The following is a 72,089-nucleotide window of genomic DNA, read 5'->3' as shown; positions in this document are numbered from 1 at the left end:
AGTACAAATCCTTTGCACCGTAGTTAGAAATCCTTTGATAAATTGGTCACATTTCCTAAAATCAGAATTTGATGTGGTGACTTATTTTTGAATAATTCTGGACAGTTGAGATGGCCGGTGCTGAGCTTTTAAGCAGCATTCACATATCTTCCACAGGACAAACTTATTTTTAAAAGCTATTCTATAATTAGGGTAAGTTCATCCGTCTATCCGTAGATTTTTTCGTTGAATGGTTAGCTCTTTTCGTTAATTTAGACATGTTAGAATTGCCCTATCGATTTCAAACTTTGCAAGGTAATTCCTGTATTTAGGTACGATTTAATAACCGTGGTAACTCTATAATCATTACAAGAATGTCTGTACGTCATTTTTATAAAGGTTGATTTTCAACTCTGATTATTCAGTTCTGATACTCTACAAGTGTTAATGTTTGTTTGTCCTACCGTTTTAGAGCTTCGCCTTTATGGATATTGTCATCCTTGTTTTACTTAGTTCTGTGATTTTATGTAAGTATAGCTATGTAATCATAATAATCATTCCAGTATACATTTGAATCTAATTAATATCTGCTGGATTAGAACCGGTTCTTAGTCATACTAAAAGAATCATGTATAGCATCGTATCACAGATAATTTTCCACAAAAATCAAAATAAGATAAATAACAGTTTTATTAGACCGACCATTTGGCTCCTCGGAGCTAAATAACTGGTTTTCATTTTATAAATATTTTTTATTTCAATATCCACAGAAAGCTGTCTATAATACGATGAGGTATTACAGGGCGAAGCCACTATAAATTATATCCCTAATAATATATTGTTTTTAGAACAAATGTATCCTCACCCCCTCTGACCATTATAATAAATGTATTCATATTGGGTGAGGGAATTGCCCCCCCCCCCCCCTCCAACATTATATTTGTCATTTCATATCCCCAACAATTTATTTACATATTGTTTCATTTACTTTAGTAACAGATAGATAGACAAATAATAGTTATTTATCGCATCGTATTATAGACACCTTTCCGCGGATATTAAAATAGAAAATGAGATAAACCAGTTTTGTTAGCCCCGAGGGGCCAAAGAACCGGGATAACAAAACAGGTATTATTTATGATTTTTTTTGTATTGCCCGTGGAAAATTGTCTGTAAAGGAAACTAAACATGATTTTTTCGAATGGCTGAGAACCGGATCTAATCCAGCGGATATTAATCCGTTTTCGAAGCCATACTAAAATCAATGAGGGAGGGGACGTTGTACTATATATGATGCTGTTCCCAAAGGTTTTTAATTACATTCTCTCATTCGCTGGCTTAAAAAAAACTTTGGGAACTTTCATAATTAGGTTCACCAAGCGAGTAACGGACGGACATGATTTTAACGTCAGGGAGGGAGGGGACATTGGGATGTTTATTACAATAGTCTCCAAAGATTTATATTTAACTTTGGGTTTTTTTCATTGAATTTTGATTTTTTGGTTTGTTAAGTTTCAATTACTATAAAATGTAATCTACAGAATTGGTATTTTTGTGTATCATTTTAGGAATATACACATCAATTTATCTACCATTGCACCATTCCTTTAGATCCATGTTTTAATGTAAAAAAAAACAACGCTTTTATACATTACATTGCTAAAAAATCTTTTAAAAACATGTATTTTTAACATTTTTGCATGACCTATGATTCTTGAATTTTTGGATTTAATACATTTTAAAGGCGCACCAACTCTAAAATTTGCTTTGTTGCTACGTCAGATAAAATGTCTTTTTTAAATATGTTTTTTTTCTCGACATATTGCTAATTTTATCCTACTATTTGCACGCCCCTAGTCTCTAAGGCCGGAGGATGGAGGATGTCAGAAAAATAGTCTTGAATCATACCATACTTCCCAAAAAAATGTACAACCCATTCGTACAAACAATTTTCGAGATATTAAGCTTCAGACATAAAAATCCTCACTGCTTTATGATGTACTTTATATAATAGGATAATTATATATGTAGTTTTTTTTGTTTGTTTATTCGTTAAGACCTCGCAGACCACTATACCGATTTAGTTCTCCTTTATAGAAAAGCTTCTTATAGACAGATGACAAGATTTAATTTTGTTTTATTTTAAGATTTAAGTTGAGAGATGGTTTTAGGCTATTATTATTATTGAGAGCCTCTATATTCTATGGGCGCAGCCGTTAGTTCATAATAATATATATTTATGTAATCAATCTTTAATTTTTTTCATTTCCTATAGATTTATCAATTTATTGTTGTATTAATCTAAGATATAGCTGCTGCTAAAAGAATAGAGGGAGTATGTTCTAAATGTAAATCACCCTACAGGGCGGGAACCCTGTCACGATTTTGTACAGGGTCTTTTAAATCCGTCAATAGCGTCAAAAATATAAACACAGTGAAATCCCTACAAAAAAACATAAATCAATTTGCTAGCAGACGAAAAGGGTCTCCACAATTTGGGTCAGGTATTTGTTTGGATTATACATTTATACTTATGTTATATACATTTATTGTTTCCTCGCTACTTGTGACTAAATCATCCTTGTTCACTGAAAATTCCAAGTCATCCTGTTTGTTTGGAGAATTTAAGTTGTACGGATACTCCAGGGATCCAAGGGATAGGATTATCAATGATAAATAATTTTTCCATATAAATTATGTCTGTGGTAAATTGCTAGCAGGGGTTTTAAGGGATAAGACATGGTAGAGAAATTGATGTACTGTACGCATCCAATTACAATAAACAAAATTACCCATTCTCCCTTCTCTAGGTTAAAATTATTGGTGGAAAAGTTTGTGTACTGAAGGTTGGTACAAACCAATCAAGATATCTAAAAAGTACACCAACGAATGAGTGAACGTGATTATATAACGTTGGGTACCAGCATAATTTACAATCCAAAGTCCTCTCCCACCCACCCTGTGATCTCCAGACAACGTATTTGCTTGGGGACATGCAGATATTGCACTTGAGAAAACTTTTTTACAATTATTCCTGCAATTAAAGATTTTTCATATTTATTATGCATTATTCGCTGGCTAAAACTAATTTGGAACAACAATTTCCGAGATATTTAGCTTCTAACAAACAAACAAAACACTTATTACTTTGAATTAAAGGATATGTTTACTTTATTTACTTGAGGTAGAGGCACAGCCGCTTGTCATATTTTCTAGCAATAATTGCTTAATTTCTCTCTATCAAGCGATGCGCGCAGCTTCAAATCCATTAAAAAAATTTTAAAACAATATTTTTCACTTCAGGGATAAAGTAATCCTTAGAAATAATTTTGAAAGTTATATTAGGTTAAAACAATTACTAATGAAACATAAAAAGTTATTTCTTAGTTCCATTTAGGCTATGTAAAATTAACTTTATCATAAATAAATTGGCTTATGAAACACGATGTTTAAAAAATTAAATGGTGAATATCAATCAAGATTAATATAAATGCCATGAATTTATTTTTTTGCTCTAATACTATACACCAATTAGATAATAAACTCATTAATTGTACGTCTTTTGTTCACTATCTTTTTATTGATGATAATTACTTGCGCCTGTTTATGGGTTGAGGCATAACATACAGCTCTTACTATTAAACTTGCTCGTTTAATTAGACACCTCCCCATCAACCAGCGAACATTTATTATATTTAATTTTATAAGAGTAACACGATGTTTGTCTGTCTGTGTGAACAGAATGATTATTATCCTTTATAGAGACACTTATTATAGGTTCCGGGTAGGGTATGTTCTATTTTAGAGTGCCTCTAGGAACCCAACCGCCAGCATGATAAATAAATTGACTTCAAGTGTCATTTCCCTCTCCCTAAATCCCTGGCTGCACATACATATTTCTCTTTGCTATGCCTGATAAATTTTACGCCTAAAACCATTCAGTGTCACAATTAAATTAACTTCTCAGGAATAAAGGATTGGTTATTATTAAATAATACGGATCATGGATAGAAAACGAAGTTGCTGGTTTCGTCGAATTTTCACAGTAGCTTTCCCTGCGGGCCAATCATTAACATTTACTTGACCTAACCTAACCTAAAATATTCTTTCAAAAGCAACTGTGAAGATACGATTAAACCCGCAACTTCGTTTTCTTTCCATGATCCAATAATACATTATCAGAAAGAGAGGAATTTGGCAATCCTTATACAAAAAATAACAGGATCTATTTCTGTCTGTCTGTACCGAATGATTTTGCTAGCAGCTGGCTGACCTGATATGGTTCCCCTTTTTCAGTTTACCTTCTCATATGTCCTGGGAAGGTTTATATCTATTTTAAGGGGCGGTAACCACCCTCCCAATTGATATACATCACCAAAATGATGATGAACAAATTTCCCCTTCTAAAGATTAAAAATCATTGGTTAAAAATTTTAGAAAATGATAGTTGGAACTAACCAATCAAGATTTTAAAAAAGGTCAATTTTTCAAACGAATAAATTCGAGAACATGGTTAAACAAACTTTGGGTACCAGTTTAATCTACAGCAGTCCAATGTCGCCTTCCTCCAGGACCTTTATAAACAAATTTTCTCTTTTTCCAAAAAAAAAAAATAAGTAAAATGTGCATACTTAAAATACATGACTTACTTTTACTTTATTTTTAATAAAATTTCCTTAAATCATTCAAAGTACCATATAAGTCAAATTTATGAAAAAAAGATTTATCAAATTGTTGTCAGTATCAACTAATTTTTTATCATAATTCACCCCCTCCAACCCCCCCCCCCCTCCAAATGCCCCCCTGTGGCATTGTAGAATTGATACATCTTGTCAAAATGCCTAAAGTGCAAAATCATTGGAACGCCATAAAATCTCTTTTTCTGTAAATGTCCGCTGTTTTTAAATCTGATACCTTTGGCAGTAGTAGTTGTAGTTAGGCGCAGGGGGGTTAGTTCTAAAGTCTACGGCTAGGTGTCTCTAGTGTGGCACATATTATCTTGTCTGCTGTCTGTATGTTGATGTGCTTTCCCCAGTCAGCTGATCACCTGTGAAGCAGAGGGGTGAATGAGTGAGCGAGGGGGAAAAAAGGAGAGAAAATGGCGCGGCACGGCGCACAAAATTGCGCCGCACAGTCACGCACTTTGGCGCATTTTCTCCCGACAAATTGACTATATGGTATTTTATATGTAGCTGCGTAGAACTTTTTGGCGGCATTTTGACGATATGAGAGATGCTGTTACCGTATGACGGGCATATAAGTAATAGTTATTCTTTTTAAATGTCATAAATTATCGGTTGTATGTGTGTGTAGGTATGTGTTAGGGTTGACATTACAGAATATACCCTGAAAAAATGATTTTTTAGTAAGGTTATAAAATTGACAGTTTTATAGAAAAATCCAGGGATAAGGGATTGGAAACCTGGCCATAAATTAGGTCTCGGCCTGGTTTTGAAAGGGATCATGCAACTTTTACCATTTGCCTAATTTAATGACCTTACTGGCGAACGGCTCATATTGGCTACCGCTCTAAACCAATAGTGTTCTGTGATTTGGGCTTGTTTTGTATCAACCAATCACCAATTGGCTCCGCCAATTGGTGATTGGTTGATACAAAACAAGCCCAAATCACAGATGGCGGAAATTTTAGAAGCAGACAATTATAGAAAAAATAATGATTTCGTCTGCTACGAAAAAAATAAATATAAATGGTGTTAGATCACATTAGTTTAATTATTAAATCTGCTTAGAGTTAAACATTAAAAAAGGGCCACATAGAAAAAACAAAAATAACGGGATTATTTTTTTGGAAAGAAGGTAGCTACGAATTTTCATTTGGTAGTTTATAAATTAGATGTTGTATTTTGAATTTTAAAAATTTAGTGTGGAATTGATACAACACCTTCACCCTAATTTTTGTACAATACAACACAGTACAGATATATCATTACATTATATCCAGTATAGTATCCAAAGAACTTGATAGAATGTTACCCAAGTGCATATTTATTTATTTATTTTGAATTTTAATTAGCAATGAAATTTTCAAATAAAATTTTTACTCATTAATAAAAATGCAAATAATACAAACTAAAATCTGTCTGAGGGAAACCCAACGATAGCTTTCTGACAGTTCAAATTACCAAAGTAAAAGATAAAAAATTTTGGGAGAGAAAAAACTTCATTTTAACAAAAGCCATTAATATATAGGTTTATAAAAAGTTATGTTTTTTACTTTAAACTAGCTACCTGAATTTGATTCTATACTTTATCTACACACACACACACACACACAGCTTTTTCATTAGCATTTTATACGAACCACTGCGCTATCCCAAAACTGGTTTATTAGGCTAGAAATAGGCCTAGGCTTGAAATAGGCCTGAAATAATATTTTCCTACGTTTCCCATCCCTTATCCCTGGAAAAATCACAAAAAGCACCAAAAAGAAACTTTTTTACAGAAAAAAAGAAACAAATGAAAACTTAATGATTCTTAAAAACTCATAAATTCTTTTTTTTCTAACCTTTAATTATGATATCTTTTATCTATTTTCAGTATATTAATTTTTTTTGACATATATAGCATAGAAAATGTCACATTTTTTGGGATTTTTATTCAATGGTAATTTTTTCCAACACATTTTGGTGTGGTGAGTGTCTCCAGTGTCTGTAAGTGGTAATAATTGATGATTTTTTATATGTCATTAGGTGATATAATAATTAATTTCTACATTAACCTGTTATCTTCAGGCAGGGACGGGACATTGGACTATAAATTATTTACTGTTACCCAAAGTTCTTATGTTTGTTGGCTTAAGATAAATAAAAACTTTGGGTACTTTTATGAAATCTTAGCTAATTGAGACAAACTAGCAGTGTTCAAACATTTAAACCAAATATTATTAATTTATAGAGAGGGATAATTTTGTTTATCAACATTTGGGACGTAAATCAATTTAACGTCCATTATCATATCCCTGGTTAAACTATCTTGTTGTTATAATATAAACATAATCAGTATTGTTATTGGTTTTTCAAGTTTTCTACAAGAAATTCTAAAGTTGTCGATGCTAATATCAGCTTTTAAAAAATGATGGTTTGAAAGGCCACTTTTATTAAATGACATATATAAGGGTTCTTAAGGGATAAAGCAATTGACGATAAATTGATGAACACATCAAATTCTGATAAACAAAAACACTCCCTCTGTAGATTTTAATTAATCATGGAGAAAAATTGACAATTTGTACCACCGAATCAAGTATTTCAGCCAACAAATGAGAAAGCATGTTTATAAAACTTTGGGGACCAATTTAATAATTTACCGTTCAATGTTCCTTACCACTTTGAGTCTTTATGGACTACTAGTTTCTTCGACCTTCGGAGGGTAAGGAAGTACATGAAAATAGCTTAAAACCACCCAAAGATATTAAAAAAGCTGCTCTAAAAAGTACAACCAAGTCATCTCATTATTTTTCTAAATCTTTAGCTTGAGACAAAAAAATCTTATTACTTTATTAGGATTGGTTGATATGTTGTTTCAAATACTTAATTTAAATTTAGAAGAATCATTTAAAGACAAACTGTATTAATTTTAGTTTTTTTTGCAGGCATGAAGGGGACAATTGTCTTTTTCTTGATTGACAGACAATTTGGCAAAATATTTTTCTTAATGTGCTAAATCCCTGAATATCAGGGAGGTAGGGGACATCATACTGTAAATTTTAATTGTTATTAACAAAACCTCTTATTCGTTAGCTTAAAAAACATTGGGTTCTTTTACTAAAACTTGATTTTTATATACAGAAGGGGTTATTTTGTATTTTGTACTACAATTTGGGATATACATAAATTTATCGTCCATTGTCCTATCACCTAAGATCCCTGAGTAAAAAAAGATTGGACAAAAATATTTGTTAAGTCTTACATATAGCAGAATAGATATAATAGTTCAGTCATATCTTCTTTATTATGGCTATAAAAGTCGACAAAAATAATAACACTGCATGTTACCATATTGCCTTCAAGTTTAACCGGCATTTCCCACCCTTTATGCTGCATTTACTTATCCCTTAACCGTGTAAATTTCCCAAATATCTTTTGACAAAGCTATGATATATTACCGTCGTTATATATGTACTAAAAGGGAAATATGATTTTTTTTAAAAACCGTGTTACATATTCACGCAACCTTTCTATTTTAAAGCTATAATAATAAAACATAAAACAATATAACTTTAAAGTATGAGAAAAACTTAAATATAGGATGTTTTTTTTAATATAGGCATACTTATATTGATTTTAGTGATACTTCGCCAATAACATTGTGCCTAAATGGCAAAGGAATCAAAATTTCAAGTGAAACAATAAACATGTAAAAAGTTGGTGTCAAAACCAAAAATCATTATAATTTTTATAAAAAAAAACAGCATGAAAAGTTTTAGATCGATGGAACGAGCTTAACAAGATTAGAATTATGATTAGAGTATTAGAGCTATCCATTAAAAACATACAGACGGACGGATCAACCCTAAATATTAAAAAGCTTTTAACATTGATTTTACATAAATATTATAGATACCCAGGATCTAAAGGGATAAGACAATGACCGATAAATTGACATACCCAATGATGATACACATTATTACGCCTTTTTTAGATTACAATTGTTGTTTGAATCGTTTGGACTCTCAACTAAATGAACCAACCAGTCAAAATTCAATAAAAGTCCCCAAGGTTGATAAGACTACGAATAAAAAACGTTATTATAAGACTTTGGGGACTATTGTAATAAAAATCCCAAAGTCCCCTCCCACCCTGATAAATACCCCATAAATAACATGTTTTAAATTGTATTTCATCGCAATAATTATTCTATCAATTGAATCAAAATTTGTTTTTTTTTAATTGTGTTTTTTTAGAGGCGAAGTTACTATACAAGTTGTTTTGTCAATGTTAGTATATATGCGTGTTGGTACGTCATTTATGGCTTCAGGGGATTTGGAGACATTGAGCTTTAGATTATACTTGTACCCAAAGTTTTATATACACTCTTTCTAACAAAAACGTTGTGTACTTTTAATTAATCTTGATTGGTTGATACAAACTTTTAATGTCCAAACTTTTCTATAATTATTTATCTTTCAATGGGTAATTTTGTTAATAGAAGAACAGAGAATAATGTGATAAATAATTTTAAAACAAGTACTTTGTAGCATGACATACAGATAAATAATAAAAAATACCAGCAGTCTACCTTGCATGGAAGCCGAGAAAATCTAATTTTAACCATAGAGTTACAAATTGAAAGACTAAATGACGGACAGCCTAAGACAATGTTTCACTTAACCTATTCTGCTCATCTATTTCTAATAATTCCAACTCTGGTGTCACCAAGTTACAATGACAAGTATTCTATAAACAAATATAAGAGCTTCTGGTCTCTGGCATTACCTGTCCCTGATTCTGGAACTTCTGGTATCTGGCAATACATATTCCTTATCCTGGAAGTTCTGGTGCCTGGCAATACCTTTTCCTGATCCTGGAAGTTCTGTCGACCGACAATACCTGTCCCTGATCCAGGAAGTTCTGATGCTTGGCAATAACTATATCTTACCCTAGAAAGTCTAGTGTCTGGCAATATTTGTCCCTACTCCAGAAAATTTTGATGCCTGGCAATACCTGTCTCTTACCCTAGAAAGTCTAGTGTCTGGCAATACTTGTCCCTACTCCTGGAAGTTCTTATGCCTAACAATACCTCTCTCTGATCTTGGAAGTTCTGGTACCTGGTAATACCTGTCCCTGATCCTTGAAGTTCTGGTGCATGGCATTACCTGTCCCTGATGATTAAAGTTTTGTTGCCTGGCAATACATGTTCCTGATCCTGGAGCTTCTATTAACAGAAAGTCTAGTATCTGGCAATACCTAGAAGTTCTGTTGCCCGGCAATACCTGTCTCTGATCCTGGAAGTTATGGTACTTGGCAATAACCCTTCTTGATCCTGGAAGTTTTTTTGCCTGGCAATACCTGTCCCTGATCCTGGAAGTTCTGGTGCCTGGCCTGGCCACAGTTTAAATAAACAAAACTAAATGAAATGTTTTATAAATACATCATAAATATTTACAAAATCAATTAAGTATAAACATACACGCCAGGGATGTTACAATACAAGAAAAATATTTTGCCAGCTAACTTTTGAGTCAGTATAATTCTGAACTTTTTAAAAATTTGTAAAAGTCTATACGTTTAGTATGTAAAAAAGGGAGGGTACATTGGACTGTAAATTATACTAGTACTCAAACTTTTATAGACACATTCTTTAATTCTTTGGCTTTAAACTTTTTGGACTTTGATTAAACTTGATTGGTTGATACAAACTAGTAGTGCCCAAACTTTTTTACCATTACTTTCAATGTACTGGAAGGGTCTCATTAATAGATGTGTGTATCAATTAATCGTCCATTGTCTTATCCCTTAAGATCTTTGGCTGCACTTCCAGGGTAGGGAGAGAATAATCACAATTAAATGAATTAACTACCCTTTCTTACCCCCCCCCCCCCCCCTCCAAAAAAAAGGTACCAAAGGCATAGAATATCTTATTAATAGAAGATAATTATTTTCAAAAACTTAAATACAAATGGTCAAGAATGAAGGGTCCTAATTAATATAACAACTCATACATATGTCTTTTCTTATAAAAATCAATATTTAGACAGGGAGGGAGAGAACAATGGACTGGAATGTATACTGGTACCCATCTATCTATCTGTTTCACATGTATCTATCTATCTATATATTTATCTATCTATCCATCCATCTATCTCTCTGTCTATCTAGAAATCAGAACATATGTATTGTATGTTCTAAATAATAATGAAACAAAAATCTGCGCTAATGGTACTTTTTTGCTAGATTCCTCTAATGACTTTCGAATGAAAAAAATGCCATTAGGAACGTAAAGCCCCAGTTCGGTAATCTATCTCAAAAAGGGCTTGATATGTTTGTGAATTTATGAAATACTAGCGACAGTGGTCTAGCATCTAAAGCTCTGTGGAAGGGGCTAAAAATAGCCTAAAACCATCCGTGGAAATATGAGAAGCTTCTCTAGAGTGGAGAGCTCTTTTGGTTTAGAAGTTATTAAAATTGTAAGTTTCATACAAAAAATTTAGACAAAAAATTATTTTTGCACTGTATATTTTTAACTTATTCTACCAACTAGCGGCTGCGCCCCTAGCATCTAGGGGCTCTGTATTTCAAAAGCTAGGAAATGGCAAAAATGGCCTAAAACCATCCCAAGACAAAAATCCGGAAATAAAATAGCCTAAAACCATCCTGGGACATATTTGAAGATTCCTTAAAAAGGAGAACTAAATCGGTTCAGCGATTAGTGAAATCCTTCATTACAGAGAAAAAAGCTTATTACTTTATATAATAGGATTACCTAAGGTTACCTTAAAAATATAATGTAGGTGTGTCCGTTTTCATTAAAAGATATCAGTATCTATATCTTGTTTTAAAAGAAGGGGGGAAAGGGGCTGGATAAATATTAATGACATTAGAAAAAATTCCCCCTATTATATTGATTTTACATTTCAAATGAATTTAATAGTAGAAAGTTGCCCTTGAAGACTAGGGACACAGTTAATAATGTCTTAGGATTTAAACTAAATTTATGGTTCTAAATTTGGGTAGATTCTTTGGAACCGATTAAACCCTAACTATGAATGCACAGCCCCAAATGTTGATTACACACACACACACACACACACTCACACACACACAATAAAATATTAAGATTTAGATATCAAGAAAATTGTTTCTTTAATAGTAGCGAAGCTTCTCAATAACTCACCTTTGTTTGTGTACATTCTATCTTTGTATTAAAGTAACAAGATGTCTGTGTTTGGCTTTAGATTACGCTAACCGATGAACCGATATGGTTCTCCTTATATAGAATCTTCTTATAGGTCAAGGAAAGGTTTATAACCATTAAGGGGGAGGGTATGTTCAATTTCCTAAGAAAAAGTTCTCCAAGGTCGTAACCCAAATTTCTGTACGTGCATAACAAGAAATATTTGATCATATTTTCATAACTATCAGGATCTTAAAGAACATGACAAAGAAAAGAATGGACATTAATAGTTTCTATAACAAAATCAAGATTAAGAAAAAGTGTTTGAGCCAACGAATGTGAGAGTGTGTTTATAATATTTTGGGAACCAGAGATCCTATGAGATAAGACAATGGAAATAAATAGATATACATCCCCAATCATCATAAACAACAATACCCTTCATACAGAAGTTATTGAATGAAAATTTTGTACACTACTTTTAAAGAAACATCCAAATAACAAGATTATAATCCAACTAATGTAAGAGCATGATAATAAACTTTGGAGACCAGAGCTCGATCTTTAAATCGTTTTTATGCCGCGCTGAATCGGGGCGATTCAGAGGTGATTTGTAGGTGCGCTGGTGGTTAGCCACAGCGCGCCTATAAAACATTGATTTTTAAAAGATTTTCGGCGCGGTGTTATTAAATCGCTTGCGCACTTACAAAAATAGCTATCTTTAAATGCTTTATTTTGGCGCGCCACCAAGAAACCGAAAGCTCAAAATAATAATAAATAAAAAATATCATGTAGGTATAATCTTTTAATTTAATTAATTTTAAAAGAAATCTTGATGTTTGTGTGTTATATGTGCATATGTTATTAAAATTAGAATTCGCAGTGCAATGTCCCCTCCCTTCCTGATATTTCTTCACTTTATTAGCTTGCTTATACCAATCTTAATAATTATGAAATTTAAGAAATGCGTTTTTTTACGCCCCTTTAATTGAGATTAAATCAAGGAATATTATATCCATAATTACCGTAGAAAAAAAGATGAAAGCAAGAAATACCAATTGCTAATAAATCACTGAATATAATTTTCCAAATCTAAGTCTGTCTGTCTGGTTTTAGGGAAAACATGATTTTCTCGACTGCTATTTAAGATATAAGTTTGATATTTTGGTGAATATTCTGTATTACAAAGAGCTTTAAGCCTGTAGGATTTAAAGGACATTTATTTATAAGGAAATTTGTATTTATACAACTGCTAAATTTTAGGTAATTATTATACAACATTTATGTATCTAAAGAGATCTATATGGACAAACAAAAACCGTATTACTTCATATTATAAAATACTTAGCTTTGTGGTTGATAGGCGGAAAAGTTGGAGGGGATTTTTAAACCAATTTATATTCGCTGGATTAGAAATGGTTCTTAGCCATAATGAAAAATCATGTAATACAGACAGTTTTACACGAATATATCTAAATAAAAAATGGTTTTAATCTTACATTTTTTAAATATTTGCGAGAAGCTGTCTATAACAAATAAGTATTCACACATCTGAAATAGCAGCAGTAGGAATTATTTCAAGCATTTTTTTTCACGATTTGTGAAAGGCGCAGCCGCTAGTTGTGTTACAGGTATAATTAAGCCTAATGACAAATTTTACTGACAATATTTGCTTTGTAATTAGTATTTTATACTGAAAACTTCTTTTTAAAAGGACACTACATCTTGAGTTTTTTTTCAAGTACGTCTAAGGAGGGTTGTATAAGCCTTTTTTAGGCATACTCATGGATCTTAAGGGATAAGACAATGTATGATAATTCGATTGCAAGAATTTTTGGGATTTTCACATTACTACACATTTGCAAGGGTTACTGGGCCAATAAAACCCTGTGAAACTTGAAATATGCCCGCCCCCTATAAAACCAAAAATAAAAATTCCTTGAATCATAGGCATGTTGCATATCAAAATAACTGTATTGAAATACTGAGAAAGAATCTGAAAACCGTTTTGAAAAATATTTATTCAGTCTGAAATGATCTTCAAATAGCCTACCAAAATAAACGGTTTTGACTAAATCAGCTGTTTTAGGTACTTAATGAGATCTTATTTCAACTAGGAGCTACATTTATAAAATAGATTTTAGATTCGTTATCAGCATTTCAAGTTTCACGGGGTTTTATATTGGCCCAGTAAACAGTATTGCCAATATGAAATTCCAAAATCGACCCACCTTAATATTAAACATCCTTGATGGTGATTAACAAAATTACTCTTATGAGCTAAGTTTTTACACTACTAGTTTGAATTAACCAATTAAGATTCAGTAGGATTAAGAATTCACAGTTTTTTGGCCAACAAATGAGAGAACGTGTTTATTTTTTTATGGACCAGTAGATTTTGCAGTCAAAAGTCCCCTTATTTTTTTCTATCTATAAATATAAGTTAGGATGGTCCTTTTGATAATGGCGAGACATAAAACTCAGCATTTTTAAATACATTTTTTTGAAGCCATGGTTTTCTTCAATATTTCTTGTGCGTTTGTAGGTTGTCGACGGTCAGCTTGATAATTTTTACTGTGGTATTTACATGTTGTTGTAAAACATAATGAAAAGCATGATTGTTAGCCCAAAATAATGAGAGAAAATATGTAAAAAGAATTGTATTGGCAATACTTAATTATACTTAATTAGATTAGCTTTTACTGTATATTATTATTTTTACATGGCAAATTTTCTTATGTATGTTGTCATCCTTGTTATAAATACAACTTTTAAATACAATTTTGCAGTTTTTCAGCAATTTCAACTTGTTTGTCACATCCGGCAAGTAGGCAAAAATAGTTTGGCCTATGAGAGTCATTTACTAAGTATATTTGCGATTACTTTTATTTAATGAAATCTTCCAATTTTTAACATGTACAAAACGGCCTGCTTAATTGCTTCAAGATCCATGTCAGATCTATATAGGAAATAAATGTCTATAAACGAGCTCAAGTTTTCCAAAGAATATATGATTAAAACTCATAGTGCTCCAATAATCCATAATAAACTCTCATTGCCCAGAACGATAAGACCCATTATTTTACTTTATTAAAAATAAATTCATTTTTTTCATTTCATGTTGCTATTTATCTTATATTGATGTATTTAATTTCTAATCATAAAAAAGAAAATTTAAATTTATAATATGATAAATTTAAGAAAACTATGTTTTAAAAGAATTCGATTGTGGCGACATTTTGTGTGTTCAAATATTAAACTAAAATTGTAATCATCATCATTAACCCTTTGGTGATGGTAATGTAAAGAAAAAAATATAATTTAAAAAAATCTTTTAAAAATCATTTAAATTATTAAATATTTACTTTCTTTTAGATAGTAATGCCGGGTGAGGAAAATAGATTTATTGAGAAATAGATATGCATATAGAAAACTAGCCAATAGGGAGATAATTATATCGAGCCAACTCTAGTATTGATATATTAGAGAGAAAAGTCTAATTTGTTTATGATTCCTGCAAGTAGTCAAAAATAGTTTGGCCTATGAGGGTTGTAATGATATAGTAGAGAGAATTATCTAATTTTTAGTTAATTGTCAAATCCAGCATATAGTAAAAAAAAAGGTTGGTCTATTAGAGAACATAATGATACAGTAGAGAGAATATTCTAATTTTAAAGTGTTTGTCACATTTGGCAACCTCTAAATAAGTCAAAAATAGTGTGGCCTATGAGAGTCATATTGATACAGTAGAGAGAAAAGTCCAATTTGTTTATAATTCCTGCAAGTAGTCAAAAATAGTTTGGCCTATGAGGGTTGTAATGATATAGTAGAGAGAATATTCTAATTTCTAAGTGTTTGTCACATTCGGCATACAGTCAAAAATAGTTTGGCCATAGTCATATTGATATAATAGAGAGAAATTCTAATTTAAACTTGTTTGTCACATTTGGCATGTAGTCGAAAATAGTTTGGCCTATGAGAGTCATATTGATATTTTAAAGAATATATATTATAATTTCAAGGCATTTGCTACATTCATAGACATGTCAAAAGAATAGTCATCAAGAGTCATATTGCTAAAGTAAAGGGAATACCTATTCTAATCTTAAATTGATTTTCAGATCTGGAGTACAATCAAAAATAGTTTGCCATATGAGAGTCAAAATGATGAAGATTAGAGAATTCTCTCATTTAAATTACTTGCATTTAATTTTTTTAGTTTCAAATATGGTCACAAAGCTGTTTAATATCCCATGGATTAGAACTATTTCTGTGCACACAAATCATACACTTTATCCTTTCTTTGTTAGACCAGGTCTTCAGACTCTCAGGGCCAACAAAACTGAAAAATCTGCCATTTTACTTTTTTTGAAACTGTCAGAAGAAAATGCAATACAACTTTTTATAATACATAATTGATCTCTACCATATCAGAATGTTATCATGCACTACACTAGAAAACGTGGTTAACGTTTAATTAAAGTTAGCAAATTCAAGACACGATTTTGTTGAATTGTGAAGTAGATAGTGTTTAGTAATATAAGGAATTGTATTCTACAGTATTGAATTTGTGTTTGTGTCCTGTAGGATCTCAAAAACTGCTTGTCTGATCAGTCCTTTTTATGTTAATGGTAATTCAAAATGTTAGCTTTACTAGACTCCGCCTCCCCCTTCAAATATAAATAAGTATGAATGCTACTCTATTATATGAAATGCGCCTTTGTCTGTCACCAGTTCGAAACGTGAACAGTCTATAAAGCTAAGCCTCTGAAAAGTAAGTATGTCAAAAAATTTGGAGAATTATTTAATTAGTTTAAATAAATGATACTTTACATACAAATATTGTAACATGTATATTTTAGGAGGAATTAATGGTTGTAGATTAATTCCACCAAAAGAAAACTTCCCGAAAAAGAAAAATGGTAAGTACGTGTTACATGTATTAAGTAGCTTTACTACTTAAAATTTACTCATTATGAGCAATTATAAATATTTTGAACAGTAACATATATTCTGATATTCAAATCAATTTAAATTATAATTTTTAAGTGTATTTCCTTATATTTACCCTTTTTTAAAATCAAATCCTAGTTTTGATTGGGGTATTTCAACTGAAGAAAATCTGTTTTGCCCCCATATGTTTTAGCTCATTTTTCTCATCTTTGAACTTTCTAACAAGTTGGTAAAATCTTTTCTGGAGCTAATTAAAAAATATTTTGCCCAATTTCTTCTAAGAATTTCTTTGTTGATAGCCATGACAGTAGGATAATGACTATTTTGAAGAAAATAAATATATTATATGTATTTTCACGAAGGGATCTTAAGGAACAAGACAATGGGCGATAAATTTTTATACATTCCTAATGATAATAAACAATATTATCACTTCTGTAGATTAAATTATTGGTTTAAAAGCTTGGGCACTACAAGTTTAAAACCAACCAATCAAATTTCAAAGTATCAATATTTTTTTTGATGAATGAGATTTGACTTGGTTAGAAAACTTTGCGTACCAGTGTGATTTTCAGTCCAATGTCCCCTTCCTACCTATTTCCACGTCAATTTTTTTCATAACTTTATCTCATTCCTTGACATTAGTAAGGTAACTTTTGAAAGGAAATGTGTGTCAACTTTTGAGCTAATTATATTAACATGCTAAGTATCCTAATCATTCTTTAAAAAAAGACATTTTCCCTATTTTTCTTAATTTTAGTCATTTCAACCCATAATCCACAAAAAAATATAATTCCTTCTTCTACTTTGTCATTTAAATTGGAATGCCCTAGCTTTAAAACAGGCGCATTTCTCTTTTGGTGTGGGTTTGTGTGTTCTTCCACCCAAGAAAATAGTTTAAAACCACTGCATTTTATGCATCTATATTCCCTTACAAACGATTACCGAGATCTTATACTTCAGACGGACAGGCAGACACCGTTCTTCTTTGTATTATAGATGCTATTAACTATCACTATAGCTGGCTCATTCATGCAAAGGTCGTGCAATTCAAGGGTTAATTATACTATAATAAATAAATAGATTGATTCATAGATGGTTTAATAGATGAATAGATATAGATTGATAGAAAATTATAGAAAGATAGAGCCATATTTAGATAATATTAATATATGTAGAAGGGGGGGGGGGGAGGAGAGTGTTCAAATAGAAAGAAAAAGATACTACTCATTATTATCCTTATTATACAAATTTAATATTTTTCCAAAGAGGTCATAATGTTAGTTTTTTAAAACTTTCTTTGTTTTTAACTAATAATCTTTATACGACGAAATAAAAGTAATATAGCGGAACGACCCTAAATTCAATTTTCATGGGTAGAACTTTTATACAAAGGTTGCGCAATCAAAAGATTGTTTGCTTGTAATAGTGCCAAAGGGTCTTTTTACTGTATATTCAATTTATCCAATTTTAGCTAGGAAGGGAGGAGACATTATACTGGTTCCCAATGTTTTATCTCATGGTATCCTTAAAAATATGTTGTTCTTTGATTAGTTTTTTCAAACAAACCAGCAGTGTCTCAACTTTTCAACCAATAAATTCTACACTGGGCACGTATGGGCCCTCAGATGTCAAAACTTTATTTTAGTGTTTGGCCAAAATGACTTAGCAATTGTATCTGTAAGTACGTCTAATAACATCCTTTGCTATTTTTAAAATCCTAGAAAATTTTTTTTGCAAGAAAATTGCATAAATTCGCAACCTTTTTTAGAACCACTACATAACTCGAGTTTTAAAACTTTTTATATAAAATCCTTTTTACAAAAAATATCAATAATTACTTAAAATTAAACCTGAAAGAAAAAAAATCTCATTACACGTGTTAATTTGCATGTTTTAGGTCTTTTTTTGAGGAAAGTATAACTTCCACATTTTTGACAATAATATATTTTTTTAACATTTCAAAGTAAAATATAATAAAACTTAAACGATTTTTCTTGAATTATCAGTTGAAAATTTCATCAAACATGCAATTTAAGTGATGAAAATTTAATAAAATCATTTTTAGAATGTTTAGAATTACCAATTTTCTACATTTAAAACAAAATGTTAACATAATTTAAAAACATTTTAACATATAACTTCAAAAATCATTAACATTTTATAAAAAGATGTTTCAAAAAATAAATCATTAAAAGGTATTAAAATGCATTTGAAATTACTTAAAATTAAAACGAGAACATCTTTTTACACTGTATTCTATGTAATAGAGTTTAAATGACATGATTAGTGAATGAAATATTTCCTAAACTCATTAAGCCTTTTTGTGACTATATTAAAAATAATTTATTTTGTTTTATATTGCTTTTTTATTCAAATATTTGACAAAATTTTCCCTACGTCAATAAAATAAAGTCAGTTTTTTACTGTTTCCAGGTTTTTCTTTATAATTATAACAATTAAATATAATATAAATCTTCATTATCTTTTATTTGAATTATCATACACATTAAAATGTAAAGTATAAGCTAGAATAGCACTTTTTTCAACGAATATTTTAATGACATTATATCAAAATAATTCCTCTTAAATATCACACAACATATGATTGGGAAGTATAGCCATTTCTTGGAGGTATAATATTTACAAAAATACCATTAATTCTGTTTTTATCAGAAGTTAAAAAAATTGAACAATTCTAAAACAATGGTTGGCTGTCTAGATATTGAGTACACTAAGATTACGTCTCTGTTCTATTAAAATAACGTTGCAAAAAGAGGGGTTCTGAAAGTAATCTACCTAATTTTTTTTAAAGAACCAACAAGTACTGTCAGTATCTTTTTTCTTGTAATCTAGCAGACAATCAAATCATAACACAATTTTCATGATAAAATATTCAGGTTTCTACTTCACATTTTAAAAAATATACTGATCAATAAAATGTTCAAAATTTTACTTTGTACTAATTGACAAAATATGTTGTAATTCTTATTTTAAAGTTACATTTTTATCCCTGACAAAATCATAGACGACTTTTAAAGGCATCTTATCTAAACTTTTTGAAGAAAAACTTAAAAACGTTAATTAAGTATGAAAACTATTTTCTTCGATTTTTCTGAAGTTATTATCGCATTCTATGGGTTTTTTATTATCATTTACTTATATCGAAAGTGCCAAACATTGTACCCTAACTTATTCATTTAATAAAAAACCAGCCGTGTGGGGTTAATTTTGTTCAATATTATCAGGGAAGTATAAAATTTTATCATCCATTGTCTTATCAATTTTAAAGAAGGTCGTTCATAGAAAAATTGTAATGATAAAATGAAACCCTTTTGTAAAAAGTTTAACATTGAGGTTAGGATTATGGCGGATTTTTTATTAAAATGATTTAATAAACGGTATATGATAGCTACATGATGTAAGTCTGTACCTAAAGATCTTGATTACTGAGGAACCGATGATACGGCTCTCCTTTACAGAGAAGCTTTTTGTTGTTTTTTCGAAAGGTTTTGAGAAGGTTACCCCAACCCTTACAAGAGAAAACTCTTATATAAATTACCACAACGGCAAAAAATAAGTGCCTCTACATAGAGTAATATTAGTTGGATGTCTAAGTGTCTGTTTGCACATCGATAACTTGATAGCTAGATTTCTCTGTTAAGGTAAACCCTTTGAAAAAAAACTAGTAAAGGGTTTTTTTTACATGAATTAAATTACTTAATATTCAAGGAACATTAATGCAAGGTTTTAATAAAAGGAAAAATAAATGTATTTGTAATCTTTGGTAATTAAACAGTATCTAAAAAAAATCATGAAAATTTCGACATAACCTTTAATTCTCCCTTTACCATCCAAATTATAGAATTATCCCAGTAAAAGCAGAATAGAAATAAGCATTCAGATAACAAAAAACAAACAAAAAGAAGACGAATTAATTTAAAAACTTTTGGTACCAGTATAATTTACAGTCCAATATCATCTCCCTCCGTTCAGTTTATTGTGTACCAGTGGGTATTTTTATTCATACCTCAAAAATGGCCTCACTGAGATGTATCAAAGAGGGAGGGGACACTAGTCCCTGAAGTTTTATGATACTGTTTTCTTATTCGTTGGCTTAACAACATTGGGGACTTTTATCAAATTTTGATTGGTAAGATCATTAAGTTGAGTTTTCCAAGCGTTTCAACAACTAATTGTAATCTACGGAGTGGGTAATATTGAGTATCATCATTGTGGATGTACATACTTATTTTCGGTAATTGTCTTATCTTTTTAAAATTCCTGGAGATGTAGACAGTTTTTAGGGAAGCTTGGTATTGAACTTGGACATGTGAAAGGTACAACATAAATATCAGGGATCTCAAGGAATAAGACAATGTAAATGTCCATTTACAATAAACAAAATTACTCATTGTGTAGATGATTTAAATTGTTGGTTGAAAAGATTGGACACTGTTAATTTGTACAACCCAATCTAAATTTAATAAAAGTCCCCAAGGTTTTTCAAACAAACGTTTTCTTCATATAACTTATCCCTGCCCACGACAACCCATGTAGTCGACAAAAAATAGTTTAATGTATATATGCAATTGAATGTAAGACAAGCCATAATGTTTAGCTGGGTTCATTGATTTTAACTTTTAAAATGTAGCTTAGATCGAACATTAAGCAAAGAATAGGCGTGTAATGGGTGGTTACAACACCCCCCTTAATATTAAGTAGGGAAGAACTGCCTCCCCACTTTCTACTCCCCCATAGTTTTACCCCCCCCCCCCCTGCCATCCCCAAGTCCAACTAGCTAAAATCTTTGCACACCACTGTCTAATCAAATCTTTTTTTGAAAATAAAACTACCAGCCAAAGGAACAAAATGATTTATAGAGCAGATGTCCAGTTGTAATAACAAAAAGAGAGAATATTCAAAAAGTCAAATAAAATCACAAACATTAAAAAAGTAAGGTTTATGTCTTTTGAAGCATGATCAACAGACAAACGGATGAAACAATGTGTAGAGTAGATTTGCATATGACACAGAATCTTTACTGAAAATTATTTGCGGTCTATCTTCAATAGCAGTCGAGATATCAATTTGCGGACTGACTGATAGATGGACTGACGGACAGACAATTTGAAAAAAATCAATGAATCCTTCAAATTTAAGATCAAGTAGGGTTTGATGTATTGAGAATTTTGAGGTGTTTTTTCATTTGAACACAGTTTTTTGGAAAGCATTTTTTATGAAGTAATATCACAATAAATGTGTAAGTATATATGTATAATCCAAGTAGTTGAGACCATTTTCGTCTGCTAGCAAATTGCTTTCTGTTCTTTTGTAGGGACTCGGGTGTGTTCATATTTCCGGTGCTATTGGCTGATTTCAAATACCCAATAGAATATCGGGAAAGGGTCCCCGATCTGTTGGTAAAGCCAAACATATTTCATACCTCCTCTATTATTTTACTTTAATAATATCACAGATTTTTAAACACAGATCATTTAATATACATACGTTTTGCCTAGAGGTAAACATCGACAAGAAATTTCAGTAAAATTCATACGAGTTTAATCCCCCCAAAAATTGAGCTTGATTTACATAACCCTGGCATCTAGGAACTTTGTATAAGACAGTGACATAAAAATAGCCTAATACCATTTAAAGACTTTGATGTATAGAAACAAAACATAATTTAAGTTTAAAATTTAACATTTTGTAGCTGTTTTTATTATTAGGGGGAACAAATGGCTGTAAATTAATTTACCCTTGGAAAAAAACTGTTTTTTTGCTGATGTGAGAAAACATAAACTTGAAGTCTATATTTTACAACCATTAGCATTGATGGACTCAAATTGTCAGTCACAGATAGACACACACAGACAGATGGATAGACAGATAGATAGATAGATAGACAATTAGACAAACATTTGGATGAATAGAGGGATAGATAAAAAGATATTTAGATGAATAGGTAGACAGAGAAATAGATAGTTAAATAAATAAACAGATAGAGGGTTAGATAGTTAAAAAGATAGATATTCAGATATAGACATACACAGGCAGATGGATAGGCAGACAGATAGATAGACAGATAGATAGATACACACAGACAGACAGATAGACACAAACAGACAGATGGATAGACGTATTGAAAGACAGAAATACGGTTAGATCGAGATATGGATAGAAAGAAAGATATAAATACAGTAAGATGGACAGAAGGATAGATAGATAAATAGTTAGATGAATAAGCAGACTTAGAGATAGAGTTAAAAAGACAGACAGCTATTTTAGATATATACAGTTTTAGGAATAACGGACTCAAAATGAGTTTTATAAAGGGGTAAATTCCAATATTTCACTACTACTATTAACAAGCTTCTAACGGCAGATTTTCACATAAAAAAAAACATATTAATCTTATTATTGCTGCGCAGCGCTACCTATAAATATTTTGAACTATGTATTCTGCTATGTTATTAATTTTGAAAAATGGTAAAAATAATTTAAATACTAACAAAAATAACAACTTCCATAAAAGCTAAGCTTAAAATTTGACAGTTTGATTATGATATAGAAAAATCCTCTTTCATATTGTGCCTTAAATTTAATATAAAATCTTAAAGCTTCGCTTTCACTGGTGTCAAAATTGCATAAAGGTTTCATAGAATAAAATAACGGACGTACGGACACTTACGGTTTTATCTTTAGTGTAGCAATGCTATACACAAAAAATCTTAAATTCATGGAGTTTGAACAGTACTCAAAGTTTTATAAATAACTTCTGTTCATTTGTTGGTTTCAAGACTTAATCTTGATTAGCAGTGTCCAAACTCTCCGACCAATGATTAATCTACATATTGTACATTAAAATTTGGTGATATACATCAATTTCTCGTCCTTTGTCTTATCCTTTAAGATCTCAGCTGAAATCATAAAATAATCAATTATACGAAGTTTAAAAACTGCTTGACATTTCTATCATATCATAAATGCCATAGACATTTGTCTTTGACGAAGTAACATACAAATCCAATTTGAAGAAAAGTTTCGCCTTTAAAAATGGAATAGAATTAATATTAGAAATAATATTAATATAGTGTCAGGTAAAACAATTTAATCCAAAACTACATTAATCATTACATTTACATGTATGTATCTTTATTAAATTCATAAACAGCGAAGCTTTTTATATAATTAGATATGTACATCAATACGCCAGCTTTATTGGATATTTATATCCATCAGTAAGTGTAGCTTCTAAAAAATCAAGGTTCTTACGGCAAAATGTTGTATAAATGATTATAAAAGAAATTACCCCTTCTGTAAATCGAAATTAGTGGTTGAAAAGTTTGGATACAACTGTTTATAAACAATCAAGACTTAATATAAGCACCCATAGCTTGTAGGGCAATGAATTAAATTGTTTATAAAACTTTGGGTACCTATGTCATTACTCTATATCAAAGATTGAATGTGAACAATGTTGCAAGTTGCAATGCAAGTTGCAATGCTGAAAAATATGTTTATTAGGGTGGGTCGATTTTGGACATTTTTTTCTGAGGACAAAGCAGGGATCTGCAAATGATTTGTATGAGTATAATACACCTCTGGATGATTTAAAATTTATCCTAAGCCTTAAAACCGCTGACGACCAGACATTCAATTGTATAGCTATTTGTAAATGGGAGTCAATTTTTTTAAAATCAGAACTATGGCTTCATGGTGCTCCCAGGAAAGGCATTGAGGAGTAGAATCAGGGACTTTTGACCGTTTCAAAAAATCTCGTTCCTAGCCTAAGAAAATCTAAAAAACCTCTACAAATTAGACAATTCTCAATAAACCTTAAAAAATTGTGGTTTTTTAGTGATTTCTAAGGCTAGGAACAAGATATTTTGAAACGGATAAAAGTTCCTGATTCAGCTCCTCAAGGCCTTTCCAGGGAGCACCATGAAGCCATAGTTCTGATTTAAAAAAATTATGAATGTCGTCTTTGCATATTAATAAGTAATGAAATATATTTTTTAGTGGTCGCGTTCTAAAACTCAATTTTTTAAAATTCTTTTTCGGTCAGAAATGTTTTTAAGGTTAATTTTATCTGTTGCATATCCCCTCTTTGTCTAATTCCGATATGAACCCGCCCTAATGTTCATATACATATTTCTGTATAAATAATAAACACAAATTCATTAATTTTTCTATCACTTTTATGGACCAAGACATTTTATATGTCCAATCCCTAGTTTCATTTGATTTATGATGAAGTTTTCCTAGAGTCTTAGAAGACCATACAAATAACCCCCCTTCCTTTCTCTAATATTTACAGGGATAAGGGATAGGAAACCTGGCCATTAATTAGGTCCCGGACTAGATTCTAAAGGGATATTGCAACTATTACAAATTACTATCAAACTGGCGGACGCTCCCAAGTAACTATCGCTCTAAACCAATAAGAATCGGCCTGTTTTTAACAACCAATCACCAATTGGCGAAAATTTTAGAAGCAGACCATTCTAGAAAAAATAATGATTTCGTCTGCTACTAAAAAATAAATATAAATGGTGTTAGATCACATAAGCTTAATTATTAAATCTGCTTAGAGTTAAACATTAAAAAAGGGTCATATAGAAAAAACAAAAATAACGGGATCATTTTTTGGAAAGGAGGTAGCTACGAATTTTCATTTGGTAGTTTATAAATTAGATGTTGTATTTTGAATTTTAAAAATTTAATACGGAATTGATACAACACCTCAACCCTAATATATGTACAATACACAATACAACACAGTACAAATATATCACTACGTAATAGTATCCAAAGAATACTTGATAGAATGTTACCCAAGTGCATATTAATTTATTTATTTTGAATTTTAATTAGCAATAAAATTTTCAAATAAAATTTTTACTCATTAATAAAAATGCAAATAATACAAACTAAAATCTGTCTGAGGGAAACCCAACGATAGCTTTCTGACAGTTCAAATTACCAAAGTAAAAGATAAAAAAATTTGGGAAAGAAAAAACTTCATTTTAACAAAAGCCATTAATATATAGGTTTATAAAAGGTTATGTTTTTTACTTTAAACTAGCTACCTGAATTTGATTCTATACTTTATCTACACACACACACACACAGCTTTTTTATTAGCGTTTTATACGAAGCACTGCGCCATCCCAAAACTGGTTTATTAGGCTAGAAATAGGCCTAGGCTTGAAATAGGCCTGAAATAATATTTTCCTACGTTTCCCATCCCTTATCCCTGAATATTTAGAGAAAACAGTGGCAATGACATCTTTGAAAAATTTCATTTTAACTTACTTTATTTAAATTCTCTTAGTTAATGGTTCAAAATCTTAGGATAATTTAATTAAATCTTGGTTCAAATCAGTGGCGTGCGGAAGGGGGGTTGTCAACACCCTCCCAAAAATTCAGTCAGAGACCATCGGCCTTTTTCGTTTTTATCCTTTAATGGTTCCATAGTAATTTAATTTCAACAAATAATATTAAACCACAGAAAGGGGTTATATTATTTTGGTGTAAATCATTTTATCGTCCATTGTCTTCCCCCTTAGAATTTCTGATAATACAAAGAAGCGGAAAGTAGGTAGGCCTAACTAAGGGTCTGCTAGATACTCAATGGGAAACTGTATCGGTAAATTTGAAACAAAATACCTTTTTTTGTAAGACATATTAACAAAAGCAGTATTTTTTTTTATAAATTGTAACAGCAATTGTAACACATAAATTTTTAAAAAATACGTCTGTGCTTTTTAGAAACTTGAAGAGATATGTTAATGGACGAAAATTAGTGAACCCCTAATCACTTGGTACTACTCAAACCAAATTCAACTTGACCCCCTTTGAGTTTTTAAGCCAATGAATGGAAGATCAAGTATTTTTCTTCTTTACTTTTTGCTTTGCTTTTAGGGTGTTTTCCTCTAGAGGTGTGAGCCATAGCCACCACAAAATAAACGAACAAACCTTTCAGAATAAAAAAAAATATTAAAATTTTTTTTAATGTTATTAAAAAAAAGTGTTTGCCCCCCTTTTTATTTTACGGCTAATTATTTATTTATAGAAACTAGAAAAATAATAAATAAACAAATGACCAAATATTGGATATATTATTACTTGGATGTTGCACCAGATTTTCATGTACTCTAATAAATTGATACTCGCAGCTGGATAAAATAACACATTTACCCCCATTTACCATCTCCCTCCACCCTTCCTACTGGATTAACGAACTGACCAATATATGAGATCCATATTAGCATGCTGGATTGATTTTCTCCTGTCAATATATCCACATATTCTATATCCATTGACCAAATATTGTACCAACAAGGAAAAAAGGATAGGTATTAAAACAAAAAAAAACAACTAGATTAATATTTCATAGAAGAATTAAGGGAGGAAAGTGACATTGGACTTATGCTGATCTCAAACTTTTTAATTTTTTTTCTTTCAATTCTTTACTTAATACTTTTAATTTTGAGTACTTTCATTAAATCTTGATTAGGTTGTACAATCTTAAGGGAGGGAGTGGATATTGGGCTGTTAATTACACTGGTACCCAAAGTTTTATAACCAGTTAATCTTATTAATTGGCTCAAAAACTTTGGGTACTTTCACTGAATTTCAAATGTTTCCTTAAAATATAGCAGTGTTAAAAATTTTTAACCAACAATTTTGAGAAAAATAGCCTTAAAAAATCCAACGATTTAAATCTGAAAATTAAATAGCCTCAAATAATCCCTGGACCAATGTGAATGTAAATGGAGAACTCAATCGGTTCAGTATCAAAATCTTAAGTTGCAGTTAAAAATACTTTACTACTTTTTATAATTGGATATTCCCTTAACCCCTGCTAGTAAATAGCGAGCAATTATGAAAATGTATTTAGAAAGATTTGTTAAAAATTGTTTTTGTTTTATAATGACTTTTTTGTCAATGCTAATTATACATTGTAATGGATTTTATGTGGTCATCAATATTATTTTTATACAGGGAGGGAGGGGACATTGGGCTGTTTATTACACTAGTCCCCAAAGCTTTGAAATAACGTTTTCTTATTCGTTGGCTTAACAACTTTGGAGACTTTTGTTGAATTTATATTATTTAGTTCATTTAGTTGAGTGTCCAAACGTTTCTGCAGAAGGGGTAATTTTGTTTATCATCAATAGGAGGTATATCAAATTATCAGCCATTGTCTTATCCTTTTAGATCCCTGATTTTTAGAGCACGGTAAATCTACATTTATTGTATGTCCGCACGTCATTACCTAAAATAATTATAACTTCCTTATTTATTGATGTACTTACTAATTGTGCAGTCGAAACTGGCCCATTTCCAATATTAGTTTTATAAAGTAAAGAATAGTTTGGGGGTAGTCCATTTTTTTTCAATGGTCGATTTATATTGGACCTATAAGAAATTTCATTGCAAAGGAAAAAATTATTGGAAGCAAGATCCTTTGGTAAAAACAGACAGACAATATATCGATTTATTGGCATTATTACGACGTACTCATGATAACTACGCAAATGTATACTTACATGAAATATGTTTTTATTTTCTTGCGATGCCCTACCCCTTTGTCCCTTAACTGTTTATAATTCTAAGTTGGTCGTTTGAACGTAAACATAAATTGATAAGCTATTATACAAGGAGCGTATATCATAAAAAAAATCAGAGATTTTGGGGATTGGGTAATGGATGGAAATTTAATCCATTTAATGATTCTAATGAAGGACCAGGTAAGGTTGGAATGAAAACAGTAAAAGTGTCGAACTATGACGTCAGAAAAAATTAACAATTAACCAATGAGAGGCCGCTATATATTTTACCACAGTGAATACTGGCTTCTTATTGGTTAATTGTTAATTTTTTCTGACGTCATAGTTAGACACTTTTACTGTTTTCGTTGGAATCTTTTTTTGGGTGGAATACCTTTACCCTTCCATAGAATTCGTTCATAGAAAACCTCCCCCCCCCCCCCCCCTTATAAAAAACTTTGAAAAGTGGAGAGTCGACTAAACTTTCCCTTCGAATCCCTACCCCTTCACAAACCTCCATTCCTTCAAGTGTTCCTAGAGGCCGTTAGGGGCATCGCCGGAAGAAAGTAAGAAAAACAGTAAATTGTAATATAATAATGCTCAAGAAAATCTAGTGGCATGTTTAGAAAATGAAATGTTTAGCAATTATAAATTGATAATTGACAAATCCGCATGAAATAAAAAACTTATTATTTTAGAATATGAAATTGTGCAGCATATTTATCATAGGAATCAATAATTGAAAAATCATGTAGATAGGATAATTTTAATTTAGTAGAAAATCATCATGTTTGAAATGGACTTTCAAAATTTTTATATCGATGGGGCTTTCTAAAACGCCTTAATTAATATTACAGTAAAACAAACGAACGGACCAATCTTTAATGTAGAAAAGCCTCGCTTTAAAAAATAATTCTATGTGCGTTTTTTGCCCTTTTAGTCGTAAATCATTTTTGAGAATAGCATATACATAGCTTGGTTTAATGTTACTTATTACCGTGTATTTATAGTAAAAAACAAGGATGACAACATCCATAAGTTGCGAAGCTCTAAAAAAGACAAATGAACAAACAGACAAAGTGAATTAAGAGGGAAATTTAAAGAAAAAGAAAGCATTTACTTAAAAAAATAAATTTCATGCATGACAGTTATATTTACAGACCAAGTAGGCTTTATTCTGGATGTTCTTTTAAAAACTCCAATGGTGGGGGTGAAGTTTACCACTCTCCAACTTTGAAACCTCTTATTTTACCCCTCACAAAATAAAAAGCTTTGGCGTTCCAGTGCTCTTTAAGGGTGGATCTCTTCACAATAAAAATCAGAAATCTATCTAAAATTGTAGCCGATAAAATCATATCTTCATCATAGATCTTACGAACACAATGTTAATTATAGAGTAGCTACGCCATTAAAAAGCTTAACTTTGTCCATGGGGGTGCGAAGTAACAATATTTTGATTAAATAATATTCTTGAATTAAAAAGAACATTTAATTTAACATAGAAACTATAGACAAGTTTTTAAGCCAACAAATGAGATATTGTGATTTTAAAAAATATTTAATATTTCAAAGGCGTAACTTTTAAAATGCAAAATACATGCATTAATACACACACACACATACACACACACGCATACTTGGCGTAGAGCGCGAAAAAAATTAGCCTAGGGGGGGCCATAAAAATGCCTGGACCGTCCCACAAGTCCCCCTCCCCCCCCCCCCATCCCACCTCACATATGCATTGCATATGTTGGTTGAAGGGGTAGGTAAATGGTAGAAAAAACCCGACGATTTTACCTTCATCTCTAATTTCAACTACATTGGATCATCTACTGCTGAGTTAGGTACGTGACAATTTGGTATAGAAATGCGGGAAATGCTTTAGCAAATAAACAGGACTGGCTTACCTCTTGCAAGTTTTCAGCTTTCAGACAAAGAGACTGAAATAACCAGGGAGGGAGGGGACATTTGGATGTTTAATACAGTTGTCCCCGAACTTTGGGGACTTTTATTGAATTATTATTTGTTGGTTCATTAGGTTCAGTGTCCATACTTTTTAAACACTCATGTAATCTACATAAGGGATTTATCATTGAGGATTTACATCAATATATCGGCCATTGTCTTATCCCTTTAGATACCTGGAAATAGAAAATAAATCTTCCTATTTCTTTCACAAAACTCAATAACATTAAAGGAAACGAAGATTAATTTAAATTTCGTTGACCTATTACTTTATTACAGGGCATACCTCATCCATAGCTAGCTTTGGTTCTTTTTGGTACAATTATTATTAGTTGAGTGCTTCCAAAAAAGCAACTGATAATTAGTATCATTTATGCATTGTATTGGGGTTTTGACAGTTACTGTAAAATTGCAACGGATAATTATTGCAATGTGCTCAAAATATTGGGATTTAATAATTGCTACTTGATAATGGCAAAAAGCAACTGTATATTTAAGTAATAGTTTATCATTATAGTGGGATTTTGACAGTTACCAATTAAAAATGGCAAATTTGTTTATAGTATTGGGAATTAATATTTGTGTTTATAAGTTGTATTTTCAACCATTTTTTATTTAAACTAGATAGTAGTTGAGTCTTATTCTATAAATTTTGGAGTGTTTATACCAAGAAACATAAAGTTAAATATATACCCAAGAAGGCTGAAACACTGTAAAAATTAAAGTGTACATGCAAAGTACACTTGGCAAAAATAATCAGAGAGAGGGACATGCACTGTTTATTACACTAGTCTCCAAAGTTCGTAGGTTTAACAACTTTTATTGAACTTTGCTTGGTTTCTTTATTAAGTTGAGTGTACAAACGTTTCAACCACTCATAGTAATCTACAGAAGGGTTATTTTTGAGTATTAATATTAAGAATGTACATCAATTTATCGGCCATAGTCTTATCCCTTAAGATCCCTGAAAAAAAATAGCAACTCTATTGTCTGATGATAATTTTAGTAGAGTTTACAATATTTCCAATTAATAGAAAATTGACAAAAGTACAATAATACCTAAAATTGGTTGGTCAATTTGCAGCCACCCCAACCATTATGTTAACCCGTTGTCTCGGGGCACAAATTTTCTTTCTTTTTTGCCAGGACACGCGCTAACAGCTAACCAGGGATTTTAAGGGATAAGACAATGGGCAATAAATTGATGCACATGCTTAATGATATTGCATAAAATTACTCCTTCTGCATATGAAAATATTGGTGTAAAAGTTTGGACACTTAACTTTATGAACTAAGCAATCCAAATTCAATAAAAAGTACCCAAAGTTTGTGAGTATACGAATAAGATGATGTGGTCATAAAACCTTGGAAAGCAGTTTATTTATAATCTAATGTCCCCTCCCTTCCTGGCTCACAGCTAACAGAGCCAATTTTTAAAAAATTTCTCAACGTTGCGCAGCTTTTCTATAATAACTAAATATATAAAGTAGTTTTTTATCGTTGTTAAAACATCGCTAAACACTGAACTGATTTAGATATCTATTTATATCTTTACATTGGATGGTTTTAGGCTATTTTATTTACAAATTCAAGTCTAGGGATGGTTTTCATCTATTTTACTACCTCCCTCCCCTAAAAAACTAAGGGCGATGTTTATAGCCTCCAAAGAAGACAGTTTTTAAATCTAAGAAGTAATTTTTGATTATAGGGAAGCTTTTTATTAGTATAAATTTGTGTTTGGTTGAGAAAATGCTTCCCTCACACAAAATCCCCCCTCAAAAAAATCTTAACTCCTATGATCACTACACTAACCATGTAGAAAATTATTCTTATTAAACCAAAAAAAAAAAGGTTGTCCTTAAAATTGAGCTATGGAATTTTAAAAATGTTATCTTTGAATGGCTAAAATTATCCAGGAATCTTGAAGGATAAGAAAATCGACGATACATGCATGTAAACCCAGGGAGGGAGAGTGAGACCACATTATACTGCTTATTACACTAGTCCCCAAAGTTTTTATTAACGTTTTCTTATTCGTTGAACTTTAGAACTTTTCTTTAATTTTATTTGTGGTTCATCAAGTTGAGTGTCCAAAAGTTTAAACCACTAATTGTAATCTACAGAAGGAATAATTTTGTGTATCATCATTGGGGATGTACATAAATTTGTATTTTGGCCATTGTTTTATCCCTTTATATACCTCTGTGTACATTAAACTTATTGTTTGTTTGTATTCAATAAAAGTAGTCTTCAAGGTTATAAGGCCAACGATTTAAATTTCGAATTTCTAAAACTTTGGGGACCAATTTAACTTAAATTTCAAAGTCCCCTATCTCCCTGATAATTATCACAAGAATTAGGTCATTTGAAAGATGTTAATTAGAATGGTTGAAGAGAGGGAAAGTCTGAAAGGGGGGGGGGGGACAATGAACTGAAAATTTCAGAGAGAGAGGGGACAAAGGGCTGTTTATTACACTAGTCCCCAAAGTTTTAAATTTTTTTAAAGTTTACTTTTAATTGGTTTGTTAATTAAGTTGAGTGTTCCAACCAATAATTTTAATCTTCAAATGGGGTAATTTTGTGTTATCGTTTATTGAGGATATTCATAAATTTATCGGCCATTGTCTTATCCCATTTAGATCCCTGGAAAATTTTAAGTTATATAAACACTTTCTCTCTTTGGTTGGCTTAATAACTTGGGATGATTTGATTAAGACACCCCACTTTTATACCCTGCAATAGATGCAACGTTATTTAGGTATCTAAAGGGATAAGACAAAGGCCAATATATCGATGTACATCCTAAATGATGATACACAAAGCTACCCCTTCTGTAGATTACAATTAGTAGTTAAAGTGTTTGGACAATCTACTTAGTGAAGAAACCAATGAAAATTCCCTAAAAGCCAACGAATAAGAAAACGTTATTATAAAACTTTGGGGACTAGTGTAATAAACAGCCCAATGTCACCTCCCTCCCTCACAGTTATTACTTCTTTTGATCAACACAAATTGTCTCTTTATAATTATAAATTATTGATGATGTAAAATACCATAATGTCGACAAATAACCAATAAAATTGAATGTTAGCACAAAATCTCCTAGCTTTACAGGGTAAGGAAATGAATGCAGCGTGTATTACTTTTGATTGATATGTAATATGTATTATATATTTAATAATTATCCTTTTAGTTGGAATTGGACCTACTTGTAGCAAGACCCCATCACGTCGCCTTCTAATAAAAAGTTTATCTTTGAATAATTAGAAAAGATGCCTGTTTTTAAAACAAATCCATTAGTTGATTTTTTCTAGATGTCTTAAGTTTACATGAAAACGAGTTAAGTCTGTTTGTGGGTCAAGGCATTTCACTAACTCATATTTGTCACACATTTAAAATATATATTGTTTTAAACGTCTTTTTGTTTGATAGGGGCTACATGGTTATTTAGAGAGGAAAGACGGGGAGGGGGAAGGGTTATTTTGAAACTAGTTCAAAATAAGTGGAAAATTGCATTTGATTGATATAAATTTTGGTTTTAAAATTGCATAATGTAAATGATAATACAAATGACAAATTAAATGGCAGGATGTTCAAAATGGTTTCTTCCTTCCCGTTCGTGTGTATGTGTGTGTGTATAGATGTGTGTGTGTGTGTGGCTTTAATTTAAATGTTTGTTATATGGAAACTGATATTCTTCGATTTTAATCTATTAAAATCATTCATAGTTATGTAAGAAATAAATGTGTGAATGTTAGAAAAATAGATAAATAATTAGATTTCTGAATATCTATCATAGAATTAAATATATAGATAGATAAATAGATAGAAAGATTGATTGATTAGTAGAATCAATACATGAATAGATAGATTGAAATTGGATGGATAGATAGATTGCTAATAGATTATGAATGGATGGATGCATTGGTAGGATGTAGATAGTTAGGTAAATAAGGTAGATTAATAGACATATAGCAAGTAAAAAATAGAATCACATACACAAATAAGATAATATAAGATGATTTATAAGAATTATAAAAGGGAAAAATTGATAGATATTTTTATAAACAGATATTTATACTTGTTAGAAAGATAATTAGATAGATTACAGGTAGTTTGATAAATGGATAAATTTATAGACAGGTATATAGATCGATAGACAGATAGATTGATGGATAAATATATAGATAGATAGATAAATGTAGAGAAGATAGGCAGATTATAGAGGATATGTAGGTAGATAGATAGATGGATAGATCGAAGGATATTTATAAAAAAATAAATAGATAGATATTTGTATAGTGTGTAATAGATAGATGGATAGAAAGTGTTAAGCAAAGTTGATAAATCCTAAATAAAATTTATGTGCAATTACAGACTTATAATTATACACAAAAATTGTCCCTAAAAACAGCAAAATCTTAATTAATGAATATTCATTGCATGTTATTACAGACAGCTTTCAAAGGATAGTCAAATGAAAAAAATATAAGATTAATTCCAGTTTTATGATTTTTATTGTATTATTTGCGGGAAGTTGATATAATACGATACGATGCATGATTTTTCAGTATGGCTTAGAACCAATTTTAAGGAAGGGAAGGGGAGATTAATCAACAAGATCTACATGTGAAAGAGCCTTTTTTCCAGGTAGGGAGGGGACATTTGGCTCTTTATTACACTAGTCCCCAAAGTTTTGAACTGAAGTTTTATTCTAACGTTTCAACCAATAATTGTATTCTGCAGTCCGAAGAATTTTGTGTATAACCATTAAAGATATATATGAATTCATTTGCATTGTCTTATCATTTTAGATCCCTGCTTTTTTCCTGATATTAAATTACTTTGGTTGCAATGCAAAAACCCCATAAATGCACACAAACAGAAAACGACTAAAATGCATTAAATAAGAAAGGGTGAGGGTTGAAATTAAATGGCTACAAAACTTTTAGACCACCAAAAAAAGGGTCACCGGACAATCACAGTGACAAACCTAACCTATTCTAAACCATTTTTGAATATCTAACCCCTGCAGGGGGGCTTATTTGTGTATTCATATCTAACCTAACCTTACCTGTACAGAAATACTTAATTTACATAATATTTTTGACAGACAATTCTGTGTTTTTTCACTCCTATGTTTGCCCTGGAACTCCAAAAAGACACACTAAAACTACATACATGATCCAATTACTTCAGTATTTACTAATTAGTTTGCTTATATCAGGCATTGCCTCTGGTCTTTGATTGTTTTCTCGGGACATATCCATCCATATACGTCCAACAGTGGGGGTAAATGGTTGTTTACCCCGTCAAACATTCAAGCTTTCATTTTACCCCCCTCAAAATAAAAATAAAACATTAAATTACACCCTCAAATGTTTGAAACCCCTCATTTTACCCACCTCAAGATAAAAAAGCTTTCACGTTCTTGCATCCATACTACCCAAACATTCATCGATCAACTAGCTTAAACTGGGGGTTTATATTAAACCTCTTGTTAATTTAATAAATTTTTTCGTCTAAATCATTAAAAACCATTTTTAGTTGTAATACAGTAATTAGATTTCTACTTGCTAAAAATCATGAAAATTACAATTTTACAATTGGTAGCTTAGCTGGAAGGTGGTATAAAAGTTAACTAAGAACGTTCCTTAACATGTAGTTATTAAAAAGAGTAAATTAAAGCAATGAATCAGATAGCAAATTTAAACCTTACTACACATGTTCATATAAAACAGTCAAAATTATGTCAAGTAATAGCGCAGCCACAACAAGCCAACTAATTTTTATGATTCATTACAGAGGGGGTAATTTTGTGTATCATCAATGGGGAAATATATCAATTCATCGGCCATTGTCTTATCCCATTAGTTTTCTGGCTAAATCAACGAATTTCATCAGTGTATCTTAAATAGAACTGGAGTAAATTTTAGGACTAAATTTTAGGCAGAAGGACTAACTTCAAGAATAGCCACAAACCTGCTAAATTATAAAAACACTTTAATTGTGCATATAGCACAAAAACCTTCATAAATAAATGGAAAAGGAAGGGAAAATAATACAAACAAGGATGACAACATCCATATTAACTCATTGTAGAGTTAGTTGATAATGAATATACACTGTTTAGATGAATAGTTCCAGAGATCTGTAGGGGCAACCTCACTTTTAATTTCAAAATTATAGGGAGGGTCAATATAGTCATAAGTAAATAACTTAAATAATAATAGTGTAAGGACTTCGTCTTGGAGGGGTTGTAGAACCCTTCCCCAAAAAGTTATAAACCAATTATCAGGACCTATAAGAAGCTACACTTTAAATGAGAATTATATCGGTTAAGCAGGTAACGAGATCCTTCAGTACAAACAGACAGACAATCTTACATAAATCTTGTTACTTTTTTATATGTCTATAAGCAGAAAGGTTATAAGCAACTTATTTTAAATTATCTGCAGTTGTAACATATAAACGATAATTATTATCATCCCCTATGATGATCTGATCACCTCTTTTGTAGATTAAGATTATTGGAATAAAGTTTGAACACCCATTCAATTACCCAAGGTTTTAAGCAAGCGAATGAAAGAGCGTGATTAATGTCCCCTTCCTCAGAATTTAGAAATGATACTCTAATTTAAATCTCTATTGTGCTAGAGTAATGGATTTATTATTACTTGGATCTTATACCACATAATCATGTAATCTAGTGAAATTTGTAGCTGGCAAAATCAACGATTCTCCCATCCCCCATTTTACCACCTCCCTTCTCCTACTTACTGGATAAACGAACTGACCAATAAATGACGACAATTTTTCCCCTGTCATAATATCCACGTATGTTAGAATATCCATTGCTAGAGTAATTAAAAATGCATTTTCATCGATTTTGCACTTAGCGTTCTATAGACAGAGATCAAGGGAAAGTTAATTTTGCTGTCGAAAAACTTTTTGTCGACTATATAGATATGTTTATAGCTGGCATTTTATCGACAAGCCGTTATACAGATAATACAGATGTCAATATAATAATCTAGTTGTTAAACAAATTTATGACTGCAAACAGTCTTATAGTGTTAACTAGCAGGAAGGGAGGGTACATTGCAGTGTTAATCATACTTGTACCCAAAGTTTTATAAATATGCTCTATCATTCGATATTTTATAAAATTTAGGTACTTTTGCTAAATCTTCATAAGCTGGTTAAAACTGGCAGTTTCCAAACTTTTTCACCCATAATTGTAGTCTACAAAAGGGTTAATTTTGTTTATTATTATTAGGGGATAGACTATTTATCGTCTTTATTGTATTTGGATATCAAGATATGAATCATTAAAGTTTAGTCTAAATAGAAGAGAAATAAAAAGAAAAAACGGGTATAGTCCCTTTCCTGACAACTCCTCTTAAGGGGCGTTTCGTCGTATTTTCACAGTAGCTTTTCACCTATTTCTAGACCCTCGGGGGGCTCTAACGCTGCTGGGCCAATTGGCTAAACCTGCGGGGCAATCACCTAACCCAACTTAACATAACCTAATATAAAATAAACTATAAAAACTAATGTGAAAGAAACGCCCCTTAAGAGACGTTGCAACGAAAGGTACTATACTTGAAAAAACTTATAGATAGAAGATAAAACTTTACAAAAAAAATTCTGGAAGTTATTTTTACAAAAAAAGGCTAATTTATCTATCCTTTTTTTTCATATAAGTTTATCGATCATTTTAGGTAGTTATCGTAAAAAAGGGGGCGGGAATAAACATAATTTTTTCATACAAATTAAAATATATTTTGCGTTAATACCAGTTTAATATGACTTTTATAGATTTTCTAAAAAGCAATGTTTTCTTTAATGATACTGTGACCGTATGTACTGCAGTAAGTGACAGATAGCATTAATTTTACATTTAGTAATGTTTTAATTATCCTATACTAGAGTTGGCTCGATATAATTATCTCCCTATTGGCTAGTTTTCTATATGCATATCTATTTCTCAATAAATCTATTTTCCTCACCCGGCATTACTATCTAAAAGAAAGTAAATATTTAATAATCTAAATGATTTTAAAAAGATTTTTTAAATTATATTTTTTTCTTTACATTACCATCACCAAAGGGTTAATGATGATGATTACAATTTTAGTTTAATATTTGAACACACAAAGTGTCGCCACAATCGAATTCTTTTAAAATAGAGTTTTCTTAAATTTATTATATTATAAATCTAAATTTTCTTTTTTATGATTAGAAATTAAATACATTGATATGAGGTAAATAGCAACATGAAATTAAAAAAAGGAATTTATTTTTAATAAAGTAAAATAATGGGTCTTATCGTTCTGGGCAATGAGAGTTTATTATGGATTATTGGAGCACTATGAGTTTTAAACAAATATTCCTTGGAAAACTTGAGCTCGTTTATAGACATTTATTTCCTATATAGATCTGACATGGATCTTGAAGCAATTAAGCAGGCCGTTTTGTACATGTTAAAAATTGGAAGATTTCATTAAATAAAAGTTATCGCAAATATACTTAGTAAATAATTTAAACTTTATAAAACTGTTTTGACACCAATTTTTTTCAAAGTTGTTCTGTTGATAGATTGGTTAAAACAGCGTTTAAACTTTTCAATCTATAATTTCAATTTACAGAAAGTAAAATTGAATTATTATGTTAAATAAATAGTAATATAAGTTTATTTATTGTGGAATCAGTTAAATATCTGAGATTTAACATCCAGCTAAACTACAAGACTGAAGAGGGTGCAATGTCCACCGAAATATATTTCAGTAAATAACTAAGAAGTATCAAAGACTTTTTCACTCAGTGAATTTATCACATGTTTTTTTTGTGTTTAAAAACATCACTAAAAGAGCTAGACCTATAATTTCACATTTTTCAGGAAAGTATGTTTATGGTCGAGGAGAGGTTTTTTTGAGGGGGGGGGGGGGTCCACCACCCCTTTAGGCGAACATATAGGCGACGTCACTGGCAAATCTAAAAGAGCTAATAATAAAAAGTTCTTAATTAAAAATTTCTTCATAGATACTTTTTCATAAAATTGTAGGAGAGGTCCCAGGGGTCCATTGGTTAATTCTTGGATTTCACCACCAATCCTTTTGCAGAATTCTTTTTTAGAACTAATCCTCTCAGGGACAAGAGGGGGGGGTATGGCATATAAAGAAAAAACATTTACCCTTAACAACGTTCCCAGGCAGGGAATATTGAACTGTTGTAAATAATGATGATGACGACCTCTATGTGGCATGCTGTCGCTTTAGGTTCTAAACTGATAAAAATCCGATAAACTAAAACGTTTGGACACTCAACTTAATAAACCAACCAGTCAAAATTCAATAAAAGTCCTCAAAGTTGTTGAGGCAACTAATAAGAAATGATAAAACTTTGGGACTAGTGTAATTAACAGTTCAATGTCTCCTCGCTCACTGGATAAAATTACCATGTTACAAATTTATGAGTTAGAGGTAAAATAATTTTTCTTTGGATGCCCTATTAAATGTCCCTGTAATCCCAGGGAGGTTAGGACATTGGGCTCTTTATTACACCAGTCCATAAAGTTTAAAAATAACGTTTATTATTCGTTAGCTTTAAAACTTTCATTTAATTTTGATTGATTGGTTCATTGACGTGAGTGTCCAAAAGTTTCAACTACTAATTGTAATCTAAATAAGGGGTATTTTTTGCATGATCATTGGTGATATATATTAATTAATCGTCCATTGTCTTATCCCTTTAGATCCCTCAATCCTGTAATCATCTTTGCCCATAAAATTGTTACATCATATGAATCTTATAAATCAGGGATATAAGGATAGGACATTTAAAGAAAATGAACCCCTATATCATGCTACTTTTTAAAGATTAATAAACATTAATAATTTTAGTTAGGATATGAATAATATATATCAGGATGTCTATGTGTCTGTAGCTTAAGATCTAGTTAACCACTTTAAAGTCTTCTTATAAAGACTAATAAAGATTTTTAACTATCAACTATTCATGAAAAAAAAATATTTCGTCCCTCTTGAAATTTCTTTACTTTTCCTAAAAATTCAATGTAAAGAGAGGGCTTCTTGAGGTCTCTAAAGGCGGAATTTTGGAGAAGCTTTCACATCAATACTTAAAAATAAATATATAAAAAAATTTAAGACATAGAAATAATGCTATTAATGCTATAAAGTATAATAAAGATTTTTAACTATCAACTATTCATGAAAAATAATATTTCGTCCCTCTTGCAATTTCTTTACTTTTCCTGATTATTCATTGTAAAGAGAGGGCTTCTTGAGGTCTCTAAAGGCGGAGTTTTGGAGAAGCTTCACATCAAGACTAAAGATATAAAAATTGAAGACATAGAAATAATGCCATTAAAGACAGACAGACAGACAAAGTAAGATATATATTAGCTAGGCTACTTAAAAAATAACTACTAGTTGTTAAATAAATATTACATTAATGGTCACTATTGTGTTTTTTCACTAAAAGGTTGAAACTTTAGAAGAATGCAGGGATTTGACTATAATTTTTACTGGTACCTTGTTATTCTTTGTTGTAAAACTTTGACACTTTTATTAAATCTTTAAACTAGCAGTATTCAAACTTTTCAACCAATCTATTGTTAATTTTGTTTATTATCATCGTGGATGAACATAAATTTATCACTTTATAAACTTATTTCTGAACTTTAAATTAAAAAATCCCTAATATAAAGTTACAGGTTATGGTAATCTTTATAATCTAAATACTTGAATTTAAAAACATTAAGCAACTCCTTAACCTTAGTTGTCTGTTTGTCTGTCTTTGTTTATTTGTTTGTTTGTCTATTTGTCTGACTACCTATCTTTCTATATGTCTGTCTGTTTGTTTCTTTGTCTGTCTGTCTGTATGTTTGTCTGTCTTTTTGTCTGTGTGTGTGTGTGTGTTTGTCTGTTTGACTGTCTTTTTCTTAATATGCTTGTATCTCTGTTTGTCTGTCTGTCTGTCTTTTTGTATGTCTTTTTTCTATCTGATTGTCTATCTATTTGTCAATCTGTTTATCTGTTGTTTTTCTATTTGTTTCACTTTTCTATTTATCTATCAATCTATCTGTCTATCAATCTATCTTCCTTTCTGTCTGTCTTTCTTTGTTGGTCAATCCTATTAAAAATTTAAATTTTATCGGAATTCTAGCTGCGCAACCTATAACAATATGTTTCTTGTATATTATTTGACTAATCTGCTTAACTTTATCTAGAGACATGAACAGGATTGCATAAGAATAGTCAAGCTTGGAAAAAATAAACAAGCATGCCTGCATTCAAAGTTACATAGCTCATTTCTGAACAAGGTTTTTGTATTCATCAGTTTTACATAAAAAAAAATAGAAATCCCTGTATAAAAGTAACAGGTCGTTTGTGTGTGTGTGTGTGTGTAAAGGATCTCGTTGACCGACTATTCTTATAGATCCACATAAGATTCATAACTATTTTTGGAGGAGGCTACCCCACCCGTGAGAGAAATGATCCCTTGTAAAACCTTTCTTGGACTTTAAATTATTAGTTAAATAGTGTCCATATTTTAATATGACAAGGCTTTTTTTTACCAAAATAATAAGAAATTAAGGGACTAAAATATATGTGATTAGATATAGCAAAATTCTTTGTCTGTCAGAAATTTCTTTTGTTGGCTATCTAGTGAACAAATCTATTTACTGTATAGACCTTCTACTATTATCACATCTCAACATTATATTGACGTAATTACAACTTATAGCGTAGCTTCGCTACTAAATATTGCAAAATAAAATTAGATAAAGCTTGTTTTACATCAGTGCTTTCCCTCAATGTACCAGTCGAGCACTGAAACCCCTAATCGTAATAAAAGAAATAATTGGATATAAGAGAAGGTACTTTTTTCTTCTATGTCTTTCTCGTGCATCCCCCATGCGGGGCTACAAAGTACATAATATAATTCAACCTAACCTCACCAATGCAATGAAAAAATAGAACCATCCTTTCATTTTTTTTTAAATATATGGGTTGGGGTGGGGTTTATTACTCAACAAGGTAAATTGAGGGAAATTCTTTTACATGTTTTTAATTGGTACCTTGTCCAACTTTATAGCACAAATTTTATCAGATTCCTAATTAACTATATTATTATTTAATTGATTTATGACTTAAATTTAAAAAAAAAATCAGTTTATATTCATAAAAATAAGGTAGGTAATTAAATATAATTAGTTTTTAATATATTAAAAATTGCAAACTCCACAAAGCATATGCAAATTAACTGTTTTTCCCCTAACCTCTAGTCGACCTTCCCCCCCCCCCCCCTCCTCCCTTTACTTTCAATTGTAGTTTTTATAGAGATCCTTCGGTACACACAGACAGAGTTCCTTTTACTTAATTATAAGGATGATAATCGTGTATCTGTAATAAATTAAACAATTTTAAACATAATCTTAGATTATAAAAATTACTTTGCAATTGATGAGGACTTTTATATAGCTTCCCTGATATCATAAACTCTATGGCCCAAGTTTGCAGATCTTTTAGACAAACAAACATACATGCATTCTAACTTTATAAATTCGCAAAAAAATGGCCTTGTTAAAGAAAATATTTGTTTATATTTTACTTTTGTGTCAAAGGCCTTAAAATCAGGGATTTAGAGGTAAGGAAATATAAAAAAATATTAAATTAATTCTCATTTTTTCTTAATCTTATATGCCTGAGAACAACAGGGGTCTTTACAGAGAGGGATAAGACATGGAGCTATAAATTGTACCTGTACCATAAGTTTTCTAAACTTTGGGAACTGATATAAAATATAGAGTTTTTAATGTCTAACCGATTATTTAAATAGATTTTGTTTACCATCATTGTTGTTTGGATGTACATCAATCTATCGTGTATTGTCTTATCCCTTAAGATTTCTGGGTCTTACAATTGATAAACTAGGTGAGGTGCATAAGTCTGGAGAATCTTCAAAAAAAAATCTGACGTCAATTTGTAATAATTCAAACATAGCTGACAGACGAACCGACGTATAGACTGATACTTTTAATTCGTGATTATTCATTAAACATTATTGAAAACTATTGGCCATTCCATGTTTCTCTGAAGTAAAATACAATAAACAAAAGTTCGTTAACGAGTTCTAAAATGTTGCAAGTCAAAAAGATAAACTAACAAAGGATGACAACATCCAGAAGTAGCGAAGCACAGAAAAAGTAGATAATCTGGTCAAAATTTTAAGGGTTTCTATCCTATTATATAGAGATTTAAGGTTTTTTGATTGTCCGTTAAGATCTCGCTAACAACTGATTCGATTTAGTTTTCCATTTTAGGAAAGATTAATATAGATCCTTGAAGTTTTAGGCTATTTCATTCTGTCTAGGTTAAAGGCTATCTTTATCTCTTTGGTTGTCACCAATCTTTGATAGCAGCCGAGAAAAATGCATTATCCCTCAAAACAAAAAATCTTTTTCTATCATAGATGGGATGACAGACAAAGTAACTTGTAGAATATGTAAATATTGATCAGTAAAATTTCAGAACTCTCCATAGCAATGACAGTACTGACTGATCGACGGACCAAGATAGTTATAGAGAGGATAGTCATTGTTAGAGAGAATCCTTTTAAAAATCTTTCATAGATCTGAGTGATGGACAGACGGACAAAGCTTTTGAATTGTAGAGTAGCTTTGCTACTAAATAAAAACGAAGTCTAAAATTTTTGTACATCCAACCCTTCCCCTAGTATTTTTTTTCATATCCCCCTCAATTTTTTCTCGTACCTCTCCCATTCTATATGCTAAAAATGTATACTAGCAAATATTAGCAAAATCCATTTAATCGTTGGTTTAATCATAAAACCCCTCCCACCCCCATAATATGTTTCTTTAGAGTTAGGTTTAAAATTCAAGGTTTATCCAAAATTTAAAACACCTATCTCATGTATGAAATGAGAAAATCACATTTTCCAATTCAATTTATATCCCAAAACGTACAAAGTGAGTTATAAATTAGATGCCCAAAAGTCATGACAATTTTTTATAAGGAATTTCAGAAATCTAACTTGAATAGCAGTCTAGAAATTCATATTTCCCCTTAAACATTTGCAATTATAAAGTAGTATATATACCACTAAGTAAAACAGGAAGGGCGGGTGGGGGTAGTTATCTCTCCACTGTTAGATATAAGGTATGTTGCCCAAATATTGCAAAAATTCTACGAACAGACAGAAAATAGACACATTTGTTAACAAAAAAAACTTTTAAAGTGTGCTTGCTAATTTTTATCAGGATTAAGGGAGGGGTAATACAATTAATATAGAAAGTATAGATCCACAATACCATAATTTGACTTATAGGAAGACAGTGTAGGAATAATCTGACTATATTAATGGTTAGAAAGTGTACATATTTTGATATGAAAGGGTATTTTGTTTCTCATTTTTTTCCATTTGAGGGACAGCGGTAAGTATCATGGGTGACGTCATAAAAATAAGTTTATTCTCCATCTCTCTTTAGAGATTTACCTCTTCCTACTTCTCTTCTCATCTTTTTTCTTTCTAGACGTATTATTTTGACGTCACACATGATTATATTGTTTCTTTATCAAGAATTAAGGACAAAATAATCTTATTTTTATTTTCCCTATCCCTTTCTGCCTGCAATTTTAAGTTTGCAAAAAAGGAGCAGTTAGAAATATAAGGATAAGAGTAGATTATAAAATCCCCCCCTTAAAAAATGTTTACCTATTATAGAAGGTACATATTGGAGAAGAAAATATTTGCAATTAATATTTACCGTCATTGTCTGTTCCCTCCCTGGAGCAGCCTGACATTTTTTCCGTGCAAAATAATAGCGAGGAATTTGCTAATTGAAATGGCAATATCCTTGTAAAAGTAACTGGACCATCCATAAACCCCTCCCATCTTTTCCAACCCATGTTATCATGTCAATTCAACATAGTAATGTCAGTATTAGTATATGAAGATAATGCGGTAAGTTGACCACCTCCCCTCCTTTAATTTTAGATTTAAAAAAAAAGTTTTTTTTTCAATTTTTCTAGAGGCGATTTTTCTTTGGAGTGTGGTGGTGCCGTACCCCCCCCCCCCCCCCAAAAAAAAAAAAGATATAAACCTTCTCAAGGCCTAAAAAAGCTACACTGTAAATGAGAAACATATCGGTTCTGCGAGATCCTTCGATTCTTGGGTTGTTTTTGTCTATTTTGAAGTCAAGTTTTTTTTGGGCTAGTTTTCTGCCTTTCCCTTCCCTTTTGAATATGGAGCTCTTAGATACTAGAAGGGTTCCATAGGTCTTATTTTTTTTAAATAGTAAGGTTTTTTGTTTTTGTTCAGATCTTGCCACTTTTCTTACCCGTTCTCTATTTTAGGTAAGCTTCATGATGGTTTTAGGCTATTCAAGTCTGATTAAATGTAACAAGAAAAGTAAAATAGTGGGGGGAGGGGGTGGCTAAATTGTTCACTGTTAGATTATGGCGATTTCGGCATTGAAATTCATATTGTGCGAAAATGAAATTTTGCACCAAAAATGAGTTTTTGAAAGACATCAATATAAGTAGACGTAAAGATAAAATTTGCAAGGTTGATTAATTATAGAATTAAGAAAAATTAAGGGAAATTGAACTGTGAATTACACTGGTACCCAAAGTTATTATTATCTTATTGTTTGATTTAAAACTTGGGTATCAGTGGTCAATAATTTCAACCAATAATTTTGATCTAGAAAAAGGGTAAATGTGGGTATCAACACCCCCTATAATTATTATTTGGAAGGCAGGATTTCCATTATAAACTCTGCGCACGCCTCTTGTTAGAATTCTTTGTAGGCCAAGCAATCGAAGAAATGGATATATCATCAAGCGTAACTTGTTAATCTATAATAAAAAGTAGCTAAATTTTTTAAAAATAACCTCTTGGGGCAAAGTTCCTAGAGGCTAGGGCCGAAGCCGCTAGTTATATATTTTATATTTTAGTGAAATAAGTAATAACTTTTTTGTTTCGCTTTTACTATTTTGTGACCAACGGCTTTTAAAAAGGGCAATTTTAAAAATAAAAAGCATTATTTTAAAGTGAATTTTCAAAAATTTCATATAAAAAGAGCTATTAAATGCCTTTAAGATATTTTTTACATTTAATTTTGTTAATTAGACATATGGGTGTGGGATACTAAGTAGTCTAAGATTGTACGAAAGTTTAAAAAGTACAGGGGCAAATAACCAATAAAATACTGTTTATAAAATTTGAGTTAAAATTGGATTTAATCTCTAATTTGTACACTTTATTAAATAAACTTTTCTAAACTTCCCCACTATATACAGAATTAGCGGCTACGCCCCCTAGAGGCCTCTAGTGGCACTTTAAATGTTTGGTTATGTTAAAAAATAATAATAGCATTTATGATTTACTCATATTATATTTTTAAGTTTTGTTCGTCCGTAATTCCAAAACGGATGGTTTTGATTGTAAACCAAAGAATGTTAGAGTTGTCCTTTCGTTTCTAAACCTTGTAGGACGATTTCTGTAACAATAGAGTATAGAGTAGGAAACGAGGCAACTCTGTAATCATTATTATAAGGATGAGTACTAATAGTTTGGATACTCAATTTTTTTATTCTTTATTTTCCCGTATGTGGATGTTGTCATCCTTATTTTTTTTATAGATTTATTAAGTACCATCAAATTTTATTGATTCTATTAATTAAAAAGATTAAAAATTGAAAATTTAACCGCAGAAAAAAATATTAATCGTCATCATTTGTTAAACTTTTACTTTATAATCAATAAAAATCAATATTTTTTTATATTTTGTATTGAAAGATTAATAGGTAATTATTTTTAAATTTTAAAAATCAATAATAAGAAGAAGATTAGAGACAGAAGCTTTTACCCCCCCCCCCTTCTTAAAAGGTATTTTTTATAAGCTATCCTATCTTTAGTGAATGTTTTTAACCTTGTTAATTCAGGAAACAGCTTATAGCGCCTAATAAAAAATGACGTCATACAACACAAATGACTAATGACAGGCCAATCTACATTTTACCATTGGTCAATTATAATGTATACTGGCCTATCATTGGTCATTTATATTATTTTACGTCATTTTTATCAGGCACTATACGTTGCTTCTAACTTAGTAGTGCAGTTAATGACTATTTCAACCATTTTTTTACAATCTTCAAGCATATTTTATGAGGTATTATTCTTTTTTATAAGTTCTCAAAAAAAGTAACATGTTTTGGGGGTTGTTATAGGAATAAAAATTATACTGGTACCCAAAGTTTTACAAACACGTTCTCTCATTGGTTGAGTTGAAAACGTTTGATACTTCATTAACACTTGATTGGTTGGTTTAAACTAGCATTGTCTAACGTAACAGTCATTAACATTATGATATAATAGGGTATTTTTGTTAAGCATCATTGGGGATCTTTCTAAATATTATGATCTATTATCCTATCCCTTAAGATCCTTGATATTAATATTCCATGAAGGTATACTCAATAAAACTCTCAACGTCCATCAGAGAATTGTTCAACCCTTAACAATTATTCTGGGGATGTAGAAGTATGGTTTTTCAGGGTTGCCGTCTTTCTCAAAATTTCCCCAATGAAAATTTTAGGGAATTTCGATTGTTCAACCCATAACAATTTTTTAGGGGATGTAGTAGTAGCAGTTTTGGTTTACAGGGTTACTGTTTCTGTGTCTTTATACACAATACATTTTTTTGGGGGGCTTTTCTTGTTCAGCCCTTAACAATTATTCCGGGGATGTAGTAGTATGAGTTTAGTTTTTCAGGGTTGCCGTATATGTGTTTCTTCTCCCCATTAAGTATTTTGGGGGGTTTCAATTGTTCAAACCATAACAATTATTCTGGGGATGCCCTATTTCAGCTTATTTCCCTATCAATTTTCTAGAAAGTTTTTAGGAAACAGGGGAAGAAAACAATAGACAGAGAAACAAATCATAGAAAATTCTCAGAAATTTGGCATCCTTGAAATTTATAGTGATTGATTTTTATTTACTTTATTTCTAATAAAAGTTCTAAGTTTAGATTTATACTTAGGTTTGAGAAGGATTAACAATAGTTACCAAACCAATCCATGGCGGTTTCCCTAAAATGGCAAATGAACCAAAACATTCTTTTGAAAAAGTTTAGTTTAGGTTAGGTATGGATAGAAAAGCCATGCTGGGATAATTTCTATTGGTTTTATGTGACGACGATATTACAGTGATAAAAGTGGTCAAGACTGATATATTGTCGCATTCAGGGATCTAAAGGGATAAGACAATGATACACAAAATTACTCCATCTCTAAATTACAAGTTATTGATACATTTGTACACTCAACTGAATGAACCAAAAATCAATAAAAGTCTCCAAGGTTGTTAAGCCAACGAATAAGAAAATGTTATTATATATTATATGAATATCAGCTAAAGTTCTTTTTTCTTATTTATATTATTAAACTTAGACCAAAAATCACTTTTTTCATTGGCATGAAACATATAGATAACATAGACATTTAAAAATTAAATCTTTTTAAACTTTGCTTTAATTATTTTTCAGTTTCTTGTTTAAAATACTCAATTAAAATTAAATCGCAAAATGTTCTGTTTTAAAAGGGATTTTTAAAATGGTTTTATCGGGGGCTGCTATTCAGCCAATTAATTACTATTGAAAATGCCGCAAAATTTAATATTTGTTGGATTATAGTTGGAGTATAACTTTTTTTTTCCACATAACTGAAGGGGATTGGGTAAGAAGGGAAGAAAAAAGTGAAGGGGGTTGTGGGAAAATTTTCCTTTAGAATTGTTTGTCAAAATCACATTCCCTTTTCACTGGGTTTTATAAATGAACAAATACAAATCAAGTTATTATAAACTAATGGATAAGTGTCAGAAAACGTGATATAAGTTTCTAAGCCAGGACATGAGGAAACGTGTTTTAAAATGTTATCCCTGGTTAACTTAATATAATTTAAGAGTTAATACAAACAGACGTACGGATATGCCATAGTTATATATAATTGCTGCGCTACTTTTAAAGGTGAGAGACAGGGACAGAATATTAAAAAGTTGAGCCATGAATGTTTGGGTGTGGGGACAATAGGTTCAATTATATCACATCTAGTGTTAGTAGTCCGGGATCTCAAGGGATAAGATAATTCATACCTTCAATTATAGTAAATTATATTATACCTTTTGTAAATAAAAAATATTGAAGGAAACGAGAAGTTTGTTCCAACGAATCAAGATGAAGCAAAGACTACCTTTAGACAGAGAATGTATGTTATATATTTAGATTGATGTTTGTGCAATGCAAGTTTATATGGCAGACATATTATATTCTTTGTGTCCCATCAGGTAGAAGCAATACAACCTATGAGAACTTATGCTCTTGTGAGGTGCACAAAGAACACGCGCTACCTCATGCAGAAGCAAAACGAGCAATTTAGTCCTCCTCCAGCAAAGCCTCCCAGTGAGAAAATACAAAGAAACAGCATAGGCACCACTCCTACTCCAGTGTCGTTATTTCCTCCAATGATGATGAATGATCATATCCTCCGCTGGTGGTCACGTCCACGGTCCTTCAGTGATGTTTTTATCAGTCAGCTAGGATTCAGAATGCTAAAAGTATTACATATCAATAAAAGTTGTTAATATATCTTATGTAATTTATTTCTTTGGAATTTCGCTAATACTATGAATTAATTTTAAGTGCTTTTCTGGTGGAGTGATTATAAGATTCAAAGAGTCAATCAGTGAGGGAAGAGAACACTAGCAATGTAATTAAACAAGTTGTAAAAAGGACTTTTCAATTTTTTTTCTTTGGAATTTCGCTGACACTATGTAATAATGTTTGATATATTTATACCTTTCTGATGGAATGAGCGAAGGAGCAAAAGAGTCAGTCAGTCAATCAGTGAAGAAAAGAACACTAGACATGCATTTAAACAAACTGCTAATAGGTCTTAAGAAATTTATTCTCAAATAAATTGTAAATAGGTCTTTTGTAATTTATTTCTTTGGAATTTCGCTGACACTATGTAATAATGTTTGATATTGTTTAATAGAATTCTAATTTGACACTGTGTCAATCAAACACGGGAGAGAATAGGTTTTTCTTGGGGAGTGGACATTCTACAACATAAAATTTCTTTTAATGAGTTTTTCTTCTAAAGACTCGTTCTGTCATTTGTTAGCTTAAAACTTTTGGGTACGTACAAACTTAAATGAGAGGCAAAAATATCAATTACAAAATTTAATAATTTTTGTAATTAACTTTTCTGCTAATAAAATATAACTTGCATGATTTAATTTAGTTTGTTTTACTTAACAAATATTACTTTAAGCTAACATTTAATGAAAAGGTCATACTTTTTCATTATCATTAAAGTATTATACTTTTCTCTCCTCTTTAATGTTGTGAATTTGCCACACTTTGAACCTTTTAAAATAATTTCTCGTCGTCGTGTCACCTTTTGGAGGGAATATAGTGGAGCAAAGCTTATCTGAAATTCTTAAGAGTTTGTGTGTTTGCTACCAAGAAATATTTAGGGATAAGACAATGAACGTTAAATTGATTATTACCATCCATTCTCTCGATTAAATCATTGGTGGAAAAGTTTGGACAATGCTAGATTGTAATACCCTGTCCAATCAAGGTTACTAAGAGTTAAAAAAAGAACATTATAAAACAAATAAGAGAAGGTGTTAATAGAACTTTAAGGCCAGTGTAATTTACAGTCCAATGTCCCCTCCCTTCCTTCGACTACCTGTTGTGTAGAGTAGCGTCATTGCGTCATGCTAAAGAAGTGAAAAATGAAAAAGCCTTGTTTGTCGTGCAAGCTATAAGATTGCTTAGTGTCAAAAATTCTTTTGACTTCTTGACAATGCATAAAATGATTAGCAAGTTTTTAAAAAGATGTGTCAATTTTGTACGTTATAATCCTTGTTTCTTGTTATTCTAATATAGAGAATGTTAATGGAAATTATTTAAATTTTAATTTTATAATGAACAATATTAATGACAACCATAAATAATCAGTTTCTCAAAAGCAAAGCTTTTCTACATTTACATTCAGTTCGTCTGTCAGACCTTCAGTAAAGGATAGCTCATCTTCACTTTAGGCATGTTAGAATTGTGCCATCGATTTAAAACTTAATTTTTTTCCTTAATTCCGAATTCAGACCCCCTCTGTGATATCATGTAAATTATAGAATAGTTATTTCTCGCATCGTATTATAAACGACTTTCCGCGGATATAGAATGTACAATTATAGGATTAAAACTGTTTTTTTTTAGCCCCGAGGTGCCAAAGGCACCGGCTAAAAAACTGGTTTTAATCTTATGATTGTACATTTTTATATTCGTAAAAAGCTGGATAGTTTTTTCGTATGGATGAGAACCGGTTCCTATCCACCGGATTAGAATGAATACGAGAAATGATATTCCTTGAAATTCAAGAATAGTTATTTCTCGTATTCATTCGAATCCGGTGGATAGGAACTGGTTCTCATCCATACGAAAAAACTATGTCTAGCATCGTATTATATCCTGCTTTCTACGAATATAAAGCCGTTTATAATACGATGCGAGATATAACTATTATCGCATCTTATTATAGACACATATAGCATGTTAATCGGTTTAGAAGCCATACTTGAAAGTATATTTTAACTATTTTTCTCCTAAACCAGCAAAGCATGTTACTTTGGCGTAGTAATTTACCGACGGACGTATAGACATGATTTAATTACAGAGTAGCTACGCTACTAAAAAATCCGCTAACATTCAAAAGAAGAGAATTCTAAAATTGTCTCAATCAGTAATTTATTGCAAAGATAGATAATAAGAATCATGAAAAAAATTTGAATAAAGATTTTGATGTAGTGAGAGCCCGGGGGAAAATGTATAAAAATGTATAACTAGATAACCTTTTAATCTGTCGAGAAGTATCAATCAAGAAATTCCAAACTATTACAGGAAAATTTGGGGCTTTAATTTATCGTCAATTGTCTATCCCTTAAGATCCCTGTGATTTCGTTACATGAAAGGACTTTTTTGCAAATGGAAGAGCTTCAGTTTCAAAATAGACAAAGAGAAAATAATCTTTCATTAACTTTTATCTAATCCTTGTAAAGATTTTATCAATTTAATTGATGTGTATAAAATGCTTAATTTTCTAACTTCTTCAAATACTTGACAGTCAGGGATCTGAAGGGATAAGACAATGGACAATAAGTTAATGTACAAACCCAATTACGATTAACAAAATTATCCTTCTATAGGTAAAATTTATAGAAGGAAAAGTTAAATAGTAATACCCAAAGTTTTCAACCCAGCAAATAATAATTGTGATTAAAAAACTTTAGGTACCAATATACTTTACACTATACAGTCCAATGTCCCTTCCCTCCCTGTTGATATACTGGTGTACTTACAGTTCCACAATACCTTTACAAAAGTAACAAGATGTCCGTCTGTCTATCTGTCTTTGTGTCTGTAACGAAGGATATCACTAACTGATGAACTGATATGGTTCTCTATTGTAGTAAAGCTTAATACAAAGATACAAAAAGGGTTAATGTACTTTTAGCACATAGTTGCTTTGCTACTGTCTTATTTTTTAGTTGTAATGAAAAAACGTCTTAAATTTATTTGTTAAAAGTATTTATCGAATACGTTATCTATCTATCGTTTAATCTATCTCTCATGAAACTATTTTTTTGTTGAATTTATTGCAATTTCTATCAAGAGATTAGCTATCATTTGGATATCTATCTATCCATCTATCTATTCATATATCTGTCTACCTATCTTTCTATCTATCTGTCTATCTATCTGTCTATCTATCTTTCTATCTATATGTCTATCTATCTGTCTATCTATATGTCTATCTATATGTCTATCTATCTGTCTATCTATCTGTCTATCTATATGTCTATCTATCTGTCTATCTATCTGTCTATCTCTCTAACTATCTATCTGACTAATTATTTGTCTACCTATCTGTCTATCTAATATCTAAATATAAAAACAGTTGATTCCCTTTGAAAGAACAGAAAGCAATTTGCTAACAGAAGAAAAGGGTCTACACCACTTGGGGCAGGTAGTTTTCTGGATTATATATCTTATACTTTTAAAATAGTTAAGGTACTAAAATTTCATTTCTTCTTCCGAAAACATATCTCTGTCTATCTAAAATTTCAGGGACCTAAAGGGATAAGACAAGAACAATTTTTGTACATCACCAATGATAGAACACAAAATTATCCCTACTATTTATAAAAATTACTGATTGACACTCATTATAGCTAATTAATCCACAAAGTTGTTAGGCCAACGAATAAGAAAACATTATTATAAAACCTTGGGGACTAGTGTAATAAACAGCCCAACGTTCCCTTCCTTGATGAAATTTACTTTTAAGACCTCCAGACAAATTTAAGAGAGAAAAAAATGGATTTGATGAAATTACGCAAAATTTGGCACATACACACACACAAACACATTTCACTCTTAAATTCAGGGAGGGAGAGGACATTGGGATGTAAATCAACCATCCACCCAACCTTAAAAGTACAAAAATGTTCCTTTGGTAGTTTGAAATATTAGGGGAAGGGTAATTATTCAACCATTGTAATTTTTAGGGAGGGCGGGGAAATTGAATTGTTTGTTATATTAGTTTTCAAAGTTTTATTTTCTTATTCGTTGGCTAAACAGCTTTGGAGACTTGAAGTTTGATTGGTTGGTTCATTAAGTTAGGTGTACAAACATTTTAACCACTAATTGTAATATACAGAAGGGGTAATTCTGTGATTCATCATTTGTGTTCTTCATCAATTTATCGACCATTGCCAGTACATTGATTGATGAAAAAGGAAAAAGAGAAATTTTTCATGCATTGTACTATCCCTGCATTCTTCTTAAACCACATCTGTCAAAATTTTGGCGCCAAATTTTAACTTTAAACCCTTCACCCACCCCCCTTCCCCAAAAATTTCCCTTTTGTTACCCAATTTATTTATTTATTACCACTAACCTCCTCCCCTCCCCTCGTCTTTTCTATAGTACAACCCCCTCCTTCCCCCCCTTTTTAAACACACTCGCATCAACTCATTAATCATTCGTAGAGGCCATCTGTCATTGGTTATTTGTCATGCCTCTGCCTAGCAGCAGCCTTCCTCTGTCCAACCTGTCTATGTGTGTGTGTGTGTGTGTGTGTGTGTGTATACGCGATGGTCGGCTCGTCGTCGTGTGGTAAGGGGGTGCCAGTGTGTGTGGCCAAGGCTGGGCCGGCCAATTCTGCCCCCTTATTGGTTGACATGTTTGATTGACAGCTGCCAACTTGAGTTAGGCAGTCTCTTGTCAGTTTCTATTGATTAATGGGAGTAGAGGTCCGCCCCGTTGCCCCCCTCCCCTTGGCACTGCCCCTCGAATTTTTGGCCTCCCCGAAAGCAGAATCTTGTATTTAACCCCCCCCCCCCTTACTTGTCCTCTGGCTCTCAGAGTACAAATAGTAAATACACACACACACACACACCCACACATACACACTAGAACGGAGGTATATATGAACTTTTCTAGCCTCTTAAGATAAAGGGGAAGAGAGAGGTGAAATAAACCCTTTTCTCTTTCTTATTTTGTGTATATTATAATATATTGTTGTTTTTCCTCGTATAATCCCTCTCTGTGCAATATTTCTTATGAAAAAAGCTTAGCCATACAGTTTATGCTTATCCACTTAATACACTTTTTCATAAATCTTTCTTTACAGGATGAATCATAAGGGATAAGACAATTAACAATAAATTGATATACATACCCAATGATGATGCACAAAAATACCCCTTCAATCGACACTTTTTTCTGCATTTCATTGTGCACAAATTATTATCAACAATCACAGAAAAAAATCTGAATATTTTTTCTTAAAAAAACACACATCACTTTCTTACTCATAATTTAGTTAAAATTTGATATATTAAAAAGGATAAGTAGAGAGTTAGATAGATAGGAAGAAAAAATGAAAAAGGTGACAAAAATAAGATAAATAAAAAGAAAATTGTAATGAATTTTTATTTCAATGAGAGTTAAACTGATAACTCTGATTGTAATTTAGGCTTGTATGAATTGTCCTAAAGATTTCATATTTGGCTTGAGGATTTTATATATAGGCACAAAGGTTGAAAGAGTAGCAACTCTATAGTCAAGTCCAAAGATGAAGGTATTCAAACAATTTTGCTACAGATAAACATCAAACTTCTTTGTTACTTCAAAATGATATTAAATTGATTTCTCCCAAATGCAGTGTAACGTTGTTTGTACGACTGACCGATTTGATGGGCTTTGTGTATTTGTGATGTTGTTAGACTTGTCACAAGTAAAGATTTTCTAATATTAGAGTCTGTCCGTGAATACGTACGTGACCGCAAGCTCTTTCCGTTTGAGTATCATGTATTTAGTCAGCTTTGCAACAAATTTACATACAATTTTATTAGATTTATATATTACAAGGATTCTGCTGATAAATGGTCGTTAATGTTCGTTTGTCCTGCCGTTTCAGAGCTTCGCTTTTATGTAAGTTGTCATCCTTGTTTTTATTTATTTTTGCATACTTAGTGAGGGAACATGATATCAAATTTCAATTATTTTTATCCGGGGATAACACCCGGGAAAAATAGAGGGGGATAGGGCAATGGATATTATTTTTGTGGCGCATCCGGCTGTTTGTTGTATAAATAAATGTACTGTATCCTAGGAAGGGAGGGGACATTGGACTGTAAATTACACTCGTGTACAAAAACTTTATTATTGTAATGTTATTTAATTGTTTGGCTTCTAACCATTAGTGTCTAAAATTTTCAACCAATAATTTTCATGTAGAGAAGGTTCCTGATACAAATATCAAGTGTACACCGATTTTACTTTATAATTATGTCAAACACTACTTAAAAGTCAAAACTACAATAATATCTAAAGTATTTTTAACCCCAGGACCTTAGAGAATTAAGAACATACTTACTTGGAAAATAAAAATTATTGAAAAGTTTATACACGGTTACTTTGTTCGGGCTATTCCAAAATCAGCTCAGACACTCAAAGTTTATAAGCCAAAGAATAAGTGAACGTGTTTTCATAAACTGTATTTAACAAAATAATGTACACTCCAATCTGTTCCTTCTTTTTTACCAAAAGGAAATATATTCAGCAATATTAATCAATTCTATTAATGTAAACAGTGAATTTATTTTTTAATAAATAATTCCTCTTTTTTCTAAGATTGGATAAGTTCAATTAATAAAATACTGGCAGGAAATCTTGCTATTTACTATCTATAATACAAAGTAGAACGATGTCTGTCTGTCTGTCCGTCCGTCTGTTAGTCCGTCCGCCCGCGTGTCCCTTAAGATCTCAGTAACCTCTGAACCGATCGGATTCTACTCTTCAGAGAATATACATACTGGTCCTGTGGTGGTTTTAGGCTATTTTATAGGGGGGTGAAACACTCACATCCCCCTTAAAAAAAAAATTAACCCCTCATTATTTTAGGCAATTAATTTAAAATTAATGCAAAATTAATGATCGCAGCACCAGAAGTACTTAATATTTTTTCTAAATTACCTCTTGGAGCAAAGCCCCTAGAGGTTAGGGGCGAATCCGATAGTTCATAATAAAACACTACTAGTAGTAATCAGGGAAAGAGGAGACATAAAACTGTAATTTTCTAATATACAAAACTTTTTAAAGCACGTTTTCTCATTTAATAAAGATTTAATAAATATCCAAGGTTTTTACTATAGAAGGGGTAATTTGTTTATCAACATCGGGTATTATATAAATTTATCCTCCATTGTCTTATCCATTAATTTCCCTGGCTAGAAATGGTCTCAAATGGATCCTTATCGATTTTTACATAAATCTCAATCAGGGGCAAAACAATTTCGTTGAAAATGTTTAAAAATATTAAAAACAGAACTTTTATACAGTTAGTGTATGTACTTACGGCCGTTATTCTCTCCTTCCATAACGGATAGCAATTTAGAAGTTGTTTTATTCATGCTAGAATGGATTAAAACAAATGTTCAAGAATTCTTTGAAAACAATGAATAAAATGCGTACCAACTATTTAATAATTGGAAAAAAGTCAGTAAGTCCTTCATTTCCAGCATGTTGTTTTTTTTAACTATTGTGAAGGAGGGGACATTAGGCAGTTATTTATACTAGTAGCCAAAGTTTTCAGACACAAAGTCTCATTCGTTGGCTTTAAAACTTATGGTATTTTTATTAAATCTTTTATGGTTGATTTAAACTGGCTGTGTAAAACTTTTTCACATACACAATTAAATCAAAATCGTGTGTAAATTAATTTATCGTCCAGTGTCCCATCCCACCGGACTCCTGCAAATTTAGTGGATCTATTCAAAAAAAAAAAATTTAAGAAATGAATAATATTTGTTGCCCCTTTTCCATATTTCTATATTGAGATGTAATATTATTAGCTTCAACGTACTAATAACCTAACGTCCAGCTCATATTTCTACATTCACAGAAAACAGCAAAAAAAAATACAAATTACTTCATTTACAAGATGTAGGATAGAAAAATAGCCTTAAACCATCCCATCACTAGTCGCCGGAAGGAAAAAGCAGTTTTTTGAAAGGGGCTATCTGAGATTATTACAGATTCTGATATATACATATATAGACTAATGAAAAATGCAAAAAACGAAATCAAAAGCGTTCCTTCTTGGGAGAAAATCCGGAAAAAAGATTTTAGCTATTTTTAACCTAAAATTCACATTGGCAAGCCTGCAAAAAATATACAGACATTTTAAAATGGCATTGCTCAGCACCTAGAAGTTGTAGAAAAATGCTACGCATACCATTGGAAAGCTCATAACCTCTAGTTTTCATATTGGTATATAACGTTTTTGTATAATTATCAGTTTTTGAGTTATCCTCTGAAGTATACACAAGTTTTAAAAATGCAGTTTTTTCTTGAGAATTTTAAGTTTGATACTTGTTAAGTTGTTACACAAACCTTTTTAGATTATATTACTTAACACCTTGGAGTTATAATCATTATTAGTTATATAATTATTTTATATAGGTAAAATTTTATATTTTGGGTACTTTCAATTTTAGCTTAATTAAGAATTGTCTTTGAAATGTGTATAGTTTGTAGTAAGAACCAAGGAGGGAGGGGGGGGGGGGGAGTTTATACACTTATAGGAAATTAAATTCAGTATAAATTTTTGCCCTGGATGTTTTTGGATGATTAAATCTACCAGTAAAACTTTAAAAATTGAATTTTGGCACTTTTCTTCTAGGGGCTAGTTTAAACACTTTCTTTCTAAGGGATAGTAAACTAATAAGATCCAAGGTGAGAAGGAGAGTTTATACACTTATAGGCAATGAAATTCAGTATAAAATTTTGCTCTGGATGTTTGGGCTTGTTGTTATAGCTATAAACCTGATCATTGTAAAATCTCTTATATGATTAAACTACCAGTAAAACTTAAGTTTGGCACTTTCCTTCTATGGACTAGTGGGGTAAAACTGCTCCAAAACTACTAAAAACTTATTTTTGAAATATTGGGCTGATTTTGTTAATGAATACTTTAATGAGTACCAATTAGGCACTCTCTTTCAAGGACAAAATATTTTTTTTTTCTCATTATGTGAAATAAGTTTTCATTAGAATTCAACCTGATATCTTTGAAAATAAGCTCAGAACTCATAATATTTGTATTTTGGGGGGTGTTTTACCCCACTAGACTCTAGAAGGAAAGTGCCAGCATGAAATCTTTAGTGACTACTTAGTTCAATTAAGTGAAAAATGTTTACATTAAAAAATTAGCTTGATATCTTTAAAAATAATCTCATTATTTACAATTTTAGTGTTTTAGGGGCTTTTTTACCCCAAAAGCCCCTAATGAAAAGTGCCAAAATTTATTTTTAAAGCTTTAAAGGTAGATCCAATCTTATAAGAATATATTAAAAAAGAATCATTTGATAACTATAACAACAAGTCCAAACAGCCAGGGCAAAATATGATACTAAGATATAACTAATGTTTAAAGGGGTTGTTTTACCCCACTAGCCCAAGTAGGAAAGTGCCAAAAAAAAATTTTAGTGGCTACTTATCTAAATTAGGAGAATAAATTTTAAATTAAAAAAAACATCTTGATATCTATAAAAAAAGCTCAAGCCTTAAATTTTAGTGTTTTGGGGGGTGTTATATCCCACTAACCCCAAGAAGGAAAGTGACAAAATGAAATCTTTAGTTACTAGGTACTTAGCTTAATTATGTAAAAAAGGTTTACATTAAAAAAATTGGCTTGATATCTCAAAAAAAATGCTCAGACCTTAGATTTTAGTGTTTTGGGGGCTGTTTTAACCCACTAGCCCCTAGAAGAAAAGTGCCAAAATTCAATTTTTAAAGTTTTACTGGTAGATTTAATCATATAAGAGATTTTACAAAAAGGTTAATAACTATAACAACAAGCCCAAAAACATCCAGGGCAAAAATTTATACTGAATTTCATTTCCTATAAGTGTATAAACTCCCCCCCCCCCCCTCCCTCCTTGGTTCTTACTACAAACTATACACATTTCAAAGACAATTTATAATTAAGCTAAAATTGAAAGTACCCAAAATATAAAATTTTACCTATATAAAAAAAACAATTATATAACTAATAATAATTATAACTCCTAGGTGCTAAGTAATATAATCTAAAAAAGGTCTGTGTAACAAGTATCAAACTTAAAATTCTCAAGAAAAAACTGCATTTTTAAAACTTGTGTATACTCCAGAGGATAGCTCAAAAACTAATAATAGTACAAAAACGTTATATACCAATATGAAAAGTTGAAAACTAGAGGTTATGAGCTTTCCAATGGTATGTGTAGCATTTTTCTACCACTTCTAGGTGCTAAGCAATGACATGTTTAAAATGTGTTTATATTTTTTATACAGGCTTGCCAATGTGAATTTTAGGTTAAAAATAGCTAAAATCTTTTTCCCGGATTTTCACCCAAGAAGGAACGCTTTTGATTTCGTTTTTTGCATTTTTCATTAGTCTATATATGTATATATCAGAATCTGTAATAATCTCAGATAGCCCCTTTCAAAAAACTGCTTTTTCCTTCCGGCGACTAGTGCCATGCATCAATGCTTTATCATAAAATATACTAACCAACTGGGTCCTCTTATCTGAAAATTTCCTAGAGCGAAGAACTCAATCAGTTCTTTGGTTAGCGAGATCTTATTAGGCAAACAGAATAAAACCTTACTAGTTTATATTAAAAGAAGATTGTCAGGTTTTAGTTTGCAGTATACATTATCATATTAGAGACATTAAAAATATACCTTTTTTCTCCTATTTCACGAACATGATATATGCTACGAAAGGAGGAATGCCTAGGCCTATGTACATGTAATTTTATCGTATATATTTTCTTTTTGTTAATGAAAATTTTTAGGCCTAAATAGTCGGTTCATATTAAGCCTAATAGAATCTATAAATGGATTTATTATTACTTGGATATTACACCTGATTTTCATATTCTCTAATAAAGTGAAACTCACAGCGGGCTAAAATAATGATACCCCGAACCACACCTTTTACTCCATCCCTTTCCATCCTACTGGATGAACAAACTAACCTATAAATGAGTTCCATGTTAGCAAACTGATGACAAATTTTACCCTGTCATAATATCCACATATATTCTACATCCATTAATCTGTATTTAGTTTAAAATAAAAAATGGTTAAATGGAGAAAACACTAAAATTTGTACAGGGATTTTCACACAAGGATTTTATCCCCCTTTCAACCCCCCCCCCCCCTCTCCTCTCTTTTTATATTTCTAATGTGTTAAGAGTAGAGAGATGTGTATATTATAATAGATTCAAAATAATTAGAAATCCTTGTATAAAGTATTAATCTCGCTAACCGGTTAACCGATATTGTTCTCCTTTATAATGTAGCTTGTCTTAGGACCTCAGAAGGTTTATAACTATTTTGGGGGAGATTACCACCACCCTTCCGAGAGAAATCGCCATAAACAAAAATAGTATATGAGGACCGCTACGCAGCGCCAAAGTCTTGGACAAATTATTGCTTAACTAAGAGATTTCCAATGAAACATTTTAAGGACCACTAGAGGCCTCTAGGTGTGTAGCCGCTAGTCTTATATATAATAATCAAATATGTTTAATTTAACTCATTAGATATGAATGGAAATAATAATTTTTTTTTCGGTATATCAAAAAATCCTATTTGTAGAAGTTTTTACCAACCAATCAAGATATCAGAAAGTGTCAACGAATAAGAAAGCATATATATTCGGGTACTATACTAATATAACAAACAGTCCAATGTCTCCTCCCTCCCAAGGACCAGGGAGTAGGTTATCATATGTTCTTGTGTATTCTAAGAAACTCTAGTTTATAATGTAGATGTCTGACTCATAATCATAAGTTCTTGTGTATTCTAGGAAACTCTAGTTTACAATGTAATGTGTGACTCATAATCATAAGTTGTTGTGTATTCTAGGAAACTCTAGTTTATAATGTAGATGTGTGACTCATAATCATAAGTTGTTGTGTATTCTAGGAAACTCTAGTTTATAATGTAGATGTGTGACTCATAATCATAAGTTGTTGTGTATTCTAGGAAACTCTTGTTTTTAATGTAGATGTGTGACTCATAATCATAAGTTGTTGTGTATTCTAGGAAACTCTAGTTTTTAATGTAGATGTGTGACTCATAATCATAAGTTCTTGTGTATTCTAAGAAACTCTTGTTTATAATGTAGATGTGTGACTCATAATCAAGATTATCATTATTTGTAGTAATGTATTTAATTTATATAATACTAGCGGCTGTTCTCCTAGCCTCTATGGGCTCTGTATTAAAAGGAGAGAGAAAAATAGCCTAAAACCAACCCATGACCTTAGATAAAATAACCTAAAATCATCACAGGACTTAGGTGTGCCTTCTCTAAAGTGGAGAACCCGATCGGTTCAGTATTAATTGAGATCTTAAGCTTCAGACAAAATAGTATGGATCATGGAAAGAAAACGAAGTTGCCCGGTTTCATCGTATTTTCACAGTAGCTTTTGAAGGGTTATTTTAGGTTAGGTTAGGTTAAGTAAATGTTAAGGATTGCCCCGCAGGGCTAGATCCCCCCGCAGGGGCTAGAAATAGGAGAAAGGCTACTGTGAAAAAACGACGAAACCGGAAACTTCGTTTTCTTTCCATGATCCAATAGTATTACTACTTTATGTAATGACTAGAAACCTATAGAAGCCTTTTTTATTAAGAGGTTGGAGATTCCTTCCCCCAAAATTGTTTAAAACCATACCTGGACCAATAAGAAGCTTCACTGTAAAGGAAAACCATATCGGTTCAGCGGTTAGCGAGATTATTCGCTACAGACAAAAAAAGCTTACTACTTTATAAAATAGGATATTTAATGGGTGTTTTGATTATTTGTAGTTACGTATTTGTTATCCTTTTATAAAAGTAACAGGATCTCTGTATGTCTCTCTGTTTGTCTGAAGGATCTCGCCAACCATCGAACTGATATGGTTCTACTCTACAGTGTAGGTTCTTATAGGTCCTGGGAAGGTTTATAGCTTATTATATGTTTAAAATTGACTTAAAGACTTTTTGGGATTGATTGAATAACAAATTATGCCTAAATTTCTGAAGAATCATAAAAGTTTCAAAACAATAAGATGATTCCATTATCCTGAAATTCAATAATATGATTTTTTAAGTGACGCTGTATAATGTATAATGGATAAAGGATATACGTGGATAAATTGCTAATGGAAAACTTTGGAGCCAATCTAGCATGTTGAAATGATGAACCTCATTTATTGGTAAATCCATCCAGTAAGAGTGGAGCAGACGGGGGTATCGTCATACTAGCCAGCTGTGAGTATCACTTTATCAGAGTGGTAAGTATATGAAAATCTGATGCAACATCCAAGTAATAATTATATCGATTCGTTGTATAAATGTATTAATATTCACACAAAGAGAGAGTGGGAGAGAGAAAGAAAGTAAATATTATTATTATTTATTAGTACAAGTAATTATCTGTTTGATGTAAATAAATATTTATTATAAATAAGGACGATTATGTTCTATGGTAGCGAAGGATTTCCTTAAATAAAAGTAATAGGTTATCTGTGTGTACTAAAAGATCTCGCCAACTGCTGAACCAATGTGGTTCTCCTTTACATTGAAGCTTCTCATATGTCAAGGGTAAATTTACAACTAATTTTGAGGGAGGGTTTTACCACTCTCCTAGAAAAAATCACCCTTGGAAAAAAATTCCCCCCCAAATTTTTTTCTTACTTTACAAAGTAATGTACAGGAGATACGTAGAGTTTCATGTTTGACGTCATAAAAACACGTCTAAAACGGAAGGATGAGAGGAGAAGTGGGAAAGGAAACCCCTACAAAGGGATGGATTAAGACGTAATTTTATGACGTCATGCATGATATTTTCCGCATTTCAACATAAAAAGTTTAAAGCAATATGCCTGTAGGGAACGGAGGGGGTTGACAAAACTCCATCTAGAAAATCTTTTTTTCAGATAAAACAAGAATTAGTGTTGGAAGTGTTCTTTAGCAAAATGTCCAATGTAACCAACCTTCCTGGATATATTGAGGTCGTAAGAAATACAGACCGACCGATAGACACGAATGCCTTATAGCGTAGCTCCGTTACAAGAAAATGAGAAAAATAAGCTTAAATTATCCCTATTATTATAAGTATTCATATATGCTAAAAAAGTTCGCGAAGTTTTTTTTTGCATAAGTAATTGTCCATGGAAGCATGGACATATATTCTAGGAAGAAAATATTGGACTGTAATTTATACGTACTGGTACCCAAAGTTTTATAAGAACTAGTCTCATTCGTTGACTTTTGGATGCTTTACTTTAATCTTAATTGGTTGGTTTATTAATTAACAATGTTCAAACTATCCAACCAATAATTTTAATTTACAGACAGCCTCGCTGATATTTAAATGAAGAATTATAAGATTAAAACCAGTTTTGTTAGGTCCAAAGCCCCGCCTAACAATCCAGATTGTTAGGACTACCTACTTTTAAAATAACTAATAGCGTAACATAAAGTTTAAATCAACATAATGAATACAAAAAAAATAGATTGAATTGCAAATCTTTCATCTACCTTTTTTGCACAAAAGGTATAACTTTAATATCAATTGAAAATAGTCTGAAACTCTTTTGAGTAAACATGATTTTTCAGTATGGCTGAGAACTGGTTCTAATCCAGCGGATATAAATCGGTTTCTAAGCCATACTAGAATATTCGTTCCTATCCTTGTTTTACATTTGCGTATGTTAAAAAAATAAAATAAGCTTAAATACTCACTATAAAATTTGTCTTGTAAAATATTTTTTTTTCAAAATTGGAAACATTTGGAAAATAAATAATAGGGACTTATTACGAACCCGATTTATTTCCACTGAACTGGATCAAACCCACAAGGGGCCAAAAAAAACAGGAAATGTAATCATATTGTTTTAAATATTTTATTTTCCTCCACTGCACTGTATTACAATAATTGAAAAAGTACCAAGACTAAACTCGGGCCAGGGGATTCTTCACAAAAAGAATGATTTTAAGTATTGGTTGTAGTAGATACGTTAATCAGGTTAAAGGGACACACAGACTAATGGACTTTGTGTCTTGTGCAGTGGCTTTGCAGCAAAAAAATATGTTTTTTAGAGTGCGACCATATATGCATAATTGCAAAGAATTTTGTTTATACATTTTTTTGTTTTGCATAATTAGAGGGCCCAAATGACCCTATTTTGGTACTGTATGGAGCCATTTTTTGTGTAGTTTCCCTTATAGGTCGTAGTAGGCTAACTATAGGCCCTACTTTTCAATTTTAATGTTAATTCTAAGTAAAGCTACTCAGTAAGCAATGTTTGTAAGTATTAACCTTCCGTTAAAAGACAAGCATTTTGCTAAACGTATGAAGACAAGTTGATTGTTTTGCTTAATACAAGAGGTGATAGGGGAAGGCCCGAGGGTTGTCTACACACTTTAAGTTCTAAAAGGTAAAGTAACAGAAAGGTGTTACTCTTGACTCTAAAGAAAAACCTTATTGGTCAAGCATCTTCCGAGATACAGACAACGACATACATGATGTCTCTTTTATTAATGATCATTTTCTTTCTTTTTCAGGGAGGGGGGGACTTCGTCCAAAACCAAGTTAACCGGGCAATGATAATTTTTTGCCCGGGTGTGTGCTCGCGACCGGGCATAGAGGCGGGAAAGGGGGCCCGCCCGGGGCAGAGTTTAATGACCACTTGCTTTTTCTATGACTTGCTTGGCCAGTAATACAAGGAACTGCACATCCAGAAAAATATTTAATATGCTGTTTTATATTCTTACTCCCCTAGCATCTAGTGGATCTATATTGGAAGGGACATAAAAAGGCTACAAAAATAGCTTGAAACCAACAAAAGACTTGTATCTAAAATAAAGTAGCCTAAAACCAACACTGGACCTATCTGAAGCTTGCCTAAAAAAGAAAACTCAATCGGTTCAGTGGTTATTTAGATTTTAATCTCCAGACAAAAAAAAACCTTACTATAAGGGATATTACAATATTACTTTTTCTGTAATTTAGAATTTTTAGTGGATGTTTGAATAATGGAGGTTTGTACAAACCAAATAAGATATCATAAAAGTCCTAATAGTTTGAAAGCAAATGAATGAAAAAACGTGTTTTTAAAACTTTGAGTACCAGTCTAATTTATAGTCCAATGTCCCATTTCATCCCGTCTTCGAGGCAAATATCGTGAAATCAAAGGAATTTCTGAAAAAACATCCTTTGATTCCTGTAAATATTTGACCCATACGCCAAAAATATCATTTTGTCCTACATTTTAAATGAGCAAAAATACCTTTTAGCAAATTTAAAAAAAAAGGAATTTTTTTTATGTATGTAATCAAAACATTAAGTTATTGTATCCCAGGAAATTTTATGTTTTTTTGGAAAATAAATAATAAAAAATGTGTTAATGAATGGGAAAGGAGATGGGGAGGTCTTGATATATCCCCATTAAACATATTATTTCTATAACCAATCTAAAGCTTTCCAGAAAATAAGGAATTATGTTATTTACATGTGAAAGCTTAATTTTTAATAATATTCCATTTTGTGGAAATAAGCTTTTTATTTTAAAAATTCCTAAATTAAAACAAAACTCCATCTATTTTGCAATAAAAAAAAGAGAAAAAAGGTTTGTAAATTTGTAACCATCTGTTTTAAGCAGGGAGTAATGTTTAAAGGTTTAAAAATAATGGTTTACTTCAGGAAAGGAAGAAAATTACTTAAAACATTCCGTCTGGAAACCTAATTCGCATGAAGGGAGGGGGCATTATAATGTAAATGGCAAAGGTACCCAAAGTTTTACTCAAGTTGGATCAAAATCTTTTGATACCTAATTTTGATTTATTAGTTCGAATTTAGTTGTATCAAAACTATTGTTTTATTCCTTCTAATCCCTAGGGATGTCTTTCTGTCTCTTTAAATTCATCTTGCTTGTACTTAGTTTTTCTTTTGATTTTTGTAGAGAATAGGTTAGTCATTCTAGGGTAATTTTTTGGCCCATAAACAGGCACAAACATATAAAGTTAGAACCTCCTAACTGGAGCAATCAATGGTTGGTTGACTTAAATAATTGGAATTAAAAAAGCTCCATAAGTTTTTTGGTGTTCATAAAAATCTACCTATGTTATACCAAAAAAGTAATATATTGCAGGGTTGTATGTAATGCTGTTTATCGAACATTAAGTAAAAAATCCCGGAGTTTTATGTCAATTGGCGTGCGTTCATGTATAAGCCCTTAAGCATAATTTTAGATGCTTTTTTAAACGCCAAATGTGTTCTAACATCATTGATGTCCCTAACTTTATAATCTAAATTTTTGCACTACTTAAGCAGGGAGGGGAAATTGGACTGTAAATTTCATTGGTATGTAACTAAATATTTTAAACCATTTTTTCTTATTTGGTGGAGAAATAAAAAGTTTGGGTACTTTTATTGAATTCTGATTGGTTGGTTCCAAACTATTAGTCTACAGAAGGGGTAATATTGTTTATCATCATTGATGATTTATATCAATCAATCTTCCATTGACTTGTCTCTGGTATGATTTGATAAATTGAATCCCCCCTTTATTTTTAATTCAATAAAACAAAGGGGGAAAGAGATTCAATGCTCGACAAGGTACTCTGAGGGAAAGGTCAGTTTATTCAATATTTTTTTTGAAATGAACAATTTCGTCCTTGCTTCCTTCTAAATTTATAAAAGAACATCTAACGAGTAAAGCAAAAAGTGAAACCGCGCATTTTTGCCATAAGAAACTTGTGCCATTCAAAATTTGCAAACAATTTTGCGCATTTTTTTTGCTTTTTGCATGTTTTTTGCTTTTGCTATTTCATTTATAATTTAAGTAATATTAACGTTAAAATTTGTATTATACCGAAGGGGGCTGGAGATCTTAGAGGTTTTTTAAACTAGACCTCTCATTCGTTGATTTAAAAAATTCAAAGACTTATATTACATTTTGATTGGGTTGAACTAAAACATTAAATTGCCAATTATCCACCGATAAGTTTTTTTTTTCAGAGAAGAGGTAATATTGTTTATCATCATTGGGGATGCTCGTCAATTTGTCTTATCACTTAAGACCCATGTTAATTGTTAACCCTTAACGGCCAGGAGGGGGGGAGGACAAAGCTAAATTTTCAACCATAAATTTTTAACCACTAAATTTGCATGGGGAAGAACATCAATTTATCGTCCATTATCCTATCCCTAAAGATTCTGTTGCAAGATAGATATTGTTTACCACCCTGGGACTTAAACAAAAAAAATGCTTAAAGAGTTATGTAGTTTATAATTTTTAAGAAAAAAAAGGCATCTATAATTTAGCATTCCAAAGCGTAGGTACGTTTACACTGAGATAGACGTAAATAAAAAGTAATTTGCATACCAACTTTGCTCCAATTAGTAACTGGAGCGCTGCTACTCTAGTATTTGCTTGGTCTGTCAGTCTTTTTCAAGAGTAATTTAAAACTAAGAATATTTAGAGGTAAGGATAGGCCAATAAAGATAAAGTGATTTAAGTAATTGAACAACTTAAATGGACTGATATTTAAAAACCTAAGTGATTAATATTTCTTAATTGTGTTTTCAACTAAACTATACTATAACCCAAAACCTATCATGGAAAGTATAATAAAAATTAGGGAGGGCGAGGACATTTGATATTAAATTAACTGGTATCCAAAGTTTAAATCGAGATTAGTTGGTACAAAATATTTATCAAACGGGATGATTTTGTATATTGATAATGTATGTTTATATAAATGTATCGTTCATTGTCTTAGCTCTTTCATTATCAAACTAGTACTTTATTCTTTAAGCTACTGTGTTACTTATTTGTCCTTGTTTTATTTTTTTTCTGAAAAAATATGTTACATATTTTGTTTATGCGCTTTTTACATGATTTTGTATATGTTTTTTTAAAAGCAAAGCTTCTGTATAATAAAGTTCTGTTTGTAAATATGTCATGCTTAGTACCAGAAAAAAGAATTAGCACGGGGCTTTCATACAAAGTACCATGGGGAGCACTGGTAACTCCCCCCCCCCTCTCCCGTATTTTGAAAGAAATAGAAAATAAGTAGGGGGTAGTTTTCCGTTTTTATAAATTATTAAAAACTAACCCCACTTATCCTTCCTAACGGTACCCTCTAAGGACAAAGCGGCTAATGAATACCAATGCAGTAATTATTCAGAATTTGTGATATTGCTACGCTACTTATGGACATAATTATCTTTGTTAACATATTTTTTGAATACTCTGGCATTAGTAATCATAAATGTACTCGGAACCTTGTAATTGAAGCTAACATAAAAGAATAGGCACTAAAGCAATGGATATAGTATATCTAGATCCATACTCAGTAGATTGGACCAATGATAACATAGTTAAAGAACAATCTGGCCATAAATTGGTTATAATGTGTACAAATTTTGGTAGGAAAGGCAGTTTTAAATTATCAGGATAAAGCTAGCTTTTATTCGTCTGCTAAAAATTCCTTTTCAGTTGGACGGATTATTTTGTCTGATAGTCTATCTAGGGTTATAAATCTATTTACTAAGCCTTATTGTATTAGATATAGATATTCCAAAAAGTAATACACTTCCCTATGAATTTTCAAAGCTTGGAGCATTATGATGACATAAAAGGGTAATTTTGCATATCATAATTGAGTTGTACGTACATCAGCTTAACATACATTGTCCTATCCCTTTTATCACTGGCAATACTTCATTTAGATTTTCTGAATACATATCTGAAACTGCTTATTCTTTCGCATCTTTTAACAAAAAGTATGGTTACATAAAACACATTTGTTAAGAATTACTTAATTTAGTACCAATGAGTGCCCAGTATATAACTTACTTGTTCTGTTAGTCTGCTCACAGAGATATTGAAATGCTGTAGAGGAAAATAATTGTAATTTACTTGACTGCTATCAAAGATAGGAAGCTAAACATTTTTTTAAAATTTGCTGACTAATAAACATCTATAATCTACAACTTGTTGATCCGTCAGTCTTTATGCTTAGTACAGCAAAATTTATTTTTATTTTTAAAGTTAAACAATAGAGTGAGTGCCGACTTTCAATTAGGTCTTTGAATAGAGTCGCAAATATTAACACACCCAAGTGGCTTTAAAAGAGCAAAAAGCAATTTTGCATACAAAAAAGTCCCACAACACCGGATCCAGGTAGTTATCTGGATTATGTATCTATACTTAATACATTTAATGGTGATTTCTCAGCTGCTTTTATAGATAGTTGACTGAATTTTGTTGTGAATATTCTGATCATCATTGGAATTTAAAAATACAAACATTAATCTACTTCTACTAGAAATTCTCTTTGTTAGATTATTATCATCCAGAGAGAGTTTTTATTTTTAGTATGGCTTCGATTACCAATTAATATCCGTTGGATTAGAACCGGTTCTAATCTTGTTATATCCAGTTTTCTTCAAATGTAATGATAAAATCATAATATTAAAACCAGTTTCAATATCCGCGGAAAGCTGTTTAGTATCCGTTGCGATAAATAACTAATATCAAACATTGTAAAATCGTAGCCCAACCAACCCAAGTAAAAAACCTCGCTGCCTGTATGCCCAGATTAATTAAATATGAAATACAAGACGTTTGTTGATAATATTTTCTCAATTATAACCGGTTGTTATACTTTTTATTATTTGTAGCGCAATTTCTCTATAATTAGGGTATTATGGTCGTGTTTGACGTATGTTTTCTGTAGATTTTTTTCCAAGGGACTGTTTTGTAACCACATTATTTTATTTGATGACAAGTAAATTTTGGATATTTTATTTAAGTTGGATTGGTTGGTACAAAACTAGCAGTGTTCAAACTTTTCAACAATCTAGTCTATATAACATTGTCAGTATAATTTTTAATTTAATTTTCGTTTTCCTTCTTTTTTCTAGTCAGTGCTAATACTCTACTCTTCAATTCATTAATGTTCGTAGGTCTGCCAGAATGATTGCAACATTTCATCGTCAAATTGTTCTCTAGGGACAGTTGATAACAACGCGATGTAGTAGGTCCGAACTATTGCAGACAACCCACCCTTTGATTGCACGACCTTTGTATGAAAGTCCTGACTGTGAATAGTAATTGTGTATGTCTGTTTTATGGCCAAGTCATTCTCTTTCCCAATACTATTAATGTCTCGCGTCTGACTTATCAGAAGTAAATAAACTTTTAACGTCTTTATTATGACGCAGTTTGGGCTGAGATTCGAACCTATCACCTTCCAAACGATGAGATCTTCGCTAAATAAAGAATTTATCTTCTAAACCAACGTAAACATTTGTATTTAAAATTTAAAATTTTGTGTAGAATTTTTGTAATTTTGCATTACTAAAAGTTCTGGGGATAAAGTGGGATAGAAAAGAATAATCCCAAGGATTTTATACCCACAAATACCCGTACAGGGTGTTGCAAAAATATCACAAAAAAACAGAAATATTTATGACATATAGTAGTTTTTTGGACGTACAATTGCAAAGTATGTCAAAAGGTGTCCCTTAAAATAAGTTATTAATATAAGATTTTATACTAATACCCATAAAGGGTTTTAAATAAAAATTTTGTTATAAGTAAACAAATACCCATATATAATTTTCCAAAAAATATCAACAAAAATTAGATATATAGAACAGAGGGTGTTTCAATAATGCCGATTGTTTAATTCCACCTTATATTAATACAGGGTGTTTAGAAAAATTCATTTTAAAAGTTATATCATTTAGGATTTTAAACAAAACTTTTTACAATATGTCCTAAAAAGTCTCCATATTATATGTATTATTTTAAAATCTTTTCAAATACCTAAAACGTTACTCTAAAAATTAACTTTTTAAAATATTCATTTTTAAAAATTTTTATATTGTAAAAACTCTTTTCTCTCTCTTATTCTTATTCTTTCCTTCTATTGCAGTGCAAAAGGGGCCTCCCTTTTTATACAAAATTCTTTCTTCTTCAAATCTCCCCAAAGAAAATTTATTTGGTCATATTCTATAAATATTTAAAGGATAATTT

The sequence above is a fragment of the Acartia tonsa genome, chromosome 9 (assembly GCF_053477335.1).
Source record: "Acartia tonsa isolate MP-2025a chromosome 9, ASM5347733v1, whole genome shotgun sequence".
Lineage (NCBI taxonomy): Eukaryota > Metazoa > Arthropoda > Copepoda > Calanoida > Acartiidae > Acartia > Acartia tonsa.
This window is presented reverse-complemented; position numbering follows the sequence as displayed.